The sequence below is a fragment of the Benincasa hispida genome, chromosome 5, assembly GCF_027475165.1.
Source record: "Benincasa hispida cultivar pf3 chromosome 5, pf3_genome.v1.1, whole genome shotgun sequence".
Lineage (NCBI taxonomy): Eukaryota > Viridiplantae > Streptophyta > Magnoliopsida > Cucurbitales > Cucurbitaceae > Benincasa > Benincasa hispida.
Genome location: NC_143482.1, coordinates 63589341 through 63661429, shown reverse-complemented (window position 1 = coordinate 63661429; position 72089 = coordinate 63589341). Strand labels below are relative to the sequence as shown.

The 72089-nt window shown below is 34.8% G+C and overlaps 3 protein-coding genes across 9 annotated transcripts; 2 read left to right on the top strand and 1 right to left on the bottom strand.

Annotated features, from left to right (window-relative positions):
• Positions 1 to 31883: 31883 nt before the first annotated feature.
• On the top strand, positions 31884 to 40487 carry LOC120077721 (protein STRUBBELIG-RECEPTOR FAMILY 3-like). 7 transcript variants are annotated; one of them, XM_090314192.1, is made up of 17 exons: positions 31884 to 32545; positions 32642 to 32821; positions 33799 to 33925; positions 34005 to 34076; positions 34485 to 34550; positions 34632 to 34703; positions 34809 to 34880; positions 34954 to 35025; positions 35100 to 35165; positions 35325 to 35390; positions 35782 to 36194; positions 36273 to 36685; positions 37554 to 37825; positions 39180 to 39318; positions 39443 to 39579; positions 39660 to 39816; positions 40017 to 40487. In XM_090314192.1, the coding sequence occupies exons 2-17, from the start codon at positions 32707 to 32709 to the stop codon at positions 40113 to 40115; spliced, it is 2358 nt and encodes a 785-aa protein (XP_090170318.1). In that variant the 5' UTR covers positions 31884 to 32545; positions 32642 to 32706; the 3' UTR covers positions 40116 to 40487. The 7 variants fall into 7 exon arrangements, with proteins under 7 accessions (XP_090170318.1, XP_090170322.1, XP_090170319.1 ...); XM_090314196.1 differs by having other exon boundaries at positions 31903 to 32038; positions 36276 to 36685; XM_090314193.1 differs by having other exon boundaries at positions 31903 to 32038.
• A 1103-nt stretch (positions 40488 to 41590) lies between these two features.
• Positions 41591 to 46517, top strand: LOC120078046 (secretory carrier-associated membrane protein 1-like). The gene is made up of 12 exons (XM_039032232.2): positions 41591 to 41904; positions 42649 to 42756; positions 42856 to 42918; positions 43200 to 43233; positions 43322 to 43444; positions 44294 to 44356; positions 44445 to 44538; positions 45113 to 45158; positions 45246 to 45313; positions 45424 to 45472; positions 46030 to 46095; positions 46189 to 46517. The coding sequence occupies exons 1-12, from the start codon at positions 41854 to 41856 to the stop codon at positions 46273 to 46275; spliced, it is 852 nt and encodes a 283-aa protein (XP_038888160.1). The 5' UTR covers positions 41591 to 41853; the 3' UTR covers positions 46276 to 46517.
• Positions 46518 to 47191: 674 nt separating this feature from the next.
• Positions 47192 to 49654, bottom strand: LOC120078045 (Pentatricopeptide repeat (PPR-like) superfamily protein). The gene has a single exon (XM_039032230.2). The coding sequence runs from the start codon at positions 49422 to 49424 to the stop codon at positions 47613 to 47615; it is 1812 nt and encodes a 603-aa protein (XP_038888158.1). The 5' UTR covers positions 49425 to 49654; the 3' UTR covers positions 47192 to 47612.
• Positions 49655 to 72089: the final 22435 nt, after the last annotated feature.

The following is a 72089-nucleotide window of genomic DNA, read 5'->3' as shown; positions in this document are numbered from 1 at the left end:
GACATGTTGGAAGAAGGGTCTAGTTTTTTTTTTTTTAAAAAAAAAAAAAAAAAAATTAAGAGTGAGGTCTTAAAAAAATTGAAAGAAAACAATTTTTAAGGTTTAGATTTTCTTTTGTGAATATATTGAAATTGGAATGGTTGACACGTATCAATAGGAACCTTAATCTTCGCCCATAGAAATTTTGGCTGCTGAAATGGACATTGATTCTATAATTATCCAAAAATGTCTTAATCTTATATTATATATCATCAAACCAAACCTTATCCAACGTTAGAAATTTGTTAAGAACATTTTGCTTTTCTCCACCAAACTTTCATATGTTCCTTCACTCAATCATCTTTCAATCTTTTTATTTTGTTAAATAGGAAATTTAGAGGGCTTATGTGTAATTTTGTTTAGATTCATGCCAACTATATTCCTTTTCTTCTAAAACAACAGATAACTTTATGTCACTGTCCATTTACTTGGTCTCAAATGTTTTAATATGACTTAAAACTTTTTCAAGAAATATTTGAATTATTAACTAAATTTTAAAATAAAAAAATAATTAAACAAATATTTTAAAAACCGTGACTTCATTTGATAACTATTTAATTTTTTAAAATTTATAAGCATTATTAATTAAAATTTATAAGCATTATTTCAACTACAATTTTCTATATTTTGTTACTAACTTTTTATTTAGGCCAGGTAACTATTTTGTTTTTTTTTTTTAAAAAAAAAAATTAAGTTTATTTTCTCCCTATTTTTTATAATGATTTGCATTTTTATCAAGTACAATGGTTAAATTTTTAGCAAAATTTCAAAAACAAAAACAACTTTTAAAAGCCACTTTTTTAGACCCCGATTGGTAACCTTGATTTTGGTTTTTGTTTTTGAAAAATTAAACCTATGGACACTACCTCTACTTCCAAATATTTTTTTTTTTTGTTATCTACATCTTACCCATAGTTTAAAAAACAAGTCAAAATTTGAGATCTAAAAAAAGTACTTTTTATTTTTGGAATTTGACTAAGAATTTAACCATTGTATTTAAGAAAAATACAAATTATTGTAAGAAATGTGAATTGAAATACATTTAATTTTCCAAAACTAAAACAAAAAACCAAATGGTTACCAAACGGGGCCTTAATTTTTCAAATTTTGGTTTGGTTTTTTAAACCATCGATAAAAAGATAATAATTAAGGCCCCATTTGGTAACCATTTTGTTTTTTGTTTTTGTTTTGAAAATTAAGCCTATAGACACTACTTCCAAATCCAAATTTCTTCTTTTATTATCTACTTTTCACCAATAGTTTAAAAAACCAAACCAAATTTTGAGAACTAAAAAAGTAGCTTTCAAAAAGTTGTTTTTGTTTTTGGAATTTGGTTAAGAATTCAACCATTGTACTTAAGGAAAAATGCAAATTATTGTAAAAAATGTGGTTGAAATAGATTTAATTTTCAAAAACAAAAACAAAAAACTAAATGGTTTATAAACAGTACCTAAGGAAGAAATTTAGAGATGAAAGTAATGTCAATAGACTTAGTTTTCAAAAAAAAAAAAAAAAAATCAAATGGCTACCCAATAAAGTTTTTGAAAAAACATAAACTAAATGTTTATTTTTTAAAAAAATATGATAATAATAAGAATTTTGGGAGGAAAGAAGCAAAAATTAATGACAAAAAATAAAAGACATTAAATGGTGCTACCTTTCTTAACCAAAGAAATGCATTAGTGGCTTAATTTTAAAATACAAAAAATCTCTAAAGCTAAATCCAACATTACCAATCATTAATATCGTTCACACATTCTAGTTTTCCACCAAATAGTTTCAACTTTTCTCTATGAGAGATTTAAATAATAATAATAAATAAATAAATATAAAAATAAATATAAATATAAAAAATAAAAAATAAACAAACCCCTAATCCTTAATCCAACGGTCAACAACATAATTTTCTTTCTATAATATTTCCACATCTAACTTCACTTCTAACTTCAAAATTGATAGTATACACTTTATGTCAATTAAACTATACTCATCTTAGAACATAATCAATTTTATCATAATACATTTACAACATTAGTTTAGTCATCATCCTCTTTATTAAAACTTAATTTTAAAAATTTTAATTTTTTTCCCTAGATCTTCATCAACCAAACTATCAAAATTATATGCCTTTTAGAATCTATCTTATTATTGCAGTTTGATTGGTTGATTTTATTACAAGCAAACTTTGAGCAACATATTTCATAATATGTCATGCAAGATGTTGTAACATTTTACATGATGGACAACAGATTCTATAGAAGATTTTTGGATATGTCAACATAATTTATAGATTTATATGACTACCTTCCTTGTTTTCCTGCATAGATTATTTATTCACTCCTTGAAGATCTTCTTAAACCTAGTCATATGTATTGTGTTCTTGTTTATTTTTAGAGTTAGCCTCCTTTTGAGAAAAGTATGTGTATTGAGAGTTTTGAGCTCATGTCATAACCTTCATGTATTATGATTAAAAAGATAAACTTATTTTTTTTCCATTGCGGGTTTGTTCCAGTCGACAAGTAAAACTTGGGATGAGTTTTAATGTTGTATTGAGAGTAGCTTAATCAAAGTTGGAGAAAAGCTTGCTAACAAAGGTAAGGGGATCTTACACCCAGAGAGAGTCTAAGTATGTTGTATTGAAAAAATCTCATACAAAGCTTGGAGAAGTGTTATTATGGAAGTGATGGAGAGCTCAAACTTAGGAGTAACTAGGTTAAAATTGAAGAGGAAGTTATATGTGAATCACTGAAGAGGTAATCTATCAGATAAATACTTTTTGTTGTAATTGCTGAACTCTTTATATAGTGAAATTTCTTTCCAACAAGTACGAACGTAGGTGATATTAAATCGAATTAAGTTATTAATCTTTGGGTCTTTATATTTTTATTTGTTTCTATATTGCTCGCTCGTCAAACATATAATCTATAACATCGTATTTGATATCTATATTCCAGGTTAAATCTACCTTATTTTTTCACATCTATAACAATATAAAGTAACAATTTTGCTATTCTCCATTCTCCCTTCTAGATCCTTCCATTATGTAGTTTCTCTGTCCTCCCTTACACAAACAAGGTAAGAAAATGTAATAAGATAAGGTTACTTAGCTAATAAGACTTTGTTAAAAATTAATTAAAAAGTTCTTAAAACCCACTAGCAAAATTTTAAAAAAAGTTCTTAAAACCCACTAGCAAATTTTTTTTAAAAAAAAAGTAAAACAAAACCATTTTTAATACATTTCCCTATCATCCTTGTTGTTGCTTGTCGTGTTATTTCGTGTCTAGATTTAGACAATGATATAGATATTTGAGGATGACTTGGACAACATCATCCTTAATTTAAGTTTCCTTTCCTTATTTAGAAAAATACCCAAACCTTATACTTTGATCTAACTTTTTTCACATTCTACACTAGGATACCCTAATAATATTATATTTTAAATAAGAAACCAGGACTTTTTTTTAAAAAAAAAAAAATCACTCAAGAACATAAATTTAGTGCATATTTGATGTTATATTTGTGTAAATACAAACATTTATTTATACTAAATGCCGATTCTATTTGTTCGAGTGCATATTGATATTATTATCAAATATCAAATATAAAAATAGATGACTTTTTTTGGGTAGGGGTGCACATTAATTTAGTTTTCTCGATTTTAAATTATATCAAGAACCCAACTCACTACAAGAGATTTAGAAATTTGGTTTTTTCGATGCTAGTTTAATGATGTTGGGAGAAAGAAGTATTCCCAACATCCTTTGTTAGATTGTCGACATTAAAAAGGTGAAAAAAAAATGTTAGACCTCTCCCGACACTATCGTTTAGACGTCGGAAGAGAAGTCCTTATCCAACGATAAAGGATAGGCATCGGGATTTTAAAAAAGTTTAGTGAATTTTTTTAATGCTCACCCTATGATAGTTTAAACTATCGTCGGGAGAATACAACAGACGTCGAGATATGATGATTTAAAACCCTAATTTATCTCATTCTTTTTTCACTTATGCTGCCAAAGAAAATATTTTCCCTCCGACAGACGAAGAACGCGCCCCTGCTGCCGAGAATCCATGCCCCTGCTGCTGCCGAGAACCCACGCCGCTGCCGCCGTGGAAACGTATTTTACTTCCATTCCCTCTTTCTCTCGTTGACAAAACATTCTTGAAACGTAATTTTCTTTCCATTGTTGGAATTTCTATGTTTGATTATTCTTGAATGTTCCATGAAGTAATCAGTTGTTCTTGTTAAAAAAAATTTGGCACCAATTTGATTTGTGAATGCTAATGACAATTTTATGTAAGTGTTAGCTTTAATCCCACTTGCTTCTTCGATTCTAAGATAGAAATTAAAAAGAAGACTCACTAAAGTTGGATATATTGTTTGTTTCTCTTTCAAGAACATCAAACTCTCCTTCTAAATTTCCAGCCTTTTCCTCTATTTAATAGCAGCCTTCTCTTCTTCTTTTCCTCTTCCTTTCCTTCTCTTCTTCCACAAATCGTCTTCCTCTCAATCTCCTCAATGTACCCACTCACATTTGCACCAATTTGTATCAAAGACTTTATGCTCTTCACTTCAACTTCTTTTGAGTATTTATAAAAATTAAAGTGATAGGATAATGGCTTACTTCCCCCATCGGGAATGCTAAAGTTTCTTAGCCTTCCCACACAACACAACCTCCATTACAACTATCTAATTTTCCTTCCCTCTTGAGTTCTGGCTTCTAAAAAAATTAAAAAAAAAAACAAAAAAACAAAAACAGCAACTTTGAACAGAAGATAACGGTGTTTTTTAATTTTTTTTTTTTTTAGGAATTTCTTAGATTTTGAAGAACAGTGAGTTTGGGAATTCATCTTGGTAGGTTGATATTTGATTCTACACTTTAAGGTGAAAAGAAATAAGCCAGAGTTATTAGCACAAATATTTTATATCTATATTGAATAGATAAATCCTAAGATCATTTATGACAAATTTTCAAAAATAAATAATATACCGGATTCCATTGTGATTGATAATAGCTTCAAGATGACGATGGCTTTAAGATGACCATGGTCTTTCTCAACCAAAATTTTGAATGTCTTTAATGGGATCTCTCTCTAGATGGGATTGAATAGTGCTTATTGTTCTAGATGAAGTTCCAAGAAAGATTGAGTGTTTATTGTTTTGGTATATTGGGGACCTAGCCAAGGTCTCTATATACTCGTTCAATTAGTGTTACCATTAAATCCTAATTAATTAGGAATGAGCTTATATTCATTAAGTTCATACTCAATTAGGAATCTAGGACCTTAATTAATTAGATCACATAATATGACCCAATCTAATAAAATAACCAAATGTGATAAATTATTAATCCACATACATAACTCATACTTTAATTAAACATATTATTATTTAAATATATCTAACAATCTCTCACTTGGGTTATGTTTATGTACCTGATATAATTAAATCGCATAAACTTTAAACGCGCATAAACAGGTTATTTCAATAATAGAATTCCCCTTTAGTTCAATCTAGTTCATCTCCTGTATTAGCACAGAATAAGGTGGCTTTCGTCACTACCCTTGTAACTAAACCTTTCTTGATCACCAATTTCAATACATTCAATGACATAGATCAAGTATGGATGGATAGCATGGAAACTACATGCAAAGTGATCTAGATCATGCTTGTTTCCAATTGGTCCAAATTCCTTAATGAGATCATTCTTAAACACTTTGTGCTAAACCACATTTGCTAAACCTCATGCATGATAAACAAGTTCAGATAATAAAACATAAACCATCAACTTTTTTCTATATAGAAAATAAATAAAATAAAGTCAAAGAACATCCTTAATAACAAACTCTCACTAAACCATGGAATCAGAAAAGTGACTAACACCCATGGGAGCAACATGCTCATGAAAAACTTTATGTGCTAAACCTTTAGTTAATGGATCTACTACCATAGAGTTTGTTCCTATGTGTTCTATCGAAATTTGACAATTTTGAACTCTTTCTTTAACAACCAGAAACTTCACGTCTACATGCTTTGACTTCGTATTGCTTCTGTTGTTGTTGGAATACATCATTGCCGACTTATTGTCACAAAATAATTTTAGTGGTCTTTCTATGCCAACCACTATTCGCAGTCCACTGACAAAATTTCGTAATCATATTCCATGATTGGATGCCTCATAACATGTTATAAACTCTGCAACCATGGTAGAAGAAGCCATAAGTGTTTGTTTAACACTTTTTTAGGATACAACTCCTTCAACCAACATGAAGATATAGCTTGAAATGGATCACAAAATGTCTTGGCATCCAACATAATCGTAATCAGAATACCCAATGACCTCCAAAACTTCTGATATCCGACAAGTGAGCATATAATCTTTTATTTTCTGTAAATACCTCATAACCTGTTTGACTGCTTTCCAATGATCTATTTCCCGGTTGCTTAAATATCTGCCTAACACTCCAACTATGAATGCTATATCGAGACGCGTACATACTTGAGCGTACATTAGACTTCCAACAGCCGATGCATAAGGATCCTTCTGCATCTCCTTAGTCTTGAGTGTGGTCTTGGGGTATTGACCTAAATGAAATTTATCATATTTACCAACCAGGGTGTTTCCTAGTACACAATCTTTCATGCAAAATCTACTCAAAATCTTTTCAATGTAGTTCTTTTGTGACAATCTCAAAATACCTTGAGAACGATCTCATAGCATTTCAATTCCTAATACAAAAGAAGCATCACCAAGATCCTTCATCTCAAAATTTCTTTTGAGAAATCTCTTAATGTCATGCAATAAACCTACATCATTACTTGCTATGAGTATGTCATCAACATATAACACCAAAAAGATTGATTTACTCTAACTGAACTTGTGATATACACAATCTTCCACTATATTCACCTCAAAACCAAAGAAGGTTATCACTTCATGGAATTTTTTATATCCATTTACAACCTATAAGTTTCACTTCTGATGGAAATTCGACAAGTTCCTAAACGTCATTGTCTTTCATGGATTTTATTTCCACTTCCATAGCATTTATCCACTTTTCAAAGTTAGAACTTTGTAGAGCTTGTTGGAAGTTGATTGAATCATCTTCCATTACACCCACATCATCATGATGTTCTTGAAGAAACACAAAAGTCATCTGGAATTGCACTTCTATTCTTGAAGAAACACAATGTAATCATCTGGAATTGCACTTATGTTCTTGAAGTAACATAATATAATCATCTGGAATTGCACTTCTTCTCTCTCTAGTATATCTCCTTAGTGGCACTCCTTAAGGTTGTTGAGTTTGAATTTCAGGTTCAACAATGGGGATTTCAATATTGTCTTGATCTATAATTGGTTCAATAATGAAGTCAGGAATTAAAGCCTGAACATCATCTATAACCACATTAAGAAAAGAAACTAATTCCTCTTCAAAGACAAAACTAATTCCTCTTCAAAGACAACTTTCCTTATGTTATCTCTCTCTTCCCCCCCCCCCCCCCCCCCTCCCAACTCAACATCTTCAAGGAATCTAGCATTTCTCGTCACAAATAATGATCTAGAAATGGGATCATAAAACTTGAAAATCCGAGAGCGCTCAGAATACCCTACAAAATAGTAGTTAATAGTTTTTTAGTCCAATTTTATTTCATTAGGCTTGTAAGGCCTAGCCTTAGCTGGATAACCCCAGTTGTGAAGATGCCCAATACTAGGCTTCTTTCTTGTCCACAACTCATAAGAGGTTTTAGCTATTGCTTTATTAGGTACCCTATTAATGATATATGTTGCAGTCTTTAGTGCTTCACCCCAAAGGGATTCTAGTAGAGAAGAATGACTAATCATACTTCTTACCATATCCTCAAGTGTTCTATTTCGCCTTTCCACTACACCATTCATGCTGGATTTACCCGACATAGTGTATTGTGGTCCAGATTCCTCTAGGTATTTGGTAAAGGGCCCTGAACGTGTTCACCTGACCCATCATATCTATCGTAGTATTCACTATTACGATCTGATCGGACAACTTTAATTTTCTTTCAAAGTTGAAGTTCAACTTCAACGTTGAAAAACTTCAAAACGTCCAAAGATTGAGACTTCTCATGAATTAAATATAGGTACATATATCTTGAATAGTCATCTATGAATGTAATAAAATATTGTTGTCCATTCAAAGAAGCCGTAGGGAATGGACCACAAATATCTGTATGTATTAGTTCTAAGATATTTGATCATCTGTTGGCACCTAATTTTCTTATATTTATCTGTTTTCCCTTAATACATTTTGATGACATGTAGAAATGCATGTCATCTTAGGCCTTTTACTTAGAATTATGAAGATTGTTAGGCAGAAATTGCGTTGATTATGCTAGGAATTCACGAGAAAAAGAGTTTGCGTCAACCAACATGTCGAATCTCAGCTAACTCATTATTTTGCGTTAATTATGCGTCAATGTTTTATTTTTGTAGCTAATGCAGGAAATGAACGCAAACGCAGAAACCAGACCATCGCATAGACGACCGCATGCGGAGAAACACTCCATCGCAAAGGCAAATGCATCGATCAATGCATGGATGTTGCGGTAATCAGCTGTATGCGTCCATCGCATGGGAGTTGCGCTCGTCAAGCGATTGCGGTCATCATGTAGAGTTGCGGTGTTAAGCGAATGCGGCCATTGAATGATAGCGGCTACGTGACAACGCATTCCAATGGGATCAATGCAAGGTTGGTGGAATGAACGCATCAACGCATCTACCTCGAGAAAATCCAAAGCTGATGCTGACATTTCACCTATCATGCCGTTGGTGGCAGAGGTTCAGAAAGGACTGACGCGCCGAACGTCAGATTCAGAGCAGTCCAATTAATGTTGTTGGCAGTCCAAACTCTATGGATAGAAGCCGATGAGCAAAATTCGAAGTCATCCGGGGGAGGATCCTTGTGAACCGGGGACTTTCGCCGTGAACTAGACAAAATGCGTGAGAAGACACTTGAGAGTTTTTCACCACCTTCATCCATTTCGAGTGACAACCGGAGCTAGATCTCGAGAGAGTCAGCTCCTCCACCCATCTATGGCACCACTGATAGCCTTGACGCATATCCGCTGGAAGCAAAGTTTTGCTTCCAGCCGGTCATTTCTTTTTCCTTTCTTTTCCTAAAGGATATTGTAAGACATTTTGAATTAAGAAATTAATACAATGTGTTTTCAATGCATTTCTCTATTCCTTCGACTTTATCTCCATCTTCTTGTTTAGTATCTTTACTTTTATTGCAACACTTAGTGGGAGTGCTTGGGTATTGCATACTTAGTCATGTGGATTAGGAATATGAAGCATAAAGCAATCCACCGAGAGGTGTGCGTTACGCGATTATGTAAGTAATCTTATTTGCTTAGTGTGAAGCTGCTGCAATGCCTGTCTATAGGCTAACGCATTACTTGTCTATGAGTGAAGTCAGTAACAATCAACTGCCCGAGAGGGTAAGTGGTTGGACACATTAAGCAAGGTGTGCATTGTTCACTAGGGATAGTAACAATCTTAGGTCAGCGAAGTTTATGCGATTGTCTTGTATTATGTATGCTTCATTCGTCCATTAGGGATACTCGGGAGGGTAGTTTAAGGACAGGATCTAGACTTGGGAAGGTCAGATCAGAATCTAGGCTCGGGAGAACCAGATTAGAACTCATAATACAAGATATAGACGCTTAGGAATGAGCACTATTTTTTATTAACGCATCGCATGCATCCTAGAGATAGGATACGATTATATGTGGTCACTTTGCTTTCATGCATTTTGCATCATCGCATAGGACAAGAGTAGAGACTTAGGAATAAGCTCTATGGACACTTTGCATTCAACACATGCGTCCTAGAATTAGGAGCACCGCATTTCCATTGGAAAATGAATTGCAGTGTATGGTTGTAACATGATCGCATAGTCTGACACTGACTAAGGTTGCCCTTGCGGTCACTCTTAAGAGTTGCAATGAAAACATCTCTGCATTTTATCTATTTTTCCACACATTTATTTCATGTCAAGGTTTGTCGCATCTCTACTTTTCATGCATGTTCTCATTGCATTGTCTATTAGATAGGAGTAGAAGTAGAATTAACTTAGCAACATCCCCTTCATTCTTTTATTTAAACCGCCGCATGCACATCACCGCAAACATATAGTTACAAGTCCCTATGTTCGACCTCGGATTACCCGAGAAACTTGTGTTCATGTTATACTTGGCGTGAGCGCAAGAAAACTTGTGGCAGGACGCATGGTCATCGCATACATTTGTTGGCGCATTTACATTCCAACGCATGACCATCGACGCATGACTATCAACGCATATTTTAGGAACATGCACCGCATACCGCGTCCACAGAATTTTGGTTGTCGAGTAAAATTGACTTCCAATCTACCGCGCACCAAGTTTTTGGCATCGTTGCTGGGGACTTGGCAATTAAATGTTTATTAAGTTTTGTGTCTCTGCGAGCAAACTTTTTATCTTGAGTATATTGCAGCTTATGCGACCAAGTTGTACACAATATTGAAGTGTAGGCGATGCACTCAAAGCCAATGTTGACCCTAAGGTAGGAGGACAATCGGTCGCAAAAGAGCCGAAGGAAGTCTAAGCACATGACGGCCGCATGCACCCAACAATTGCTGGAAGTTCCAATGGTCAGGGCAACTTAACCCAAGCAATTGAGAGCAATCTTCTGCACGGAAGATTCCTTGTGGTGACAACACTTCTACTTTTCCAGGGACGTATTCTACTCTATCTTTAAATTGCTTTCTTAGTATAGGTTATTTATTTTATTTTGTTATTTTGGATATATGGTTGCTTCCTTGGTTGTGGTACGTTTGCTCTTGTAGGTGCAACAATAAGTCTCTTCGGTTCATAGTTCAACGGAAGAATTCCTTTCACACTTCAACGCATGGATTCAATCGTGTGGATTCCAACGCATGAGCGCATGCATTATTCCGCCTAAAGTCTTTTTCTTGTTATCTTGTATGCCTTATCCTTTTGAAATTCTCTTTTTCCCGATTGCGTTGTTTTGCGATGTTTCTATGATGGTACGTATAGTTCACCGCATTTTCTAAGTAATCAATGTAAGACATTCTTTACTTTTATTAGTTTCTTCAAATTTTGAAAGTTTTAAGTTTTATTTTGCGCAAATTTGTGTTTAAACATTTATTATCGCATTCTTGTAATTTTGTTTTTTTAGCTTTGCGGTGAGAACGCTGCTAACCTCTAAGTTTGGGGGTGGCAGCAGTCTCGAAGAATTGCGTTCATTATATTGCGATCATTCGAAAAAAAAAAGTTGAAGTGAGATTTTGGGAATAATAACTCCATTGTCAACGCAATGGGAAAACCCATGTTGATAAGAGTTAAGCTGTGAAAGGCACTTGCTCAAAGTTGGATGTCTGCATGACACATGTGGGGGCAAGCCAAAATGAAGGCAAGTCGCTAGGATCAGCGCATTAGCGCAACTCCTCTGTTCGGCACAAGCCAAAACAAATGAGACTAGAGTTGAGTTGAATATGGAACGCAACCGAAGTTGGATGCCCGCATGACATATGTAGGGGTAAGCCAGAACAAAGGACGTAACCAGGTTCAACGCCGCATTTGAATAAGCCATCGCAAATTTTTGAAGTATTTTGAATGAACGCAATCTCAAAGGCTAAACACAAAGTTGCGGTGAATGAATAAAAATTTTTTAGCAAAGGCTTGCCAGATTTAACTTAGATAAGATCTTTTTGAAGAAGCAGCCAAAGTGGAGGCGAGCATTGCAGTGATGGTCAGAGGTATGTGTAAATTATATTCGGAGAAGCTGGTCATCGAAAAGGAAAGCATGAAGGTGAGTTAGAATTTCTTAAGTATAATGCATGCTTGAGGACAAGCATGATTTTAAGTTTGAGAGTGTGATGACATGCAGAAATGCATGTCATCTTAGGCCTTTTACTTAGAATTATGAAGGTTGTTAGGCAAGAATTGCGTCGATCATGCTAGGAATTCACGAGAAAAAGAGTTTGCGTCGATCAGCATGTCGAATCTCAGCTAACCCATTATTTTACATTAATTATGCGTCAATATTCTATTTTTTTAGCTAATGCAAGAAATGAACGCAAACACGGAAACCGGACCACCGCATAGATGACCACATGCGAAGAAACACTCCATTGCAAAGGCAAATTCATCGATCAATGCATGGATGTTGCGGTAATCAGCTGTATGCGTCCATCGCATGGGAGTTGCGCTCGTCAAGCGATTGCGGTCATCATGTAGAGTTGCAGTGTTAAGCGAATGTGGCCATTGAATGATTGCGGCTACGCGACAATGCATTCTAATGGGATCATCGCAAGGTTGGTGGAATGAACGCATCAACGCATCTACCTTGAGAAAATCCAAAGCTGATGCTGACATTTCACCTACCGTGCCGTTGGTGGCAGAGGTTCAAAAAGGACTGACGCGCCGAACGTCAGACTCAGAGCAGTCTAATTAATGTTGTCGATGGTCCAAACTCTATAAATAAAAGCCGATGAGCAAAATTCCAAGTCATCCGGGGGAGGATCCTTGTGAACTGGAGACACGATCCAGACAAAATGTGTGAGAAGACGTTTGAGAGTTCTTCACCGCCTTCATCCATTCCAAGTGACAATCGGAGCCTTCGACCACAGCTAGATCTCAAGAGAGTAAGCTCCTCCACCCATCCATGGCACCACCGACAGCCTTGACGCACATCCGCTGGAAACAAAGTTTTACTTCCAGTCGGTCATTTCTTTTTCCTTTCTTTTCCTAAAGTGTATTGTGTGACATTTTGAATTAAAAAATTAACACAATGTGTTTTCAATGCATTTCTCTATTCCTTCGACTCCATCTCCATCTTCTTACTTAGCATCCTTACTTTCATTGCAATACTTAGTGGGAGTGCTTGGGTATTGCATACTTAGTCATGTGATTAGGAATATGAAGCATGAAGCAACCCACCGAGAGGTGTGCGTTGCACGAGTATGTGAGTAATCTTATTTGCTTAGTGTGAAGCTGCTGCAACGCCTATCTATAGGCTAACGCATTGCTTGTCTATGAGTGAAGTCAATAACAATCAACTGCCCGAGAGGGTAAGTGGTTGGATACATTAAGCAAGGTATGCATTGTTCACTAGGGATAGTAACAATCTTAGGTCAGCTAAGTTTATGCGATTGTCATGTATTATGTATGTTTCATTCGTCCATTAGGGATACTCGAAAGGGTAGTCTAAGGACAAGATCTAGGCTTGGGAAGGTTAGGTTAGAATCTAGGCTCGGGAGAGCCAGATTAGAACTCATAATACAAGAGATAGGTGTTTAGGAATGAGCACTATTTGTTATTAATGCATCGGATGCATCCTAGATATAGGATTCGATTGTATGCGGTCACCTTGCTTTCATGCATTTTGCATCATCGCATAGGACAAGAGTAGAGACTTAGGAATAAGCTCTATGGACACTTTGCATTCAACACATGTGTCCTAGAATTAGGAGCACCGCATTTCCATTGGAAAATGAATTGCAGTGTATGGTTGTAACATGATCGCATAGTCTGACACTGACTAAGGTTGCCCTTGCGGTCACTCTTAAGAGTTGCAATGAAAACATCTCTGCATTTTATCTATTTTTCCACACATTTATTTCATGTCAAGGTTTGTCGCATCTCTACTTTTCATGCATGTTCTCATTGCATTGTCTATTAGATAGGAGTAGAAGTAGAATTAACTTAGCAACATCCCCTTCATTCTTTTATTTAAACCGCCGCATGCACATCGCCGCAAACATATAGTTACAAGTCCCTGTGTTCGACCTCGAATTACCCGAGAAACTTGCGTTCATGTTATACTTGGTGTGAGCGCAAGAAAAATTGTGGCAAGATGCATGGTCATCACATACATTTGTTGGCGCATTTTCATTCCAACGCATGACCATCGACGAATGACTATCAATGCATATTTTAGGAACATGCATCGCATACCACGTCCACGGGTTTTTGGTTGTCGAGGAAAATTAACTTCCAATCTACCACGCCCCACATTCCACACAAACATTGAAGTTACTTAAATCAAAGGAATCCAGAATTCCATGTGATACAAGTCTCTAAATTCTCTGTTTAGCGATGTGACTAAATGCTTGTGCCATAACATAACAAAATTCTCATTTATTTTTCACTTTATCCCACATGAATTAAATAATAGGATCTTATTAAATGAAGCAAAAAAATCAAACATATATAGATTATCAATTAAAGAACTGGTACTAATAAGCTTGGAATCTTGAAAAAGACTAATTTTATCATTTCCAAAAGAACAAGAAAAAACCAAATTTGTCTTAACTGGAAATAGAATCTAAATTCCATCTAATTGACAGTACAACAAAAGTCTCATTCAAATCCAAATAACAACTATTTTTTTTCCTTAAAAAATGGTAATCTAAAGTTCCCAATAACTTCAACTGGAACTGCTTTACCATTGTCTACATAGATGAATCTTTCAGATCACTTGGTGGTCGGTTCTACAGGCAACCCTGCATTGATATACTTATATAAATAATGACACCAGAATCTACCTACCAAGTATCTATAGATACAGAAGCTAAATTAACTTCAAAACAAACTAAAGTAAGAAGTTTACCCTGAAGAAAATCAGACATGAGGATTTTCATGAGCAGCGGAAGGATCGTTCCAAATTTCAATCATATATGAATAACACAATTACAATTACAAACGGAAACAACAGGCCATGCGCAAAACAGAAATTACAGCATGCTTTACTACACGATCAAGGGAAGAATTCACATACCTTTGAAGACTCATCTTCAAGACCCCTTTAATCACTAATGCTCGATCAACCCACAAGACTATAATACTCGAACGCTCATACACCATGACCGCTACACTGCATGATCAGAATGAACTCAAACAAAGCGATCACCAAGGTCACAAACATAACGAACGCAACGAACGGCCTCCACATAACCTCGACTGTGTCGAGTTGAGTATGACACCACCAAAAAGGTTACCTTGGTATTCTTGGTGTGAGAATCCAGAAATGTAGGCTTTGTATGGACTTGGATAGAGGAGAGACCGAAGGAGAAGAATTGTGTAAACGATTGAGTAAGTGGGAGATGACAGATGTCTATCGTATAGACGATGCTCAATCGTTTACAAAAGTTATGCGATCATCTAGCTAACCGATCGAGCTAAAGCTATGCGATCATTTAGCTCATCGGCCAACTGAGTGTCTATCGTATAGAAACACTCCACGATCGTCTAGTCTCTCCAAGTCGTTGTTTAGTAAATCTTATTTACTTGACAACCTTTCCGTGAGAACTTTCCGAGAATTGAATTCTCAATTCAACATTTTGTAAATCTTACTAAATTTAGGAAAACATTTTTTCTTTTATCTCGTGGTTACCACGAAACCATCAATAATCTCCCACTCAATTGGTTATTAGAGAAAAATAGATAATTATCCAATAATTAATATTATTATAAATATATATGATAACCAACTTACCATAGTATACTTATAATCTATAGTTTTAATATTTCATCTCATGAAACATATAAACTATAACTCTTTTTCTATTCCATGATCCTTAATGTAAATCTTATTTACATTAACCCTCCACTAGATGTATCTCATACATCATACCGATCATATCATATATAATCGAATTACCTCTTGTCAATTTGAACATTTCAAATCAACACCAAGAAATGATCCTCAGTTTGAATTTATTGAACTACCAAGGGGACCTTTTGGACCTGTAGCTCGAAGCTCCAACGATACGTGAATAACTGACTAAATTCTTTAGTCACGAGATCCACCATCAGTTAACTATCAGGCACTCCACTAAAGACCGACAACTGAACTTTTCTTACTACAGATATATTATGTGTCCATTTTAACCAATCAATAGTGTGATAACCCTCAGATCACTCGTAAATACAACTCGGCCAATAACCATTATGCCCCTGTAGTTACATCTAACTCCTTAAGTACCACTGATCCCTCTGATGAACATAAGTTATAGTCCTTGAGTCCTTTCTTCCAAAGAGAAGTTGTAACCACTATGTTCAAACCTTAGAATCAGCCCTTAAGGGAGCAATCTATCTACTTACCCCTGCTTTAGGGAAGAAGTAAATTCCATCTTGTGTAACTAAGTTCCCGGCTCCCAAATCAGACAATTCCCCAAAAAGATAGGCATGTTGAGTTAGCAATCTGGTCACTCTCACCCATACTAATCAAAGAACTGCCCTCAAAGGCAGGAGTTCCCAAAACACTCAGGATTGAGGTCATGTCACCTATGGTTGTTTAGGTGAGATGTAAGTCTCCAGTATCAATGGCGTTATATATAGAGACAAATCATCTCGTGGTCCGGTCTATACAAACTCTTTGTATAGGACACCCATGCTCGCATATCTCCACATGAATGGTCAGAATCTACCGTCTATCGTAGTTCACAACACTTGCAAACCTCTACAAAGCAGCCCGTATCCGTAGTGTCACCAGGATCAGGTATCCCACTTTAATCTTTATACTACAGACCTATTTAGGTTATTACTTAAGGCATGATCCACTTGTATATCTCATATACATGCTTAAGTTTACATATGATAACCATGAAGTTTTGTTTATTAGATATGAGTAAATGTCAGAATGAAATAACTCTTATTTTATTAATAACAATGTGTATATTAGAAACTACGAGACTTTGGAGAATTAGGACACCAATCCCAACATACCCTTCTTTACACGCCACTTGGCGTACTTGGGACAATCTTTCTTGAAGTGACTTTTTTTTTGGAGAAAAAATAAGGATTTTTTGTAGCTTGTTTCTTGTTTTTATTTTGCTGAGATTTCCCTTCTGCAACATCCACAAATTTCCTTTTCTTCTTATCACAAGAGCTTGTTGTCAAATGAACACTTTTTGTTCTTTCTCTCTTAATCCTATCTTCTTCTTGCACAAATTGTGAGATAAGCTCATTAGTACTCAATTTATCCTCCTGAAGCTTATCTTAAACTGAGTGAATTGTGTAAGAAGAGAGATAAGTACTAGATGCACTAGTAAATTTTCATTTATCTTGATTTCAAGTGCTTTTAATTTACTTGCGAGATTGGACATTTCTATAATGTGTTCCCTTATGTTTCCATTTCCTTTATACCTCATAGAAGTTAAAGAAGACAAAAGACTACTTGTTTCTCCTTTTTCATTTTTAGCAAAATATTTTTCAATTTGAGCAAGGAACTTATTGACATTTTCACTTTTTGAGATAGAGCCCCGAAAAGACTCCAGAATGGAGTACTTAATGATCATTAGACACATGCGATTTAACCGTTCCCACCTCTCATCTCTAGACTTTCCTTCCAAATCTTGAAGTCCGATCCATTCAACTTAGGGATTGAAGTCAAATTTCTAAATTTTTGAGTAAGACCAACTGAAACATATACTCACAATTAAAATATAACAAAATAATTTCACATATATGGTGGGCCCCTTTAACAAGATACCTAGCATAACATTGACATTCAACCTTTGGGCAAAAACATTAACTATAAATGATACTCTCAACGTAGTAATCAAAGTATTGATAATAAACTCTGTTAAAAAATAGTCTTTTTTTAGAGCGACTATTTTTCACATGAGCAATCCTTATAATTGTCACATACTCACTACCACATGCATACCCACAATTTAGCCAAATAATTATCTTCCTTTGGGCTGATAATTATCCGCAAAAATTCAAGAATATGCACATCTTATATTTTATAATTAAATTAATCTAGATGACAGAGGTTACTTTGGTAACATATTATTTGAACAATTCAATCCAAAATATAAGATACAATAATATAATAATAGTAAATATATTATTGTTCATAATGGGAGAAAATCACCTAAATTAGCAACCAAATTTAAATTTAAATCCACAACATGATCAATTAAATTTGAATTCATAACATGATCAATCAAATTTAAACTTGAGTCATCAATCAAACTTTAGATTCAAATTTACAAACTTATTCATTTAAAAGCTAGATTTAAATTCACTCAATTATCAACAATCAAGATCAAGAACCACCGACAAAATCAGATAAAAAACACAAGCAAAATCAAACTAATTGATTTATTCCCAGTAGAGGTTAAATTGGCAAAATTGGATCGGTTACTTATTAACAAAATTGATTAATTATGAACGATGAATTTTAACTTTAAATTCACCAAATTTATCCCATTAAAAAACACTTAAATACACTGAAAATATCAATTAAAGAAAAAACAGGTTTTACATTTATAAAGTTATTAATCTAAAATCAGTAAAGGCTAACAAGATTTTAGACGAATTAGCCAAAATATATGGTCGGCATGACCTTCAATCGGTAAACCAAAGAATATGGTCATTGATGTCCTTTCGCCGGCGAGGCCTAAAGTCGTCACTCGACTGCACATGGTTCTTCTTCTTCTTTTTCTTTTTTTTTTTTAAAAAAAGAAAATTTTTAAACTCTCTTTAATTCTTTGACCAAAACCAAAATTTAATCAAAATTCCAATGGAAAACGAACATAAAACAACGATTCAATATAAAATTCATGCTATGATACCACTTATTAGCATAAATACTCTATATCTATATTGAATAGATAAGTCCTAGGATCATTCATGACAAATTATCGAGAATAAATAACATACCGGACATACCGGATTCCATTGTGATTAATAATAGCTTCAAGATGACGATAGCTTTAAGACTATAGTCTTCCTCAACCAATACTCTGAATGTCCTTAGTGGAATCACTATTGATGGGATTCAAGAAAAAATGAGTGTTTATTGTTCTAGATGAGATTCAAGAAAAACTGAGTGCTTATTGTTCTAGAGGACCTTTAATATTAATATTGTTGTTTTCAAAACTTATTAGAGAAATATTGTTGTTTTGAAACTTATTAGAGAATATTGTTGTTTTGGGATTTCGAGGCTAGAAGTTGAGGGTTGAGGATTCGACTAATGTAGAGGTCGAACGTTAAGAACTCGACAAACAGAGAAAAACATGGAAACAATACGTAAATTAGGGTTATCGAGGGTTGAAGTTTCGACATACATAAGTCGAAACTTCAACCATCGACAAGGAAAGATCGCTAATTTTGTGATGGGGATCTTGCTCTAGAAGGGAATCTCGCTAATTTTATATATTAGGTTGTCGAAGATTGAAGTTCTGGCATACATAAGTCGAAACTTCAACCCTTGACAAGGAAGATAAGTGGGTGAAGCAGATTGTAGGAGAGAGCAAGATTGAAAGCGAGATTGTAGGAGAGAGCGAGAATGTAGGAGAGAGCGAGATTGAAAGCGAGATTGTGAGCGAGAACGAGATTGAGTCTGCCACATTGATTAAACGGCCAACCAGTCAGCTGACGTGGTCTGCCACATGGAAATCGTCTTCACTTTATTTACTTTCCATAAGTCTGAAAAAGTGCACATATATCACCAAGCTGCCCCTGCTCCGATTCCCCTGCACGATTCCCTACATACATTGACGTTATCCGATTCCCCTGCTTCGATTCCATGCATTCATACTCCTCTGCCATAGCCTTAATGCCTTTTCAACCACCCTAAACCCATGGGTCGAGTGTTGAACACTCATCCTTTTAAACCACCATCCTCTTCATTTTTCCTCAATCACTCCCTCAATAATTTTTGAAGACTCACTGCCCTTGATTTTACTCACTCCTCTCCCCTTGATTTGCTCACTGCCCCTCCATAGCTCACTGCCCCCTCACTGCCTTCGAAAATAAGCCTTCGAAATCATCTTCCTCTCCTCCCATTTCCATTTCCATTTCTCTTCTTATATTTCGTTTAATACAAATTGTTCTCACACAACTATACTGGTTCGTTACTCTACTAAATTTTTATTTTTTTAAGAATAATTATAAAATTTATTTTTGTTTTTATATTATTTTTTTTTATAGATTCTAGTTTTTTTTTTAATTTTTTGTAATTGTTGTCAGATAACAAATAACAGGAAAAAAGGACGAACGTTGTCACTTTGAAGGAAAAAAAGAGAACTACCGTCGAATCTGTGAGTTGAACTTATGATATTTGAAAAGTTTAGTTTATTCTTATGATATTTGATTTATTTAGTATTAACTTTGATGTTTATAGTGTTAAAATGTTTAGTTTATTGTTATGTTTAAGAAGTTGATATTTATAGTTTAATACAAAATTATTATGATAGTTAACAAGTTTAGTATAGTTTCAAAAGACATAGAAGTGTTGTTGGGGTTACCTGTTGACGGTGAGTCGGTCACCGGAGTGATGTACGATGACTGGTTAGAAGTTTGTCAACTGTACCTCGATGCGATCTCACCTGCCGACAAGATTAAAGGATCGAGGTTAAGTTTAATATGGTTAGGAACACAATTTCGTGAGCTCACAGATGATGCAGACGAGGAAACCGTCATAAGATATGCGTGAGCATATATACTACAAATGATGGGTGGAAGTCTGTTTTCAGATAAATCAAGTCATTTTGTTCACTTGATGTTCCTGCCACTGTTAGCTAACCTCCATGATGCGGGGCGGTATTCATGGGGTGGAGCATGCTTAGCATGGTTGTATAGACAACTATGCAAAGCAACAAGACCTGAGGTTCAAGAGATAGCTGGGCCTCTCATACTTTTGCAACTATGGGCTTGGGAGCGATTTTCAACAATGGCTCCACAGCTACATCATGTTAATGACACTCAGTTAGTTGAACGAGCCTACGGTTCTCAATTTAATTTTTATATCACTTAAATTCTAAATTATCAATTTAAAAATTTAAGTGGAGAGATAAATTTTGTGTGACTAATACAGCCACACATGTAGTCAACCAGTATAGATATATGTTTGATCTGCTTCAACCTGAACAGGTACATTACACTAAACCTAATTGATTATTTTATTCATATTTTTATTGTATATGTCTTTAATATTCTCTAATATAATATTTTGTGTTTCAGGTTATTTGGGAGCCGTACAAAATTATTGTGCATACTTTGCCTAATTTTTGTACGAATGGTCAAAACATATGGCGGACGATGAGTCCTCTCATATGTTTTCACATTGGTGAGTGGCATCTTCCTGACAGGGTGATGAGACAATTCGTTTTTAGCAGGATATCCAATCGCCTTGTAATACTGAACCCATACTGCATGATATTGACCTAAGGACTAGAGATTGGTCCGAAAAAGTTGCACATTTGGTAGTGCGATGGCACTATCATGCAAGGTTTATTGCAGTGAGGGTTTCTCTTAAACAATTTGATACAGATGTCACTCCAGAATATATTCATTGGTATAATAATATCACAAGGTGCTACGTCACTCGTCCGAGGGCAACTGTGGGTCATCTGGTAAATGAATGAATATTATCTAATTTTTTTAATTTAAATTTAGTCTAATTGTTTTATAATTCACAGAGATCGAACAACAGTAGACTCCGTGAGGTTGCAAATGATCCGAACTAGGTTCTTGCTATATGTAGTGACAACCAAAGCTATATGGAGGAAATTCATTATATGTACGATATACCTATTGTTCCTCCACCAGCTCCTAGACGTAGAGGACCTGTTCGGAAAGAGGATGAGTTTGATGAGGTTGCACATAATGTGGAAGAGTTGCCCCCTATGACGCAGACATAGAGTCAAACTGATTATGTTAGTCCGATGATGATGATGCCAACATTTGATTTAGGACATTATGACTCAGAGGCTGGTCCTTCGTCTTCATACGTGCATGGACATGGTCGGGGTTGTGGAGAGCATAATGAATATTTATATTATGAAGCGCCTGCAGAGGTACCAGAGCAACATCAAGAAGAACCCGAGCAACCTCAAGTTCGAAGTCGACGACGTCCGCCTTGTGGGACACATTGATTTTTGTAATTATTTTTATATAAATGAATAAAATTTACATTTTTTTTTTATTTTTATGAGTTATTATTATTTTTAATTTATTCTTTTTAGAGTTTAAATAAAATAATAAATATTTTTAGAATTTTTTTTTTATAAAATGGAAAATTAAAAAAAAAAGGATTAGAAAGAAGAAGGTGGAATGTGTAATAATTAAAAAGGAAAAAAAAAAAGAAATTTGTACGGTATTCTCGTTCTCGCTCTCTTAAACTCTCGTTGTCTCTCATAATCTCGCTCTCGAATTTGATTAGTTCGTTAGCTCGTTAGCGGCAAAAAGAAGGAGATTCATTAGCTCGTTATTTAGTCAGATTTGCTGAAATGACCGAATCCGTTTGAAAACAACAATATTTTCCTTAAAAAAAAAAAAAAAGGAAGGTCGAATTTTGAACCCTCTACTTATTTAAAACAACAATATTTTTACAAATAGTTTGAAAACAACAATATTTTCCTAAATAGTTTCTAAAAGTACAATATCCTTTTAATTTTTCCTATTCTAGATGAGATTCAAGAAATACTGAGTGCTTATTGTTTTGGTATATTGGGGACCTAGCCAAAGTCTAATTAACTAGGGTGTCAATTAGAAATTTAGGGCCTTAATTAATTAGATCACTCAATCTAATAAAATAACCAATGTGATAAATTATTAATTTACATACATAGCTCATACTTTAATTAAACATATTATTATTTAAATATATCTAACCAAAGTTACCTGAAATTGGTTTAAACTGCTGGAAAATGTTGGAAATTTTAAAAATTCTATATTCTGTCAAATTTATATTGCTCTTTTTCACATTAGAGCTGCTGATTTTTCAGCTTTTTGCTTGGTAAATTCCACAAATACCCTTCATATTCAATGTCTTAGGATAGTTCCTCGTTTGGATTGGACTTCAGGTGTCCTAAAGTATGGGTTAAGAAAAGAGTTAGAATAATTAGAATAAGCTAAGTTGTTGATTCTTAAGCAGGATTTAGAAACTCCAAGTTTGAGGAATAATATTTCTCGTTTTGAATTGCGTATGTTGGGTTTAAAGTTGGTATAGGGGTAAATGTATAATTATATTTATGTTTAAGTTGAGTTTTAAGTTCTATATTGAGTTTGAGATTAAAATGTGTAAATATGAGTTGGTTTATTTCAATTTGTTAATATTCTTAAGTTGAGTTTTAAGTTTTATATTCATTTTGAGATTGGTATATGGTATATTGAGCATTAAAATTATTAAATTTTATACTTTGTAGGTATCTCGAGATTTATGTTGAAGATGTATCTCCCGACGAGCTAAGTTAGGTTGTAGAATTGTATTTTATAGGTACTTTGTGGTTTATATTTTGTGGATATTATGTAATGTTATTTTGGGGGTTAAGAATTTATGAGTATTATGTAATGTTTAAGACGAATCTTATTAGTAGTTGTTTACTTGACAAATTTATAAGATTCAAATATTTTTTTTGGATATTATTTAATGTTGTAGACATTTAGTTAATTTTATAAGTTTTTATTTTAGTTTATTTGAGATTTATAAGATTCAAACATGTATGATATTTATATAAAAAAAAAAGGTTTAATATTTAGTAAATAAAGAAAAAAATATATTCCCAATGCCTAAATATATAATCTTAACAGTACAAGCGTCGGAAAAAAGTGTAATTTCATGAATTTTTTACCTTTTTTTCGAAGCTAAAATAGGTTACCGTTGGCAAAAGGTACCTTCTCCCGACGCTAAAATAAGTCACCGTCAGGAAAGATAATCTTTTTTGACGGTCAAATTGTTGATTGAGTGTCGGGATAAGTAACCATCTGCCGACGCTAAAAGGAATCATCGACATAAGCTATTTCTCGCGATAGTTCCTTTTAGCGTTGGTAGAAATCCTCCATCTTTGTTTCATTGCGAAATCTATTTTTTCTGACGACAAGGTTTTTTTGGGTCGGGAAAGGTTTTCTTGATGAGGTTTTCCCGACGATAATGTCAATGGTCAAAATTTCGTCGAAAAAGGTTTTCCCAATAGTTTTATTGACTTTTCCAGACGATTTCGTCTGTCGGGAAAAGTAGAATTTTTTGTAGTGGTTGATATCCTTATTTTCTCAAATGTATAAGCAAACCAATGTCTAGTTTAGTGAAAATTAATTGATTTGATATCTTTTAGATTGATTTCTTCAATTCAATCTTTTGATTGGTGTCTTATTAGGGGAAAGAAGTATAATTGAGAAGGGGAATGGAATGAACAATGTACTGACGTATAGTGAGAGAGAAATCTATGGATTATTCGCCTATCCTCACAAGATTTATATGTGAGGAGGAGAGATCGACAAATAGACTCCGACAATATATTTGAAAACAATGATATTTATTTGAAACCATTGTTATGAAGGTAAAAACAGATGAAACTAAGACCAAATATATACATTAAAGATTTGAGCCCAACGAATTCATGTTACTTCCTTAAGACAAATTTACTCACCCTAGTGCCCGAGTTTAGAGAATAATTGCCTCACAGGATAGAACAGATCACCTTTCTTATGGATGTAGCACCGTGTCTACAAGATCAACAAACTAAACTTTGTGGATATACCGACTTGCACAAATTTATAAAAAGGGAGGAAGAAAGTTTTATGAAAGAAAAAATGCTTATGGAAAAAGTTCAGAAAACAAATTGAAGAAAGAATACAACTTATGGATTGAAAATATGTAACCCTACATGAAGAGTTACATACCATTTATTCCAACAATCCCCCCATAAATGGTAAGTTGACAAACTAAGATAGAAGGTATAGAAAAATATTCGATATTTCCCTACGAAGAACCTACATCAAGATAAGTAGTAAACACTTTGAACTTTCCCTAGTGAACATCAATCAAGTTTTGATTTCTCTTTGGTTTCCTATTTTATTTAACCTTATTTCTACAAGAAATGTGGTTGTTTAATTGTTGTTCATTACTAAAAAAAGAAGAAAAGAAAGAAAAACTTTAAAAAAAGAAAAAATCAATTCATATATTATTTAAATAAAGATGGGTAGAATTATTGAATAAAAAAATTCAAAACAAAAATAGTAATTATAAAAACATTATGACAAGTTAAAAAAAACCGTATCAGATATCTCTGATATATGAACTCAACTATACATATCAAACACAGACATATAAACTCAAGCAAAACAACTTTGTACCCTAAACATAGAGATATAAACTTCACAGACATATGAACTTCAAACATCATATTTCAACTTAACACTTCAAACAACCGTTTAGCGTAGATATGTGTATATCATTCTAATCTAGCTTTAATGATTTTTTCATCAAAAATGAATCAAACCTAAAAATTTTCAATTTTCTCCGATATAAAAATCAATATCTCTAAACCATAGGATATGTTGGATTTACCAATCAATTTATTATGTGCACCCTAATTACATGTGCTATTATTTAAATAGGCACCTACCACGTCAAAATAATTGGATTTTATCTCTATGTTAATAAAAGCATGAGTAGAAGAAGTTAGGGTTAATAAATATCAATAATAATAATAACAAAAAAGTAGGGAATTTTATGTAATTTCACTTTAGACAGATTCGGTAACAAAGGAGGTGAAAGGATAGGGCACAAAGATAAAAAAAGTAAAGAAAAAAGAGTATGCCAACCCTATTTCTCCAATTCCTTTTTTCAAAAATTCCTTTCTATCGATTAATTTAATTAATATTTCTGAAAACTCCTTTTAGTATTAACAAAGTCACTTTTTGCCCCATCTGGATAACCAAAATGACAAAAACTCCCCGGTCTTCGCTCATTACCACAAAGTCCTTGCTATTTTCTATCTTTATTCTCTCAAAAAATAAATTAATAAAATAATCGAATAAAAGAAAGTCACGTGACAAGGTTGAAATTGGAATATTATTACTTGCTTTTACTTCGGTGTACCAGAAATTCAGTCACTTTTTGACCAAAAGAAGTGAAATTTTTTCATAAATCATCTTACTGGAAGGCAATTGTTGGAATTAAATAATTGGGTTTATTACTATTATTTAAAAAATATATATATATATTGTAGCCTTTGAGAAAGTTGATGCAAATTAATGCTTTAAATTTGGTAATTATATAGTTAGACTTTTATGGTTTTTTTGTTCCCTTTCTTCATTGAAATGTTTGTTTTCTCCCCGACATCTTAGGAAATATGATCCCATCAGAAGAAAAATTCCATAATTTGATACCTAAATGTTGTTCATTGTATTATTAATTTGTCACTCGTCAAGAACTTAACACTATAAAAGGAAGAAAGAAAGAACAACGCACGTCTATTTACAACATTGTTATAATGTTTAAATTTTGTTTTCAGCTTTGGATTTAATTTAATTTTTTGATTTAAGCTTCGAAAGAAGGGTTATCTATCGCAGAGTGTAAATATAATGTTAAAATAATTTTAAAGACGTACGGTAAAACACAAATAAAAAACATTAAACGAGAGAACACAAGGTTTGGTAATAATACCACCTTATTCAATGCAATGCTACCTATGTCGGGAGATACTATGTTCAAGAAAGATGATTTCATTAATATAAAGTCCAACGATTACAACATTGTACTTATTTGCACGAAAAGTATAGTGATACATGAATAGTCTAATTTAGTGAACGACTACTTAAACTCTCTATAAATATGTGATTCTTTCCAATAAAACTTAGTCTCCCCCCTAAATATAAGACTCTCTCTCAACAAAAACGGTTATCCTTCCACCTTTCGATGAAGTCTATTTCATGTGGAAAACTTAAGCTTTCCTAAATATGAGAATCCCTTCTCAAGATGCAATAGAACAATTCAAAAGCGGCAACCCTAAAAAAAGTACCACACCCGCTTAAATATGCACGGTAGAAAAAAGGAGACCAAACCCTAATAACAATTTGTAAAGCCCTGGAAATAAAATAAATTCACGAGAATAAACACCCAATAGTCGAAGAGACATCCTGAAGAACAATCCAAAGGACAAGTTGACACATATTTTAAGGGACAACTACCACAAAATTCTTAAAAAATATTGCTAATGTTGAATCTCTAGGAAGTTTTATCGTTTTAACTTAGTTTCAAAATTGCTTCCATTATTTTAAAATTTTCACCCATCTTATAGCTTTTTTAAATATCATAAATGGATTACAAATGGTCTTTTTCCATTTTTTAAAAAAGAATTATCATTCTAAAAGTTAGGCAAATGAAAAAGATCTTTCTATGACATCAGAAAAAATGACGTCGTTGTTTCAAGGACTACTTATTAAACCATGTGAATAAATTGAAGCTTCTGAAACCATACAAATTAAATTAAAAGGTTACGAAAGTAAATAAAAAAAAGGTTAAAATATTTTTTCATCTTTGTATTTTAAAGTTTGCTCGATTTTTGTTTTTGTACTTTTAAATATCTAATTTTAGTCGATGTACTTTCAATGAATCTTATATTTAGTCTCTATATTTGTTTATTGTTGATTTATTAAAAAACCTTTTTGTTATCTTTTTATATTTTTTAGTATAGATATTGAAAACATATTCATATATTATATTTTCTTGCATGAAAATTTCTATTATTATTTAACCAATGTAGACAAAAGAAAAATTTGAAACATTGAATTTAAGATTTATTTAAAGTGCACATACTAAAATTAAATATTTAAAACTATATGATTAAAATTAAATAAATATAAAAATCTAAACATCAAATATTACTTTTAGTCTATCAAACAAAGTAAACGAACAATTATCCAAATTAATTATAATATTATTTATGAATCGAGTATTGAAATTTCACTATTTCATTATACTAAATAAATATTTTTGGCGTAAATTGTGATTGGATAGTAAATTGAAAAATATTATTTAATTAGGGAAAAATGACGTAAAAAATTGGATTATTATGTGAGGTGGTGGTGGGCCGTAGGGATTGTGTCAGAGAGCCCATAAAGTCACAGTCGACCGACCACGTGATGGCCCATAGTAAACTCTACCTTCCGGCTTACCCTCTTTGCGACGGTTAAAGCTTCCCCACTATTCACATTTAACACTTCCTACACGCCTATCTTACGCGCGTGACTTTCACTCTCCTACCTTATTTTTATTTCTTTCTATAACATTGTTTGATGACGAATACATTTAAAACATAGTGTAATCAAAAATCCATATTTAGATTGAGTATTTTACGCTCGATTTATAATAATAAATACATTTATAATGTAGTGTAATAAAAAAATTCATACTTTGATTGAGTATTTTAAGTCCGATTTATAATACTAAACTCATTTTATTTTGTACTTTTCAACCACCATCTTTTCCATTGTTTTCACATCTTACGATCTTATTTTTGTTACGTCTTCGATTCCTCACTCATTCCAACATTTCTTTGATTTTCAGTAACAGATTGCATTTCAGCCTCCCAACACAGTTTTTAGAATTGTCAAATATAGTTAAACGATAATTAATATGTATTATTTTCCTTGAGATTTGATGCTTAAATTTTCATAACATCCAATATTATATTAACAAAATTTCCAACATTAAATATTTTTAACGAAAACATATGTTTGGACCAATAGAACTGTATTCATGTAAATGTTAATATTATATTTTATGGATTGTGATATATTCATATATTGATAATATATACTTTATAACATAAATAATATATCAATTATATGCTTGGTCTAATAGATATAAGTGAATCAGTGATGTTTTTGTTTTTATCAATAATACAAAAATGGTATGTCACAATAAACAAATTGCTATATTTGTAGGTTGTTTTTTTTTTACTTTAACAAATTTATAAATTTGACAAGTCAGTTAGCCATTTAATACAAAAGAGTGCAATATATATTGCACTCTTAACGATTTCTCAGATTGTGCGGTATGATGTGTTCCTCTATTGTTTAAAGTGGTCTAAGACTTTTATTGAGGGACTTCATGCATGTTATTTCTTTTGGGGTCTATTTCTTTAAGGTATGTTTTGAGAGTTTTTTTTTTTTTAATGAGTTCATATGTTTTATGTATTTTATATTATGATTTTTTTGTTATATTTTTAGTTTGTGTCTTAACTTCAGGCCATGAAATTTTCTTCTACTATTACAATTTATTACATTCGGGGGAAAAAATATAAACATGAACAAACACAAAAACATAAATAGAAACAAAAGACAAAAAAATGTGACAATGTTTTAATAACTTTGTTGAGTATTAGTATTTATGAATATTTGTGAATGAGAAAAAAGATAAACAAAGAGAGGAAACCAACATTTTCTAAAGCATAGGATTAAAATATAGATGGCGTAAAAGAATTAGAGTAAATTGATGGTAAAAGTATTTGGACTTCTCAAAAAACAAGAGAATTGAGTAAATAGAATTTTTACTTTTAAATAATATAAAGTTTATGATACAATCAAAGGCCTAAACATAGTGTTGAGAGGTGATTGGTGTTCTAACTATATGGTTGATTTTTTTTTATTTTTTATTTTTTATTTTTTTAAGTATGGATTAAAGTGTTTCAAATGAATACTTCCTTTTTTTTTCCCTCCAAATGTTTTGATGGTCAACAAATAATATGACTAAATAATTTTAAGAATTCACCACAATGATTTGATAAAATATATTATAATTTTTATTTGGTATCTTGAACATATCAATGAGTTATTGTCAATTATTTATTATGAAAAATTGTATAGTTGTTAATTAGTTCCGTCTAATAATTATTTTATTTTTGAAAATTAAGTCTATAAACATTAGTTTCATGTTCAAATTTATTCATTTGTTATCTACTTTTCACCAATAATTTAAAAAATCAAGTCATTTTTTTTATAAAAAAAGTATATTTAAAAAATTTGTTTTTGTTTTTGGAATTTAACTAAAAATTCAACGATTGTCTTTAAGAAAGTTGTAAATCCTTGTAAGAAACGTGTATAAAATAGGCTTAATTTTTTTTAAAAAAAAAAATCAAAGAATTACCAAACGATACCTTAAATTTTGTTGGTAAATATATATCATCTACCAAGAGATTAAAAGTTCGACTCTCTCCCCTTATATCTAGTTGAATTGAAAAACTAGACCAAAAGTTGACTTTCATTTTGGATGACTTTCCATTTAGTTTACAAGATTTGAAAATATTGAGACTAACATTTTTTTTTCTTTCCTACAAAAAGAGACAGAATTTCACTTAAATAATTACACATTTAAATACAAGATTCCATGGGCTTTAAACAAGAAAGTATTAGTCTTCCAAGTACAAGTCATTTCAAACTGTCCATTTATAAAATGGTTATTAGAAAAAGAAAGAAAAAAAAAATCATCGAGGCTGGTTTCAATTTTCAAATTTTCAGAAATTTTATTTTAACTTTTGTAGTTTATTTCAAGACAATAGGGACAATTTTGTCCTTAATTCGCAGATGGAAAAGTTTATGTCTGTCAGTGTTGTTTATGTGAACAAATCTAAACACAAATGAGAACTAAAATTGAAGATGTGAAGTAAAAATAAAAAAGAAAACAACATGTATGATTCACATATCCATTTTATTATTATTATTATTATTTAATGTATGTGTTTTAAACTTGTCGAACAATTCTTTCCCCTAAAAATTTAATGATAAAAGCATAAACACTTAAAAATCTCTTTTTATCCCCATAATTGGTTACGTATATAAATTTCTATATTAAAGTTTCAATTTCATCTAATGATTTCCCCTTTGAACTATAAAAATGTTAGTTGATATACATATATATATATATATATTCATATAGTGATTATCAATATATGTTCGCACATGTTTAATATACTATAAAATAAGAGTAATAGTTTACTGAACCTCAACGAAAAAAAATTATAAATTTCTTCTAGTTTTCAATCATCATCTTAGCATGATCAATTTTAATTTCACATGAAATTTAATTGTATCGAGGGTAATAAGTTTCTGATTTTTTTTTTACTCTTTACTAAAATTAGTAGGTAAATTAGTAGAAATTGAACTAAGACCATGTTTATCAAACCGCAATAAAAACTAGTGTAATCGTAATGAAGTTTCATCGATAGATTAATTGTAATGAGTTTCGCAAATGTAATTAGACTGATTTTGATCACATTTACTTAAAATTATGAATTTTGTCAAATTTACTGTTCCCGTTATCTTCACCTCTACCTCTGAGGGTCAAGCGGTAACAGTAACGATGATAGTAACGATAACAGTATATGTATCAAAATTGATAATATTTTAACTGTAACAGTAACAATAATGGTAGTCGTAATAGTAACTATAGTGGTAACAATAACGATAGGACGTAATTCTCAAGTGCAATCGGATTGAGCACTCTTTATTCATTAATCAGATTGCATTATTTCATTGTAGATTTGGATGTGGACTCATGTGTTAATACAAATGTAGAACATAAGTAAACAACACAAAAAATAATCAAATGTGATCCTATTTTTAAAAATTTTCATTGATCTATTACGTTTTTAGTAGAGTAAACGTGACCTCAAAATAAAAATTCTAACGATCTTTCTCAATCTCCAAATTAAAATATAGCGATACACCGACTAGAATTATAGTAAAAATAGATCCTTTTCTTTTCGAGAAAAAAGAAAATGCCATTCATGAAATGAACAAAACAACATAAAACGTTGTTGTATGATTATCTCATTATGGAAAAATGACCAAAAGAAGACAAGAAATAAAATTAAAAAGAAAAAGAAAAAAGAAAAAGTCCACATTATACTATTTAGAAAATTGAGATAAAATAAAAAGCAAAGTGGAAGAGAACATCATCCCTTCTTAAGCAAGTATGAAAATATCTCACGCGCTCCTAGAGCGCGTGATCACGCCGCTACATGCTTCATCTGAAAAACGATATGCATGACAAATCATCATTCGTAAATTCATACTCACTCACACATTAAATCCGAATTTTTTTAATATAAATTTTATTTTTATTTTTAAAGTTTTAGAGAGAGAAATAGAACACGGACCAAAACCAAGAAAAGGAGAGAGAAAAAGCAGCGAAGTTTAAAAGAAATTCTGGCCTTTACCGTACTATTTTTTCTACGTTTCCAACTTTGCCTTTTACTTAATTTTTCAGCTTCATATTCAGGGTGTTCACAGATTTGAGCTTAAATTGAATGGATTTGAGTTGAGTTGAATTGAATTGAGAGGTTTTCATTTGTTTTAATTTGTTGAATCGAAGTTTGCCGTGTTCTAATTCTCTTTCTTGATTCAATGAATCCCAGTTCCTTTCTATCTTCATTTCATTTGGGTTTTTAATGTTTAATATAATTAAGAACTCAAGCTTTTAGAAAGTTACTTCCAGCTTTTTTTCTTCTCTCTCGGTAGTTCGCTTTCCAACGTTAATTTTGTTCTGCATTTTGCTAAGTTTCATGCTCCTCCAACTTCACTGCAACTTTGTTTTTCTTTTTCTGGAAACCCATTTTCTTAATTGATTCAGATTTGAATGGTTTTTAGTAGTTCTTGAACTTTGAACCTACGCCTTTGGTCGGTGAGACTCTGCTGTGTGTTCGATTTCTGACTTGGGTTTTCTGGGTATCGTGTTTAATCTTTGTTTTATGGAATATTGAGCTTGAATAGCGTCGTTTTGCAGTGGATTTTATTTTGCTCTTTTTTGGTTGGTGATTTCAGGTTGGAGGATGTTTGAGGGAGTTGGGTTTTTTCAGTAATAAGAAATAGAGGTGGGTTTGGCATCAATGGGTTGGAAGAGATCTTCGAGAAATGGCAATTTGAGGATCTGGGTGCAGGTTTTAGTCGGATTCGTGATCTGCGCAGCCCAAGTTCTTTTCGGAATTACGAATCCAGGGGATTGTAAGGCTTCATTTTAATTTTAACGTTTTGGTTTTGTGAATTTGTCATATGCTTCAGCCACTTGGATGCAAGAAAATGCGAGAAAACAATGCGAATTAGAGATGTTATTGATGTATTATGTATTGTCTTTTGGCCGCATTATTAAAGCTCATTGAGTTTGTCCATTGCCATTGATTGTCATGCTGAGTGAATGTATTTCCGGATTTCTGTCAATGTCGTATCGTGCTGCCATCCTTTAGGAGAGGAGCCTTTTGTCATTATTTATCCAAATTGGTTTTCAACTCAATGACGATCTTCCAAAAGTTATAAATTTTTGTGAAGTTAGTCTTGGCTTGGCTCCTCTTGATGGGCTGTGTTTTTTGTACCTACCTTGTTTTCTTCAATGAAGGCTTTGTTTCCCAAAAAATTAAAAGAAAGAAGAGAGATTGATCCCTTTTGTTATATTTGTTCTAGAGTTGGTGGTTTTCTAAGAAGCACTAACACCTTAGTTTGTTTAGTGTGTCCGCATACTGTTGGACACCTATTGAACACTTGTTAGTATAATAATGTGTTAGACACTAGTTGTTCAAAGTCAAAGTAGGTCAAACATTTGTTAGACATGGATTGAACACTTGTTAAGTATACTAAATAGACGCATTTATGGCAAAAATTATAAATTTTAAGAGCGAAATACACATATGACTGATTTTGTAAGCATATAATACATAAACTCATTAACTTTGAATTTTCTTCTTGTATAAAAGTGATATATATTTTAATAAATGTGTCTATTTCCGTGTACTTGTCCTAGGTTTAAAAAAATGACGCATTTCCGTGTCCGCATCGTTGTATTTGTATTTGTATCTCATATCTGTATATGTGCTTCTTACCTGGTTTCTAGCAGTATATTCTTGCTTGCCTTGTGGATTTAATTACCGATGTCTTTATATGGAGTTGATCTCTATGGCTGATAATACACATTATTTTTTTCTTGATAGTTTCTGCTATTAGTAGCTTACATACTGCACTTGGACTCCCCAGTCTTCCTGGATGGGGCATCGGGCAAGACCCATGCGGAGATGCATGGCAGGGTGTTGTGTGTAATGATTCGAGCATCATTAAAATGTATAGTAGTTTCCTTTCTGGAATATTTTTTTTTTGTGTATTTCTCAAAACACAGTTAACTGACAACTTTATGATATAGAATCATTAATGCTGCTAATTTGGGAGGTGAACTTGGTGACAGCTTGGGATTGTTTTCTTCAATCCAAACAATGTAAGTAATTGTGCATGTCTCTGCATATGAACGTATTAATCAATTAAGGGGTTCTTATCTCTAATTCTTGGCTGCATTATTGATTGAAATATTCCCTTTCCAAATGACTTATTCTTGCATGTTATAAATCCTGACCTGCCAAAGCTTGCATTACTTGTATATTTATTTCATAGCTACATTGCTAGTTATTGCAGTTTGATTAAATTTCGCTGCCTCTCTCTCTCTCTGTCTTGAATATTCTACATAATTACGTTGTCTGGCAATAGTAGATGCATTATTCTCGACTTTTATACAAAGAAGAAAGAAACTCTTTACCTACATTCAAGATGGCATGTAAAATCATTTGCTACTTTTCCTTCTCTTGCTATGTTAGTTTCTGACATTTATACAACCTACGCTTGCTGGCAGTGATTTAAGCAACAATCATATAGGGGGAAGTATACCATCCAGTTTACCCGTTACCATGCAGAACTTGTACGCTTCTATTCTCTAGTGCTGAGTGCTTTGCTATTGTGCATGAATTGCAAAATACTTAATCATCTTTACCTTTCCCAGTTTTCTTTCAGCTAATGAGTTCACGGGAAGCATCCCGAGTTCATTATCATCTCTGATTCAACTGACAGCAATGTAAGCCAGTGTTCCTTGTTTGTGTTTTTAGTTTGTTGAAGTATTGTAATTATTTTGTTTCTTGGCTTATGAGTATCACCTGTGTTTTTTTTTTCTACCTTATAGGTCGTTGAATGATAACAAATTAAGTGGACAAATACCAGATTCCTTTCAAGCCATTTCTCAGTTGGTCAATTTGTATGTCCCATCTCTTAGTTTTTATGTTTATGCTTTAGTTCTTGGTTTGATGAGTGAATCCGTACTTTTGTAGAGACTTATCCAATAACAACTTGAGTGGGCCACTGCCTCCATCAGTAAGCAATTTATTGGCATTGACCACCCTGTGAGTGTTTTGTAGCTCTGGTCCAATGCGAACTCGATCTTTCCATTCATATATTAATTATTTTTAGTTTGCAGGCATTTGCAGAACAATCAGCTGTCGGGGACCCTTGATGTTCTACAAGACCTTCCACTGAAAGACTTGTACTTGCCTCAACTTCTTCTTTTTTTATTTATTTATTTTCTCCTTCTAGTTTTTAGATAGCTATTGGATTCATCTTAATAGATAGTTTTGGGAAATCTCAAAGCTGCCTGGTGTATGCTATCTTTTGCTTGCTTCCTAAATATTTTGTGTTTGAGCAGGAATATAGAGAACAACCTTTTTTCTGGACCCATACCTGAGAAGGTGCTGAGTATCCCTAATTTTAGGTAGGAGGGAGGAGATACTATTTCTCTTTTATTGCATGTTTTAAACTGGACCATTTTAAACACGAGGCCTGAGTGGATATGTATTGCTTTGATTAATAGAAATGATTTCCATGGGGAGAATAAAATCTTATTGATTGACAAGCTTGCTCTGAGAAAATTATGCTCAGCATTAATAAATATGACCACTTCTTCATAAGGATAGAACATGATAAAGGATTATTCTATCCAATTATTCGTAGTGTTTAGAAAAAAAAATTATCATTTCAAAGATATACTTTCATTCACTGCCCAATAATAAAAACAGTGTGGACTTTTTCCTGTATTTCGCCAAGCTGTTACTGGAAGTCTCCTGTAAACTGATCTCATTTTGACATTACTATCTCTGACACAGAAAGGATGGAAACCTGTTTAATTCTTCTGTTTCTCCGACCTCTCCTCCTGTATCTCCTTCTCCACCATCAAAGCCAGCACCAGCACCACCAGTTTCAGGAGCACCTCCAGTTTCTGGAGCACCACCATCTTCTCAACAAAAACCTAAGAAACAGGCTGATGGACCATCGGCACCTGAGGAATCCAGTTCTGGAAAAAATAAGAAAAGCACTAAAAGGGTTGTTTTAATAACAATTGCAGTGGTTTTGTCATTCATAATTTTGGTTTTGGCATGTGTGCTCTTTATGCCAAGATGCAGAAGAAGAAGAGGTGATAGTGTTTCCAAGCGACATCAGATAGGTGCTTATAGGGGTGAGAGAGAGAATGCTGGAAATCAGGGAGCTATGCACCCTACAAATGATCAGATACCTAAAGGTTAATACATCCTATTTTGCACATCTTTTTTCTAAGAACTTGTTCTTTATTATGAACTGAATTGTGAAAAATTATCAGTAGTTCCAAAAGAGCCAGTTGTAAGGCCGAAGCAGGAAACTCAAACAGAGGTTCAGAAGGTTCCAAAAGATCATACAGAGAGAGAGAAAAACATGCCAAGAATGAGCGCTATTCCAAAGAAGGATCATCACGAAGTAGATATGAGCGCACTCGATGTCTATCTAATGCTTCCCCCTCCCCCCCCACCACCTCCTCCCCCTCCCCCTCCTGTTGAAGAGGTCACTGCTGTGCCCACTGTTCCAGCCGAAGTTCCTCCCTTGAAGCCTCTTACTAAACATAGAATTACCTCAACATTTGCAAAATCTTTTACCATTGCGTCCCTTCAGCAATATACAAACAGCTTTTCACAAGAGAATCTTCTAGGAGAAGGAATGCTGGGGAATGTTTATAGGGCACACCTTCCCAATGGGAAGGTAAGTTTACTGCTATCATTAATGTCATTTCGTTTCTAACTCTTTGCTAATCCTTTTTGTTGAACGATAATGTTACTGTAGTTTCTTTCTTGCAACATTTGATGTTCTATTCTTCCCGTCTGTCATTAATTTTACTGATTTTTATTTCTGCTGATTTCGATTCTATCATGTGGTCAGCAAATGAAGTATGTATTTAGAGTGAGAATTAAAGATATTTTAATATCAACCATGCTCAGGTTGAGGGATAAGACTTAGTTTTCATTGGCTAGGATGTGAACAAGTGTATAATGTATTGATTAGTTTTATTTGGCCACCAAACAGCCGCTTAATCTAGCTTGTTAGTAGCTGTTGATTATAAACCTAGTGCAGCAAACTGTGCAAAATATTTCAATAGGCATATCATGTTGCTAAAAGAAGGCCCCTACTTTCTTGAATTCACATTCTATAATTTAAAGTTATGCGATGCACTTTCAAGGATAATCAACACACATCTATTTCCAAATGCCAGAAAAGAAAAAAAATGTCAAGCACAGAGGGGTTTTTAATAATATTATTATTTTTTAAATTAGTTGTAACCAGTTGGTGTGTGGGGATACCTCATCTCCCCCTCTTTTTGTATTTCCCTTCTTGATTATGGAAGTTACGGAGAGTGAGCTTTGACAGGCAAACGAGGACAAAGCAAGTCTGGTGGCACTGTCTCTATATATGATTGACTGTCTAGGGTTATTGTGAACAGCTATTTTGCTGATCCCAATTTAGCAAACAATTTGATAATCCCAACCTCGTTTTCTCCTTATTGATTTACATTGCTATGTTGTCTAAGTTTTAATGACCTTAAAACTAACATTTAACCATTCTAATGTTCAAGTTACTGGCCGTCAAGAAACTGGATAAGAGAGCATTCAGTCAGCAAAAGGATGATGAATTTCTTGAGTTAGTCAATAATATCGATAGAATCCGGCATGCTAATGTGGTTGAGCTCAGTGGTTACTGTGCGGAACATGGTGAAAGGCTTCTGATCTATGAGTATTGCAGTGGTGGAACATTGCAAGATGCACTGCACTCAGACGAAGAGTTCAGAAAGAAACTTACGTGGAATGCCCGCATTAAAATGGCTCTTGGGGCTGCAAGAGCCTTGGAGTAAGTAAACTATTCATATGACCTCTTTCATGCAAGTTTGAACTTTGTCACTGACTTTCTTCTCTCCCTATGAAGCAATTTAAGCCATCAGTTGTGGCCTCCCCTTCCTGAATTTCTTAACCTTTTAAGCTGCTCGGCTTAATCTTTTTCAATTTGCATGATCAATATTTGGTATTGAGGTTCTCAATGTTTATGTTACTTGAAACAAAATATTTAGGTAGTTCTTTTACGTTATTAGTTGTGCAGTTCAGCTATTAAGCAATAAAGTCTTGTGATCTAGCCTTATTCTGAGTTTATCCATGCCTTTTTAGTGCAAGTGCTTAAAATATCAATCTACCGCCATAAGATTTTTGTTGGAAATTAGACTTATTACCGCCTAGTCTTCTTTGCTTGCCTTGTTTCCAGAGGAGGAAAAAAGTTTTGGTTTCCATTATCACAAAAATATGGTTTTCTTGTTCTCTTTTAGGTTACAAAGTTTTTATTCACTAACAGAACGTATATTGAGAGAGTGAAAGCTGTAGGTGGGCATTTTGGGTCATTTCAGGCTTCTATTTTTTCTTAAAGCACTAGAGCTTTCTATTAGAACTCTGGCTCTTCATGTATACGAGGAGGGGCGTTGATGTTTCTTTACATGGTAGAAGTTTCTTAAGGGACTCTGATTTATTCTTTGCACGAGGATCAACAAAACCTATAATGTCTAGAGCCAGCCAAACCAGGCTGACCTATACCTTTTTTCCTCACTGTTAGTGCGATCTCATGATTCTTTTTTCCTCACTGTTAGTACGATCTCTTCCCTTTAGTAGATTGTGACTGGGTCTGTCATCCCATTAATCCTTCTAAACTATATCATGTTTTCAGAACTCTTTTCATTTGAGTAGACCTCTGCCATAATTAGTACTGTAGGCCCCTGTCACGGCACCATAAAATTGGACTAAAACCCAAATGTAATTTAGGTATAAGTAAATTGCATGATCTTTTCAATTTAGTCAACCCTTGTACCTTTCCGGCATAAAATATATATCTGATAAAGGTGTTGTTTCTTTGGGCTGGGAATAACTTTAAAAGGGCTAGTCCATAAGTTGAGAGTTAAAGTTGGAGCTTGGAAGTGACTGAAAGAGCCTTTTTGAGTAACATGGGGCCAATGTAAGGGAGGTTTTGGGTAATCATGGAGTAAGTGTAACTGGGAAAACTAGTTATCCTTCTTGAATTGGCTAATAAGTTTTGAATGGGGGGTAACTATGGATATTTTCATCTTCTTTTTAATTATTCTCAACTGATCAACAAGCCAATCTGAACTGTAAAGGGAAAATGTGTATACTTTTGTATTCATTTGGTTTTCATCTTTTGTTTGGAGGTATCTGCATGAGGTCTGTCAGCCACCTGTTATTCATAGGAATTTCAAGTCTGCGAATGTCCTACTTGATGATGATCTTTCAGTGCGTGTTTCAGATTGTGGGTTGGCTCCATTAATATCAAAAGGAGCTGTTAGTCAGGCAAGCCATAACCTTTAACCTTCTCATAATCGAGTTCCTCTATTTGTGAATGTAACTATGCTATAGAACCTGAAATTTATGTTTGCAAGCTTAAATTATTTTGACACTTAAATTATGTTTCCAGCTATCTGGTCAGCTTCTAACAGCATATGGTTACGGAGCACCAGAATTTGAATCAGGAGTTTATACACTTGAGAGTGACGTTTACAGCTTCGGTGTGGTTATGCTGGAACTGCTAACTGGCCGGATGTCTTATGACAGGTAAGTGGTTGAAAGAACATTCTGGACCATCTCTGGGACATTTCTAGTATATTCATCGTCTTTTTCCACTGTTTGGATAGAACAAGGACCCGAGGTGAACAGTTTCTAGTTAGATGGGCGATTCCGCAGCTTCACGACATAGAGGCATTGACAAGCATGGTTGATCCTTCACTCAATGGTCGATACCCTGCCAAATCCTTATCTTACTTTGCCGATATCATATCAAAATGTGTTCAGGTGAGCAACTTCATGACATTGGTGTTGGAAAATATTGTTCTTCATTTACTACTATTAATTTGCCAAATAGTATCTTAACCATTATAATCGCTTCATGCTCCAACCTTGAGGAGTTAGATTGTACCCTTCTAACATAGATGTTGATTTTTCCATCCACCACAAATCGATAATCTTTACCAAACCTTAATATATTTTTGCAGTCGGAGCCTGAATTCCGGCCACCAATGTCGTCGGTTGTTCAGGACTTGCTCAACATGATAAGGAGAGAACCACGTGGCAGTGGTTCAAGTGAAGATTGATATGCATTTTTTTATTAGAGTTAGCCAATCCATTGAGCTAAGAAGAAAATAACTCCTGAAAAATCTGCCATATTTCTCATAGAAGACGATGGGAAGATCTTCGAGCGTCCAATGTTAACATGCTCAAGTTTTGCAAACCAAACTCGCAAGTCATTCGTCTTCTTCCTTTTGCTTTGTCTAAAGACAACACTTTTGTAGCAACAGAGCTCCAATTCTTGTGGTGAATCATTTGTAATCTGTAATCATTCCATTGTTTATTAAACTAGATAGTGATGTGTATTCTGAAGAAATATATGCTAACCCATTGTTGGTGTCTTTTCCATTGTTTAGTTACCTTATGATTCTTAATAATGAAAAATATATTTCTTATCAGATATGTTTTGGTGAATTACAACGTGCGGGCAGGTTCTCAGATGTTCTTAAAGTTGTTCGCACAAACTTAGCAATGTGTTTGATGACAGATTTCTCTTGATTGTTTTCTATTCAATCCCTTCAAATTTTTATAACTATGGGAGTATTTGAAAGTTTTTAATGGATTTTCAAGTGTTAAAAAATGTTTTAAGCACTTGAAAACTTGTTCCAAATAATTTCTAAATGTCTATTTTTTATGGTAAGAATTATTTTCAAGTGTTAAAAGAAAAGTTTTTACACACTTGAAAATTTATTCCAAATAGTTCTTAAATGTCATTTTTTATAGCAAGAATTAGTAACTATCTAATAACTTTGACATCTTAAAATATTATTTAAAAATTATTATAAAAATGATAGATAATTCATATTATATCAGAGCTTACATAGTAAAATCTTCGCTAATTGTTTTGCGGTTACCTGGTAAAAATTGGTTTTAGCGGTGTTTGGTCAATACGTCGTTAAAATTTATCACTATGCGACTACTACGGTGCTTATAGACATAGTGCGTGCTTCAAGATACCATTGTAGTCTCAGCTACATTTTTTGCTTTTCAAGATGGTTTTTTGTGTTATTAAAAGTGTTTTTTTTTTGTTTAGTGTTTCTTGAGATTAAAGATTTGATCATTTATCCCTACAACTATCGTGCTTTTTATGTTTTATGAGTATTCATAAAAGATAAGATATATATCTATGAATATTTAATATAGATGTTGAACCCTTTGATTTACGGATATATCAACGTATTGATGGGTATAGAGTTAAACTAAATCTTAAGGAAAAAATTGAAATTAAGTCTAATTATAGAGTTTTAATCGAAGTTTTAAAATTATAAGATGAAATTGAAATCAAGTTGAAATTCCAAACACCAAATTATTTGAGAAGAAAATTATAATTACATTACAATTTACAACCCATAATGTAATTTGTCTGAAGAAAAGTAGTTTAATTACCAGGAAGCCCTTTTTGGGGGTGGGTCCCAGTAAATCACTAATCAGAGATTAACATACTGAGGTGTGTTAATAACTTTTAATTACATTAAAACTCTTTCACGCGCCAACATTTTTCGCTTCAGTTTTTGTTGGGATAACAAACAGAAACAGAACAACACACCGAAAGCCAAAAAGCCAAAACCAAAAACCAAAACCAATCAAAAAAGCAAACCCAAAAACAAAAAAAGAAAAAAAAAGAGAGTAATTTCGAGATTCATTCTCTGTTCTTTCCTTCTTCTTCTTCCTGAATCTACATTTTCTGTGAGAAAGCTCTGATTTTAATCCCATTCCTTCATTACTTTCTATTTTCTCTTCACACAACACATCTAAATCTTCCTAATGAGTCGGTACGATTCCAATCCTTTCGACGAAGACGTCAATCCCTTTTCTGTATGTTCTCTCCCTCTTCCTCCGCTTTTGTTCTTGTTACATTCAGATTACATATTGCAGTTTCTGGTTTCTGGTTTTTGTATTTTGTCGATCTATCTATTATCTAATGAACATTTTTCATTTCTCGAATGTTTTTTTTGTTTCATTCCGTCGTCTTAATGAGTTGTTTATGGTTTTCTCTTTGGTACAATGGACTCTCAGATCTGTTAGTGGTCTTTCACTTCGTTGTTATATTGATGTTTGTTAAATAAGTTCGTCTATGGAGGATATAGATGAAATGAATTAAAATTAAATTAAATTTAAACTCCCTTTGGGCTTTGTTTGTTCATTTTTCTAATATTTTCCGTGCATGTGCGCTATTTTCTGATGGTTATACGTAGTAAATGTGATTATTGTGAAATTTTGTGGTGTTTGAACAGCTGTGATTTGTTTTCTCGGAATGGGATTTAGGAGAGCTTAATATGACCGATTAATTTTGTAATCATTCTTAGTTTATTGAATAATCATGGCCTATTAATGATTTGTAATGATAAGTGAAATGCTTGCCTCTTTCCCTATTTTTAAGAGAGTTTGTCAGTTTGAGTTCTATGATCTTCATCTAAGCATTTTGATATGTTTGTATAATGCGGTAATGCAATGTTGTGTTGCTGAGTTTGTTCATTCCAGGAGTTTTAACTTAATTTTTTCATGATTGTACAACCAATATCGTTCTTCCTTCCAATTTACTGTTTTCTTTATATCTAGAATCCTGGAGTTGGAAGTGTTCCACCTGCAAACTCAAGGCTTTCACCTCTTCCCCCTGAAACTTATGATCGTGGTGCAACAATTGACATTCCTCTGGATAATTCTAAGGTGCATTGCATACTTGTTTCCTTATGGATTTTTTTGACCATTTCAAACGTTATCAGTGGAAATGGAATCTCTTTCTTTACTTTTCCTCTGAACTTTTAGGATTTAAAAGCTAAGGAGAAGGAGCTTCAAGCTAAAGAAGCTGAATTAAAGAAGAGGGAACAGGTAATTTCTTTACTTCGTGGCGTATGCATCACAAAATCCTACATCCAGAGAACATATTTTATGTCAGTAGTCTTTCAAATTGTGGCTTGTCCTAATTGACTACTTGTCAAACGATAATTATCAGTTCACTAAAATTTGACTTACGAAATGACCATTGGCCATTCTTTCTCATCCAATCAAATTTAAGTATGATTTGTAAGGGTAAGATGAGCTAACTGATCCGTTGTGTTTTAAAGAATGATTTCTTTGATAAATGACTTTGCCACTTAATTGATGCTCAGGAATTAAAACGGAGGGAAGATGCCATTGCAAGAGGTATATATAATTTTTTGGTTGCAATAGGAAACAAGCAAATCGTAATTCTTCCCTATCTATTATAAAACTTGTCTATTAATTTTGGCAGCTGGAATTATCATAGAGGAGAAAAATTGGCCACCATTTTTTCCCCTTATACATCATGATATTGCAAATGAAATACCGATCCATCTACAAAACATTCAGTATGTTGCCTTCACAACATTGTTGGGTGAGTGGACGTGATGCTCAATCATGAAAGTTCAGATGTTATTTGCTTGCTGGCGTCTGATGATAGTTTGGCTAACTTTATATTACAGTAATGTTAAAAGCTGAAATTTAAATGGCAAGTAAAACCTTAATTATGGTGATCTCATGTTATCTATCAAACCATTTCCCAATATTATGGTTTTTTATATTTATTCTATCTGAATGTCATTTTTTTCCCCTCACGTGGATGCATTTGCAGTTGAGGTTTCTGTTTGGCATGTGAACTAGAACTGAGGCATCAAGGTCCTCCAGCTTAATTAGAGCATCTCCTGGCCCACGATATTTTATTGTAACAAATTTATCTTCAAACCTTGAACAACTTGTGATAGACCCTTACAACCAACATTAGACTTGATTTTCTCAAAATAGTCAATTCTGAGTTCTTTTAAATAATCAGTATTTCTAATAATTATGTAATGGAAGAAAAATATTAGTGCTGTTTGGCAGTATTGATTAGTGATTAGTTAAATTGGTCGGTGAAGGAAGCATCTTTTTGATGATCCAGTAGAGAAAAGAATAGTCTTCTATGTCTCTAGTGGACCTGTAGATGAAAGGCATGCTTACATTTATCGTTCTGTCCTCATTCCACACTACACTATCCTGGAGCACCCTTCCCTTTCCCTCCTCAGCCCTCAGTCCTCACCATACACTAAAGGGTGAATTCCAAATACGTAGCACTTTCCATCTTTAGGAATGGTTTACTTTTTATAACGTGGTTCATGTTGCTAATTCTTATGCAGTTTCCTTCTGTTCTATGTGAATCAGTTATGACGGTTTGCTGTACATTGTATTGAATTTATTTATTGTTTAGGTTTGGTTGTGTGCCTTTTCTGGAACATTGTAGCAGTTACGACTGCTTGGATCGAAGGTGAAGGTAAGTTGATCCCATTCTTTATATGCTCGTCGTCCTTGAAAATCTCTTGTTTTCATTGGTTTGTTAGTAATAGTTATTCCTCATGTAGGTCCAACAATATGGTTTCTTGCGATTATCTACTTCATATCAGGTGTACCTGGAGCATATGTTGGGTGGTATCGTCCTCTCTATCGTGCTACCAGGTATAACTTAATGGAACTGTCTTTTCTCTCTCTGCCATGAAAGAAGAATCCCCCCAAATCACAGCTCTAAATTTTTATTGTACTTGTGATTTGTTCGTTGGAGATATTAATATGACCCTTATATGAGTCGAGGAAGCTGCAAGAACCTATATTATGTGATTACTGATAGGAAGATACCTTGAGATATGTACTAAATTAGGCCAGAGAGCGTGTTGTTTCTATGGAGAGAAGGAACATTTGTTTGTTCAAAGTTAAAGAAGTTGGTCTATTGGTGTGGAGCCAATGAATAGGTAATATTCAATTAACTTATTGGAGGAAAGTACTCGTTCAGTTGATTTTGAGATATAGTTCTATTTGGTGTCACATTTAAAACACCATGATTTGGCCCTTATAGTTTTAAAAATATTATTTCAGTATGAGTCTGGAAAACACACGCACATTGATCTCATACTTGGTCATCTTCGCATATAAGATATGTACACAAGTTCTCGTGTTTCAGTCATCTTCATATTGATTTGATTGGTTTATCCATGATGGTGACACTTATAACAAGTTAGATTATCAACATATACAGGACCGATAGTGCTCTGAAGTTTGGGTGGTTTTTCCTAGTTTACCTGGTAACCTCACAACTTCATATTTCAGTTACTTTTCCAACTTTGAAGATGTTTTGCTTTGTACTCAAGTTAACAAATTTCTTCTTCCAGATTCATATTGGCTTCTGCGTCTTTTCTGCAGTTGCTCCTCCCATTATTTTTAAGGGAAAATCTCTTACGTAAGTTTTGATCTCCTTGTATGAAAATAAAGGGTTAGACTTGCTGAGCAAATAATGTTCTTTCGTAATTTTCTTGAGAGAAGTTGATGTTTGTTTGATATTTTTTCCAGAGGGATCTTACCTGCTATAGACCTGTTGAGTAGTAATGCTTTGGTTGGGGTAAGTTCTACTCGAGTTTGCATTTTGTGTCTATGTTATGAAATGCTATCTATTATATACCAAGATCAACTAAAATAGGTATTCTAAATTATAACCAATCTCTTGAGCTGCAACATAAGAAAAATGATTTGTAAGTTTTAAATCCTATATTAAAAGTTCGAATGCTAGTACATGGCTTGATTTTACTTCTGAACCCCTGGATCAAATCTGATTAAAAGCTTTAATTGTAGTAAAGAACTTGGCCATCTTTTTTAACCTCTTGACTCTAGGTTTAAGAAAGATTGGTTTTTGCTTTTAAGCATAAGAATGTTTCTACTGTGGCTAAAATGCGTGTAGCTCAAGTGGCATAGTGTTTGTACTATCAAGTTATCCACCTCGATGTTGTAGGTTTGATTCTCCTGTTCCTCATATTGTCCAAAAAAAAAAAAATGTCTACTATCAAATATCCATTCAATAAAAGTAACCAAGTCAGTTATTATTTGATATTTTACTGTCAGTTTGTATATATTTATTTCGGTTTGAAAACTGCTGCTTATGAGTAATGAAACTTCTCACAGATATTCTACTTCATTGGTTTTGCATTCTTCTGCATTGAATCACTAATCAGCATATGGGTTATCCAGGTGTGTATCTCATATAGAAATATAACATCTTCTTCATATGCCCTTCAATTTGTTTTGATTCTCACTGAAAAACTTAATGCATCCAATTTGCAGCAAGTTTACATGTATTTTCGAGGTAGCGGTAAGGCTGCAGAAATGAAACGTGAAGCCGCCATGGGAACTCTGAGGGCAACTTTTTGATATGAACATTCAAACATGGTTTATAAATGCTGTGGAGGTTCAAAGATCAACTCCATCTCCCACCCCATACCTGAACACAGAGAGAGAGTGTGTGTGTAAGGAAAACCCATTATTTTGATCACTTTCATTACATCAGTTTTCATATAGTGAGGTTGCTTATCGTGTTATTTTCGTATTAATTCATTAAACTGTCTTAGCCAAAAACCAGAGGAAATTTAGCAGGCACAACAAATTTTTTTCCACTTGATCCTTTCTTTACTTTTCTTGAAGTGTTCCATTTTCACAATTACTCTGCAGTACTTATAACTATCGTTTGAGTATAATTTTTTTTAATGAGTTAGTTTTCAAATATAGTAACATGGATTAACTTATTTATATATATAGCAAAATGTCATTATTTATCAATGATAGACGTTGATAGACATCTATCTGTTTTTATCGATGTTTATTAGTGTCTATCAATGATACACAGTGGTATTTTATTATGTTTAAAAATATTTTCAATAGTTTTACCATTTAAAATAATTATCCATTTTTAAATCATTACTACAAAATTAAAAAAAAAATGCCTATTTTTTTCCACACTGGTAGATTTCTTAAACCACAATAAGTGGATGTTATTAACATTGTTAGCAGAGTATGGTTTGAGATCAAAGATTATTCTAAACCATTGCGTTCAAGTGAGAAAGAGTTAGAAATAATTCCCAAATGTTTTCATCTATCATATGTAGTACTTTTTTAGAGAATTCACCGAAATGGTCTTTCTCTATCTAACTATTGAGATTGGAATAAAAAATTTAACTCTTTTATTCTATAGCCAAACTATCAACTTTTTTTTGGACTTTTTCGATGAAATTTTGCCCAAATAGTTTGAGGATTTGAACGTGACTTTGAAAAAAAGTACACTACTTTCCAATTACCACAAACAAAGCTATGTGAAGGCAATTTATTTCTATTGGAATAGAGATGTAAACATCGGTAAGAAACACATGTAGCAAATAAATAAGTTAGCTTTTCCAGAGGGGAAAAAAGAAAAAAAAAATCAAAATAAAATACTCAATTTCATGATGTTCATGCCCGGCAAGTTAATCACTTCATCTCCAGTCTAACTAACGGAATATCTCCATGGAAAATTCACGAACACTCTCTAAATGACCTTTTTAACCAGGTTGGTAGATCATTGACATGTTCAGTGCCTTCTCATGGCTGTAGTTCTTCATCTTGGAAGATCAAAAAGACAATAGACTGACCTGATATTTTGATAATCAATGCCAAGCCATCATCAATCTTGAATTTGGGTTACGATATGAAGCTCATAACCTTGATGTTTTGCCTCTCTACATCCAGCTCTGACCCGGCATCTTCTTCACCTGTCGGTTTTTCATTAAATTTCGAATCTTTAAAGCGTCATCCCATCGCCCTACTGCTCTGTACACATTAGCCAACAGAACATAACTTAAATGGTGTTGAGGCTCAAGCTCCATCATCTTCTTGGCTATACGTTCTGCAGTAGCAGAGTTTGTACATGTAGTGCAAGCTCCTAGAAGAACCTGCCAAAGAGACGAATTATTTCTACAGTCTGCATTTTCTATCAAGTTTTCAGCTTCTTCTAGCAGCCCGGCACGGCCTAGAAGATCAACCATGCAATTATAATGCTCAACTCCTGGTTTAATTCCATATTCCCCAGTCATTAGAGCAAAGTAATGTCGCCCTTGATCGACCAAACCTGTATGACTACAAGCAAAAAGGACACCAATAAAACTGATATAATCAGGCTTGATCCCTTCCTTAATCATCTCTTCAAAGATTTGAATAGCAATTCCACCTCTTCCATTCTGAGCAAGACCTCCAATCATTGAATTCCATGTGATCAAGTTTCTTGTTGGCATCTGCTCAAAGATTCTATACGCAAAATCAATACAACCACATTTTGCATATAAGTCGACCAAAGCTGATTCTACAATGACATCTCTCCATCCACCCTTTCTTACATACTGACAGTGAACCTCCTTCCCTTGCGTTACAGCTGCCAATCCGGCACACGCACGAATAACCGTCCCAAAACTGTAGAGGTCAACCTCCTTCATCTCCCTGAATAGATTTACAACCTTTTCAAAGTCACCATTTTGGCAATAAACTCCAAGCAAAGCAGACCATGAAACCGAATTCCTCTTCGACATCCTATCGAATACGCGTCGAGACTTCTCAACTGCTCCACATTTTCCATACATATCCACCAAACTACTCTCAACCACCACATTCCCACCAAGCCCATATGCAATCACCTTAGCATGGACCTCTTCACCTTGCCTCAACCTCCCCAAGTTTCCACATGCAGTCAATACAGTTCCAAATGTATAACCATCAGGAGACAACCTGTAAGCTCTTTGCATAAAGTAAAAGAACCCCAATGCTTCCTCATACAAATCATTCCTTGTAAATGCTGAAATCACCGATGTCCAACATATTGCATCTGGTTCAAGCAATTCATCAAACAGTTGGCGTGCATCACTTGACACATAGTTTCTCCCGTACATGTCAATCAAAGAACTCACAATGACATGATTTGAATCAAATCCATGCCTTATTACAACCCCATGAAAGCATTTCCCAAGTACCAAATTCCCAATCTCCGAGCAGGCCTTGATCACAGCAGATAAAGTAAAACTATTCGGCTGAATTCCCCAATCCAACATATCCCAAAACAATTCAATTGCATTTCCAGATTTACCTTCTCGAACGTAGCCCGTAATCATGGATGTCCAAGACACTACATCCTTGACAAAAAGACCATCAAATACTCTTCGAGTCAGCAGAAGATCTGAACCCAATTTAAAGTAAAGAGAAAGTAAGCTATTCCCAACAAAGCGGTCAGTCTCGAGGCCAGATTTAACAACCTGGGCGTGAATTTGACAGCCATGGCTGAAGGAAGCAACCTTGGTGCAGGTTTGTAAGAGAGAAGCGTAGACAATTGGTTTGTTGGTGATAGAATTGAACAAATCAATGGAGTTTAGGATGTGTAGCGCGTCGTGGAGTAAGCCGGACCTACAAAATTGGAGGATTTGAGACTGTTTGTTTAATGGGTGACTAGAATTTTTGAGATTTTGAGAGGTAAAACTACTCCAATGGCGTTTGAAGAAGAGCCTCATTAGAGAAGAGGAATGGCTTTTAGCAGTTTTTTCCGGTTGCTGGGTTTAATATGCCATTCCATTTTTTTTTTCTTTCTGAAAACTGCACTCATACATACTTGATGTCCACTACTTATGTTCATTTTGATCCGATATTTCGATTTAATTAATAGAAAATATGATGGTAAGAAAATAAATTGAGATATATGAGTTTTGATTCAATTACTAAAGAAGAAAGTTAGGTCCTATCGAATGCCTCTATATTTTTGTGAGTCAGTTTTCTTATGTAAAATTGTCACGTGATAATTTTCTTGAAAAAATATTAAATTATTATTATTTACTATGTTTAAAAAAAGAGAGAGAAAAATCGACACTAATCATCGCCTATAATTAGAACTTTGTGAAAGGAAAAAAGAATTTAGGATGAAGACTAAAAAAAAAAAAAGGAATAAGAAAGAAAGAGTATAAAACCCTTTAGAGTCATTCTAAAAAGGTTATTTTTTGAAATATAGTGTTTGCAGTTGCAACAATAGAAAAAAAAAATCATAAAACTTATAAATTTAGTAAATGATTTTCAGAAATTTAAAAATATAACAACCAAAAAAAGTATTAGAGCTAATTTTTGCTTTTTATTATTCCAATTTTACTTTTTTTTAATCAGTATGTATATCAAGAATATATATGATATATACTTTATGTTTATAATATTAGATATGCTTTATATTTGATATACTAGTCAATTCATATAATTTATACTTAATATTTAATATATCGGTTAATTATACCATTGATATATCAAATATCATTTGTGCTTAAAAAAGATATATCAACTATCATTAATTATATCAAATTTAGTAGTCAATGAATGATCATGCACTTATTATTATTCGTGAACTTAATTTGAATTTTTATTCATTTGTTTTAGAAATATTAATTTTTCAATATATCATCATCAACTTACAATGGTTCAATTCGTCATGAAGGTAATCATTCTAAATGTATGTTGACAAACTATTTGGGAAGCACAAATACTTCTAATGTATAGAGAATTGGTATCAGATATAGATACATCTAGATACATGGCAAATAATGTCTGATATGTGATTTAAAGTATATATTTATTTATTTATTTTTATTTTCAGATACGCGTATCTGCTTCTAGATGCATGAAGGGGGATATATTGGGTCTTTTTTTTTTGGGTTTCTACATAGAAGACTAAACCCTATATTTCATAAATGTCTTAAAATTTGATTTTTTTTTTCAAAGATGATTATTAGGGTTAATTTTGGACAATCATACATTTTTCATTCATTTATATCCAAATTTTATATATTTTTTTTCTTATTTTTGAAGCTACTTGGTGATAGGGAGAGGAAATACGTTTATTATATAGAAAGATAATGCATTTGATATATATTTTTTTCTCATTTATTAATTGGAGAGAGAATGCATTTATTGTAATTTTTTTTATTTTTCAATTTGGAAAAAATGCATTTAATGAAATCTTGTTTTCTATTTATGTTGGTTTTCACGTATCAGCTTATTTTTTTTTTTTTTTTTTTTTTTTTTTTTTTTTATAATTTTTACGGATTAATGGTTATTTTAAATATACCTTAGAATATTTTGATGGATTCATGGTTATTTTAAATATACCTTAGAACATTTTGTTAGGTATTTGAAAATATTCTAACCAATATATGAAATATACTACAGATTATAAATTAGAGATTAACTCAATGTTTGATATAAATCACAGTATAAACCAATAAATGAAATATGCCACAGTATATAAATCTTCAATAATTTTATTTACACCACAATATATATATATATATATTATAATACATGAAGTCTAAAAAAAAACACTCTCGTTTATATCAAATAAACGAATACATATACCACAGTATATATCAAATTTTCTACAAAAGCTAGCAAAAAAAAAAAAAAAAACATATATATTGCAGTATATATAAAAAAATAGGAAAAGAAATAAAACTAATAGTTGAATTGGGTTTGCCGTTCGTCTGCTCCGAGTCTGTCGTCACCGTTCATTTTCTCCAAGTCTGCCATTGCCATTCATTTGCTCTGAATTTTTCATTGTCGTTCATCCGCTCCTAGTCCGTCATCGTCGTTCTTGTCGTCTCGTGCTTGTCCCATCGTCGGATCACTCCACTATTGGGGTTGATGTCCTAAATCTCGTAGGGTTTTGTAGTTTGTAATTGTATTGTACAAACATTTTATTTATTTAATAAAATATGAGATATTTTATTTGACATTTAGTAGTATTAAATTCACAAACCAATAAACCAACATCTAAGGTTATCATCTGTAACTCAAACATGTATGTAGAGATATACAGGTAGATCATGTTTAAGTGATAACCTAAATGGTCTATAGTAGATGGATAAGGCTGGATACCTTATCCTAATGACACTACGAATACGACCCGCTTTGTAGATGTTACAATTGTTGTAAAGTGCTACAAATGATCTGATCCTAATCATTCATGTGGAGATATGTGAGCATGAGTATTCTATACAAAAGAGTTTGTTTAAGATCAGACCACGAAATGACTAATCTCATTATATAACGCCGTTCATAATTGATACTTACATTCACCAGGATGACCATAGGTGATATGACCTGAATCCTGAGTGAGTTGTGAACTCCTGCCTATGAAGGCCATCCTTTGGTTTGTATAGGTGATAGTGGCCAGATCGTTGACTTAATAAGCCTACTATTTTGGAGATTTTTCTGATTGGGGAGTTGAGAACACAACTACACAAAACGAAGTTCACTCCTTCCTTGACGTTGGGGTAAGTAGATAAATTGATCTCTTAAGGACTGATTCTGGGGCTTGAACAATGTGGCATCACACTCTCTCTTGGCCCGAGAGGGGTTTGGTCATAGTTGGACTATGACTTATTGTTCATTAGAGCGATCAATGGTATTTAAGGAGTTAGATGTAACTAAAAGGGCAAAACGGTAATTTTGGCCTAGCTGTACTTACGAGCAATTTGTGAAAAATCATCGCATTGTTGATTGGTTATATCCAATGGATACAGAAATATATCTGTTGTAACGACCCGACCTTTTGAGTACTCTGATGACGGTCGTTACTCATAAATACACATTTAAAACACAAATATTTTGACCATAAAAATTCATTAAAATAATAAACATAGTTTTTCAAAATAAATAACAAATAAGTAAAACCTTTGTTCAGGGCCCCTAAAATAATGAAGAAAAAAAAAACTTAAACAAATAAAATTTTGACCAACATTGAGTTTCAAATCATAACTTTTAAATAGCTTGAAAACGTAAACTGAGCGGAAGCGATTTACATGTCCCATATGGTACGATCACAGGTCCCTCTCGTCACCCGCCGGTCCGTTCCTATCATTACCTGAAAAACATAAATTAAGAAAGGTTGAGTATAAAATACTCAGTCAGTGATCCCATTACCGGGATCAGACTATGCATCCACGAGCAAAGAAAGATAGCTCGTGGCTCATACAGCTACATCAGTTTTTGATGATGAAAGGTAAACCAAAAGACATACTATCTTGCCTTGAAACGCATGTTTAGTAGCTCGTAGGCACACCGTCAAACATGATAATAACATGAACGTGAACCCGCCGACCCACGCATGTCTAACGGCCCGTAGGCACACCGTGAAACATAATAATAACATGAATGGGAACCAATCGACTCATGCATGTCTAGCGGCCCATAGACACACCGTCAAACATGATAATAACATAAACATTAACCTGTCAGTTCACACATGTCTAGCGGCCCATAGGCACACCGTCAAAACATGAAACATGAAAATAAAAGTAACATGAATGTAAACCTGTCAGCTCACGCACTCTAGTGGCCCATAGGCACATCGTCAAACATGATAATAACATGAACAAACCTGTCGGTTCAGCATGTCTAGTGGCTTGTAGGCACACCGTCAAACATAATAATAACATGCGTCAAGGCTAGACAATAAACTGCTCTACTGATCTATTCATGCATCACATACATAATATCTGATTAGAAATTTTAACATGCTCATAATACTTGTAACTGCCATGCAACTAGCAAAACATAATGATAAATAAAATCATGCTCCAGAGTCCACCAAGTAACTTTATAGGTTTAATGTAGGTCGCTTGGCACGAAGGCACCGGTAATAGTATCACTTACCTCAACTTGGTAAAAATGCAAAACAAAATCTCCTTAGAACTTCTTTAGCACACTTGAATCAACCTAAAGTTGTGGCTTGGTCCAAGAAAAATTTCAAAACTTGATTCAATTAGCCAATCTGATCAAGAATTAAATCTAAAATTCAAGAACTTAATTTTCCACTATTACTCTCAATCCAAAAGAATAACCATCCAACAACTTACAAAACTTACGATCTTCACCAATTTCCTGCAAAACAAAATGGTCTCTAGCTTGATGGTCAATACCTCAAAACTTCCAAATCTTGAATCTAAGTTTCACACCAAAGAGAGGTTACTAATTTAACCCAAAATCAAATAGGTGAATTTCACCTCCCAAATTATAAGGAAAATAAGTCTTACCCAAGGTTTTTCTCAAGATTCCGACAAAGATCGGACAGTGGCGTTAGGTGGCACGTCGGCTCGTAGCTAGGCAGCGGGTGTTGTTTTCGGATGGCATAAATTGTTTAGGCTAGCAGCTGGTAGCGAGAGTCTTGCATGAGGAGGGTTTGCGAGAGTGGGAGAGAAGGAGAATTTCTAGTTTTATAGATTTTATTCAGCAGCAATTACAAACAAATCATTGCTTCAAACAACAATCCAACCGTTCAAAATGAAACTCCATATGTCTCGAATAGACTGACCAAATTTGAGCACGATCCAATGGTTCAAACTTCGGCAATCGATAATTTTGTGGAAGCTATCGCTGAAAAACCGAATTTCTTTCTCCCCAATTTTTGACCTCTTTTCACTCTCATTTGATTTTGAAAAAAATCTCAATTCTTTTTTTTTTTTTTTTTTCCAATTTTGAAAGGATAAATAAAATATTTTATCACAATATCTCCAAAATTTCCAAAGATTCTATTAAATTTAGAAATCAATTAACTTTTCAAATTATCTTAATTTAGGCTTCAAAAAATCAAAATTAAAAGGCATAAGATCTATCAATTTGATACAAATTAAATCATTCCAAACATTTAAATCAATTAAACTACATGAAATTAATTATCTCTTTATTTTTTTTTAAGTTGACCCTAAAATCCAAAATCAAAGGGAAACAAAGTTCAATATTTTCAAGATAATCAGTTCGAATATCTAATCAATTAATTCAATTTAACCAATAAAAGTTTTTCAATTATTTCAATTTAACCCCAATTTTCCAAATGAAAAGAAAATTTAAACTCAATAATTTTAGATAATTAACTTAAATTTTTCTGAAATTCGGGATGTTACATTCTTCCCTCCTTAAGAAACTTTCGCCCTCGAAAGTTCAAGTCCTTAAAGACTCGTGATACTTAGTTCTTATCCCATCCTCATGTTTCCAAATTTCTTCTTTAGACCGATAATACTGCCAAAGAATTTTTAATTAGCGCTAACTCCACGTTTCAGAAAGTCTTCACATCCTATCATGAATTGTATAACTTATCTGAGACAATATCATGTTACTCTTTAATCTTAAAACAAACACATATCACCATTTAGACCCTTCCATATACGAGTCTGAAAATCTCACTTAAATGAAGCTCTTGAAGTCCCCATATACTGCAGAGCATTTGTCATTCAAAAAAAAAAAAAAAAAAAAAATCACCATAACCTCATAATAGTTGTAACCATTACCTGATGCCAGTTTCAAAGATGAAGACCTTCATGATTGCATACATCTATATGGAGAATGTTCACATTCCATAGAGTGGGTCACCTCACTGTTCATGTAACAGAAAACATATCTTGTATGACATCTCAAGTCCAGGATTCAGAATTTGGATTCGGCACCTAGTTGCCCAGACAATCCCCTGCAACCGAGATACGCTATCATATTCAATCCGTAATAGTTGATACAAAGTTGCGTGAATCATCTTTCTTTCCTAATAAACAAAGCTGGTGTACTCCAAGGCAAAACATTAAGGCACATATGAAGCACTTTACTAAATGGTTCTTGTATCATTGACTTAGGCTATTCCAACTATACTAGAGTCCTTCTATGAGGAGCCTTAAGGATAGGAGTTGCCCTCAATTCAAGTTTATCTCTAGTGCTAGGGGTCATTCTGGAAGATCAAATTTACTCATCTTTAATACTCATATAGCTTGTTTTTTACTTGGAGCTAGATTACTTGCACCTTCAAATCAAATCGATGGCTTCATTAATTCCTTGTTCTAGATATTCGTGTCCACAATCAAAATCTATAAACCTTGCTAATACCTTTCAATGTCTTTTCCCTCTTTAACGAGACCTTACTCTTTCCATTTCCATAGTTTCTAGCAAATATTGCTACTAAACATCCTTTCATAAAACGTTATTTCCTCCGCCTCCATTATAATTTGAAGAAGATTGCTAAGCACTCTTCCAATGCACGATAGTCTAGCTTAATCAAATTCTCATGCTAAAATTGTATTCCATGACCAATAGCTTAGGCAGGATATCCATTCAACCAACAAATACTAAGATCAATAGTTCCAAATAGTAATGAGATTGTTCATACCAACTCTAAAAGTTCGTAAACACATATTTTCTATCTTGGAAACCAAACCAAACCTTTGTTCTTAATCTCAAGACATCAATTCCCCTTACCTTCTCAAAACAACAAAATATTTCTCAAATCCTTTCATCTTCCCTTATCTTTTTCAAGACCAATAAATCCAAGATGCTTTATTTCACTTTCCTAGTGAAATATATCTATACCAAAACATGTGACTATTCGAATCCCTTTTCACAGTCTATAATCCAACAACCTAAGCAAGCTATATATATATATATATATATATATATTTCGAACACTACATACTGCAGTGCAAAGTTCCAAATGGTAATGAGAGATTCCTATTTTACACCAAACCATGTCTTGTATCCACCCATATCATGTCTTAAAATCCAAACCTTTCTTAACTATTTTAGAATCTTGAACACACTAATTTCCATTTATCTCCCTAAATGAATAAAACCTTTCCTTAATTACTATTATTTTCTTCACATTTATCCTTGTTTAAACCAACAACTTGAAAGTGCACTTTTCACTTCAAGAGGGAAACATAATCCCTAAACCAAGACATATGACCCTTTATAATCTTTTCCATAAATCTAAAATTCCATTCCAAACTTGGAACTATAGTAGGGTATCCCCAAAAGATAACATTGTTTTTAAACTTCAAAACGTTTATCCTTCCTCTTAGTATGGTAAATTAAACTTGAACCTTTTCATTGCGACAAACACATAGTTTAAACCCAAGCACCTTAAGAATTTTCAATCCAATAACTCGATTTCTCCCATCCAAAGGCAAATATAATTTCAACCATCTTGGCATTCCTTGACCAATTCATCTTACCTAGGTCTTGTAAAGAGTTCCTCATTCTATCGCTTTATGCTCCATCTAGTAATTCTTCTTCCTTTTAGGCACGTTACATGAAGAACCAAAACACCATACATTACTCGCTCCACCAAATTTAATACCATGAAAGTGATCATGACCTATTAATCCTTTCAAAATTTTTCTTGGAACATTTTGACTTACATCTAGTAATCCTTAATAGAATTTATAGTCTCTTCTTCACCTCTTTCTTATCTTATAAAGAAACTTTAATCTCGCAACTAAGAACGTGTGCCTTATGATAAAGTTCCTTGTAGCACCACTAGTTTTATTCTCGTAATGCAAAATTTAATATTATTCCTCAGTGAATTTCCAATTCACCTACCTTATTCTATAGCTTGACCAAATACATCCATTTCTTTCTTTCATGCCATAAGTGCATTATACTTCATAGTTCTATCAGGTTTCAATATTCCTGAACAGAAATATATGTTCGTTTCTAACAGTCCTTCCATGAATTAAACTAACGCCAAATGGCCTTATAATGATCCTTCTTTCTTTCCATAACACCAAAACAAAATAGCCATCTCATAATAACTTCTTTCAGGTCGTTAAACTAGCAATAACAATCAGTTAATACATAAAGCTTAGACATGAAGGCTTTTAAATACATCTTCCATAAAACATTTAATGAAAGAACATACCTAGCGAGGACGAAGGATCCGTGAATAGCCATAAGGGAAAAAAAAACCAAGACTTATATCGTAAGTCAGTCTACAGAACCTAAAACTTAGGCTCTGATACCAATTGTAACGACCCGACCTTTTGAGTGCTCTGATAACGGTCATTACTCATAAATACACATTTAAAACACAAATATTTTGACCATAAAAATTCATTAAAATAATAAACATAGTTTTCCAAAATAAATAACAAATAAGTAAAACCTCTGTTCGGGGCCCCAAAAATAATGAAGAAAAAAAAACTTAAACAAATAAAATTTTAACCAACATTGAGTTTCAAATCAAAACTTTTAAATAGCTTGAAAACGTAAACTGAGCGGAAACGATTTACATGTCCCATATGGCACGATCACAGGTCCCTCTCATCACCCACCGGTCCATTCCTATCATTACCTGAAAAATATAAATTAAGAAAGGTTGAGTATAAAATACTCAGTAAGTGATCCCATTACCGGGATCAAACTATGCATCCACGAGCAAAGAAAGATAGCCCGTGGCTCATACAGCTACAAGCCTTGAAACACATGTCTAGTGGCCTGCAGACACACCATCAAACATGATAATATTATGAACGTGAACCCATCGACCCACACATGTCTAGCGGCCCGTAGACACACTGTCAAACATAATAATAACATGAACGTGAACCAATCGACTCACGCATGTCTAGCGGTTTGTAGGAACACCGTCAAACATGATAATAACATGAACTTTAACCTATCGGTTCACGCATGTCTAGCGGCCGGTAGGCACACCATTAAAACATGAAACATGAAAATAAAAGTAACATGAACGTAAACCTGTCGGTTCACGCATGTCTAGCGGCCCGTAGGCACACCGTCAAACATAATAATAACATGCGTCAAGGTGAGACAATAAACCGCTCTACTGGTCTATTCATGCATTACATACATAATATCAGTACTGATTAGAAATTTTAACATGCTCATAATACTTGTAACTACCATGCAACTAACAAAACATAATGATAAACAAAATCATGCTCCAGAGTCCACCAAATAACTTTATAGGTTTAATGTAGGTCGCCTGGCACGAAGGCACCGGTAATAGTATCACTTACCTCAACTTGGTAAAAATGCAAAACAAAATCTCCTTAGAACTTCTTTAGCACACTTGAATCAACCTAAAGTTGTGGCTTGGTCCAAGAAAAATTTCAAAACTTGATTCAATTAGCCAATCTGATCAAGAATTAAATCTAAAAATCAAGAACTTAATTTTCCACTATTACTTTCAATCCAAAAGAATAACCATCCAACAACTTACAAAACTTACGATCTTCACCAATTTCCTGCAAAACAAAATGGTCTCTAGCTTGATGGTCAATACCTCAAAACTTCCAAATCTTGAATCTAAGTTTCACACCAAAGAGAGGTTACTAATTTAACCCAAAATCAAATAGGTGAATTTCACCTCCCAAATTATAAGGAAAATAAGTCTTACCCAAGGTTTTTCTCAAGATTCCGACAAAGATCGGACAGTGGCGTTAGGTGGCACGTCGGCTCGTAGCTAGGCAGCGGGTGTTGTTTTCGGATGGCATAAATTGTTTAGGCTAGCAGCTGGTAGCGAGAGTCTTGCATGAGGAGGGTTTGCGAGAGTGGGAGAGAAGGAGAATTTTTAGTTTTATAGATTTTATTCAGCAGCAATTACAAACAAATCATTGCTTCAAACAACGATCCAACCGTTCAAACTGAAACTCCATATGTCTCGAACAGACTGACCAAATTTGAGCATGATCCAATGGTTCAAACTTCGGCAATCGATAATTTTGTGGAAGCTATCGCTGAAAAACCGAATTTCTTTCTCCCCAATTTTTGACCTCTTTTCACTCTCATTTGATTTGGAAAAAAATCTCAATTCTTTTTTTTTTTTTCCAATTTTGAAAGGATAAATAAAATATTTTATCACAATATCTCCAAAATCTCCAAAGATTCTATTAAATTTAGAAATCAATTAACTTTTCAAATTATCTTAATTTAGGCTTCAAAAAATCAAAATTAAAAGGCATAAGATCTATTAATTTGATACAAATTAAATCATTCCAAACATTTAAATCAATTAAACCACATGAAATTAATTATCTCTTTATTTTTTTTAAGTTGGCCCTAAAATCCAAAATCAAAGGGAAACAAAGTTCAATATTTTCAAGATAATCAGTTCGAATATCTAATCAATTAAATTCAATTTAACCAATAAAAGTTTTTGCAATTATTTCAATTTAACCCCAATTTTTCAAATGAAAGAAAAATTTAAACTCAATAATTTTAGATAATTAACTTAAATTTTTCTGAAATTCGGGATGTTACATCTGTAGTGCAAAGAGTGCAGCTGTCGGTCTTTAGTGGAGTGCTGAATGTTAATGGATGTTGAATAATTTAATCAAAGGAGTTTAATTAATTATTCAAGTATCATTGAAGCGTCAAGCTATAAGTCTATGAGGTCACTTCTGTAGCTCAATAGAGATTTAATGAAAATCAATTTTGAATTAATTTGAATTGTTCAAATAATTTGAGGGAATTAATTATATGTGATATAATTAATTTTAATTACTATAATGTATATGATACATTATAATAGAAAGTTTATTTGAGAGGAAATAAATATCTGAATATGATTCAAATATTAATTATCTAAATATGATTCAAATATTAATTATCTGAATTTGATTCATATAATTAAATTTAATATAAATGGGATTTATATTAAATACCATTACTAAGAGAATTAAAACTATAGGTTATATTATATATAAAACAATATTAAACCATAATTTATATGTTATATACGGTATAACATATTTAAACAATACTGTATATATATATATACACACACACATAAAATTAAAATTAATTTTAATTTCAACTTTAAAGGGAAGGAAATAACTTCTCTCTCCTTAATTCTGTCTTGATCTCACAATCAAAGTGGCGGAGTAGGGTGATGTGCTTTTTTTAAGACTAAACTACTATCTAATCACAGTGGAGTTGCGATCACTTATTCTTTGCATTGATCATGATTCTTGCCTTTGTTTTGGCTTGCCCCTACGGGTGTCATGCGGACATCCAACTAAGAGTAAGTTTCGATCTCAACGACTCCGTCTCTCTCTTTCTCTTTTAATAAAGTACTTAAGGAGATTAAACATTTTTTAGAAGTGTTCAAGTTTTTAAACCTTTTCCACCCCCAAATTTAGAAGGTATCAAGGTTCTTAGAAAGAAATAAGCGATGGTATTAAAAAGTTATTGCAAAAGACGTTTGTTGAAAAGCTTGCGTGCTTGTTGAATACTAGAAGTAACATTAAAGAAAAAATAATCTTAATACTTAATACTAATCTAGTCTAGGTATTAGTGTTAAGGCATAATTTCATCATTGGGGTCATCAGTGGCAAAACGAGGCAATAGAAAAAAAGTAAGCGATCAAAAGTATGCATAAGATATAAACAAAAAGGAAAGGCACACAAGATAGACAAAATTTTCAATAAATTTCCATATTACAGCGAAGAGATACAAAAAGAAAGAAACAGTGTCAAAAACAAGAAAAAGGAGATAAGAACACCACCCTGGATTTACATTTCTCTTGCATCACTGTTGTGATCCCACGGTGGATTCTTGGGAAAATGTAGTGGATCTTGAAGATGCGGGGGAATCAATGGTACCACAACTAGGCGAGCAACGACGTTTTGAAATAATTCAACCATATAGTGAACTGATCGTGCTGCCTTTGCATCATTCTCCGTATGAAGTCGCGCGTTGTGTTCTGTTGGGTCTAAACAAATTCTCTCAATTCACTTTGCTAGCGCATCAACTCATTCATCTACGTTTGGAGCGATTGTTAACGCCACGTCAAGTCATTGAGACCTCCTAATATAGGCTCACGGAGGTCTTCATGGAGGAATTTGAACCATTCAGCCTCAAGGTCAATCCCTTTGGAGTCGTTTATTTGCTCTTGTTGCGCGTCTTTAGGCTGATGCTCACTTTTCTTGCTAATGCCAAATCCAACTCCTATTCCAATCCTAGGCACTAGAAGGCTTGGGTCATCAGAAGTGAAGCATGGAGGGCTTTTGGAGGGAAATGGTGGGCTTTGTGGTTTGGATGCAAGGGGGAGGATAGGAAGTGGTTCATTTTCAGGAGCTGGTGCGCTGGTTTTCCAAACGTTGGAAGGCAAAGGTTGAGGTCAACTCAAACCTTGACAGCTTCAGGGTTTTGATGTGGTGGAGAATTTATTAATTGGGGAGACGGGATTATTTTCTCTTCAATTTTTGGGGTGATAGATACTTTTCGCTTCTTGCGCTGGGATGCCTTTGGGGTAGACTGAGTTTGAGGCTGCCGCTTTGCCTGTTGCTTAGGTTGAATTTCTTGTACATGCGACCTCATTAGGTGGCGAAGAGAGTTATTCATCAATGTGCTCTTCACCGCCACATCTTCCTTTGCTTCAAACCATCCTTGAGCCACACATAACTTAGTAGTGAGTGAAGGGAAGAAGAGCTTCCCTCTTGGTCTAGAGAATGAAGCCCAAATTTGGTCTGCGATCAGGCGGCCAACGTTAATGGAGATTAGCCGCATGATGTAGAAGATAGCCATGACCTATTCTCGGGAGACTGAGTGATCATGCGTTATGGGGAGAAACTTCCTCTTGATGAAGTACAACCACACGTTAGCTTCTAGCATCAAGTTGTGTGGCAACAACGTCTTTGCCCCTCTAGATGAGACGGTCCACTTCGTCCCAAGCAGCACCACTACCTTTAGCGCTCCTTTCTGTTCTTCGGATGTTGGGTTATCAATTATTCTATTGCTCTCGGTGTCAGGGATGTCTTCCAAGTTGTAGAGATGATTAATTTTCCTGATGCCAAATCCAATTGTTGCTTCCCCAACGTCGACTTTGTATCACTCGAAATGCAGTTTCCCCTCATAGAAAAGGGTCACTATAGATGGCTTGACCGTTTTGGTCCCAATGCAAAAATCCTTCCACCCCAACACGTTGGTTGTTTCCGTGATGAATGATGGCAGAGGTGAGCTTTCTAGAAAGAATCCCATCTTGATCAAAATTGGTGGCCGCTTCTTCGAGGCTCTTTCCTCCTCTACCATGGGCGCTTTACCTTTTTCCTCCCTTCTTGCCACCACTTGCTTTTGTTCTTTTTCTTTACTCGGGGCGCCACCTACTGCCCATTTCTTCTTTTCTTCCTTATTTTGCTTTTTTCGAATCCTTCCTTTTCACATCTAATTTCCTTGCCTTTGCTTTATTCGACTCACACTTAGCGTGCTGAACTTTCTCCTTTCTTGTTCCCTTCTCATCTTCGCTTTCTTCTTGAAGTTCCTTTTCAAATTCCATCGCAGTGCGTTTTGAGCTGTCCATTGATTTTTTAGTCTGCGATAGAATATTCATGCGATCAAGTTCTTCATCGCAAATCTGGCGACGGAGTTCTGTCGCTGCGATTAGACCATCAACTTCCTTCCTTATTTCACCAAGGCCTTCCCTTACTTTTTTTAGCCTTTCTTTGGAATTCCTTCGCCAACGTCTCCGCAACAAAGGCAAAAGCGCCTACTCCATTGCTTCTTTTCTTCTTTCTTTTCCACTTCTCTCAAGGGGCTCTTCCCTTTCAACCACCTCGATATGGCCTTGTGCCTCCTTAGTCACCGTTCTGACTGATTCGAGTGGCAATGGCTCGACCTCAACTTGTTGTCCGCTTGGTTGATTGACCATGCCTTCGTCCAAGGATTCGAGAGGGTTTAGATTTTTGAGGATTTCTCCATAAACCACTCGTTCATCCTTACGCCTTGCCTTGCTTGTGGTGGAGGCAGATGGTTGATGGTGATTATGGGGAGATGAGGACTGGGATACTGTCGTGGCGGATGGGATGAGTGTGGGGTTGAATGGTAAAAGTGATACCACCGTGGGTGGTGGCACATAAGTTGATACGGCAGCGACCGAGAACGAGACTGGGTTGAAGGAAAACGATGGGGACACTACTTCGTAGGAGAAAGTGGAGGATGGTTGATCGTGCTGAAGAAGGGGTATTTTGGCCTTTCATTTGATCGTGGGAGGAGTAGGAATGATCGTAGAGAGGGTCGAAGGGATTTTTAAGTTCACAAGGAAGCTTCGAAATGCAGAGAGCTTAGGGTTTTAGGTTTGCGTAAAGAAGAAGAGTGTTCAAAGAGGGAGAAGGGTTTAAATAGGCGAGGGGTGAAGAGGAAATGAATGGATGCCTCGTGATTCTAGGCAATGATAGCGCCACACACATTAATGGTGGACTGGCAGCACGTCTTTTCACCTTCCTATGGTGGGATGACGTATCGCTCCCTTTCCTGCGATGAGTTCATGGAGATACGTTGGGATATAATTCTCCTACCTTTCCAAGATTCATCGCATCACTCATCGCATTAAGAAACCCCAATTCCCTAATTTTTCTAAAGGTTTTTTTTAGCAGCCAAAGATAACAAAAAACAGATAAAAAAACAACAATAATAAAGGATAAAAAAAACAAATGAAAGTAAAGGATACCAAAAAGGATATGAATGTCCCTTGAAGGATATTTCTTTATTGTGCAGGAACTTCCTTCTATTGCATCATTCGGGCTTTCCTAGATATATGAAGGTCTTTTCGCGATCGAGATCCCCTCCATAGTAAGGTTTGATGCATTGTCCATTAACTTTGAAAATGTTGGCTTTGTACTCACTGACCAATTCCACCGCTCCATGTGGATAAACTTCCTTGATGATGAATAGTCCTGACCAACATGATTTCAGCTTGCCTGGAAAAAGATGTCATCTAGAATTAAACAAGAGAACTTTTTGGCGAATTTCAAAATTTTTCTTACGAATGCGTTGATCATGCCAACACTTTGTTCGCTCCTTGTATATTTCGGCGTTCTCATATGCTTGTAGTCTCCACTCATCCAATTCCAATAATTGTAACTTCCTCGCTTCTCCAGCAGCCTTCAAGTCAAAATTGAGATTTTTTGTAGCCTAAAATGCCCCGTGTTCAAGCTCCAATGGTAAGTGACATGCCTTGCCAAAGGCGAGTGCGTATGGGGACATCCCTATGTGTAATACCTCATACATTTTTTTAGTAATAATGTAATTTCAGTAACTTTATTATTTGGAATTTCAGTAATTGTTATTAGTTGGAGGGCATTTTTGGGATTTTGGACTTCAAGTGTAAGTGCGGGAATTTAATTGTTGGCGTGAAATTATTCAATTTAGAAATTAATGGCAGGAATTAATGTTCTTTTGAAAAGGAAAGGAATTTAATAGTATAAAGTGGAATAAGGAAAAGAATAAAGTATAATTATACTTATTTCCTTTTTAGTTTTTTTTTAATTATTATTATTTTTTTTAATAAAAAAAATCAAATCCCCTTTCTTCCTTACGCATCTGGCGTCCCCACCCCTCCTCAATTCCTTTTTCCTTCACTGAAGCCTCTTCTGCCGCCGACCTTGACCAGCCTCCAGCCACCATCGACGCCACACCTTCACCGCGTCACTCTTTGTAACGCAGATTTTGATAGGTATGATTGATGATGTTTTATGCTCGAAACGATGCGATACTACCACTAGATATGCGTTAATGATTGGTGTTCACGTAGTATGCCATGCGTTGTCACAAGTGTCCTTACGATAGAACCAAGTATAATTCCACCGCAAGTTTCTCAGTATGATCCGAGGTTGAACACGGGGACTGATTTAGGTTATTGTGGTATGTTCATGATATATGTGACCATGTTTTCAATCTTTAAAAATGTGTGTGTATAGGTATATAAATTGCAATAAAATAAAGTAAAGCAGTAAAGATTCGATAATAAAATGAAATACAATAAACCTAAGCTAGATGATACAAGATACAAGCTTCATGTTACAAGATGCTGGGGTCAAGGCTGGTTGTGAAAGTTGTGCAAAGACGTGGAATGCGACGGCAAGTCTTATGAACAGAACAGAAAGACAAAGACAAAGAATATAACAACACAAGTTCTCAATTGCGTTGAAGCTACAAATGCTATTCCACTCTTCTCTTGGCGTACACCTTTTAGTGATCGGCCGCGCTTCCACATGTCTGTGGTGAAACAGAGACTAACGTAATGAACGCAAGGTTGCTTCCATGTCTGGAAGTACTACTCGCTTTCGTTAACACATTCTTTTGACATTCTCTTGATAGGTCGGAATGACATCTTCAATTCTGCTCTCACAGGTGAAGATGCCATCTATCATGCCTTAGCTAAACGCATTTTATATCTTTAACACATATTAAGTACTTGGTTAATTCATATTGCTTATCAGGGAATTAAGAAGACATAATGAAGAAAGTGATTGACGGGTGAACGAAAATAGACAGAAAATGGTAAATGAAAGCTATCGAAACATTTAATATCTCTATTAAGTGTTTGATACATGGTGTGAATGCAGAGGTAAAGAAAGTGTTTGATACATGGTGTGAATGCAGAGGTAAAGAAACAATAAAATACAATGATGAAAGAGATAGAACAGATACAAACAAGTGCCAATGTCTTGGCACTGATTCGATGGAGATTTGCTTACCGGATAGGATGGATTTGATGGTAGGAAGAGCTTCCCTCTTAGGCTTGCTCCACCGATTCCATTAATAGTGCCATTTCCCCTATCCTTCTTTACGGAGGTTGATTCTCCATTAGGGTTCGCAGCCCTCTGTTTCGCTTCCTCTTCTTTTCTCAAGCGCCTCTCTTCACGTGGGTGCAATCTTCTCTCCTCTTTCTCCTTCTTTTTCCTCTTCTTCTTGGCCTCTTCATCTTCATCATCATCCCTTTGCTCTTTGTTCTTTCTTGCCTTACGATGATGTGAAGACTCCGCCTCTCCAGTCTTCTTTCCCTTGCTCTTCTTCTTCTTTTTTTTCTTCTCAGCCCCTTCTGGTTGCGCATCCCCTGCAACCTCCTCCAACGCAATGGCAGGGGTCTCCAATGTAACCTCGCCTTCCTTAACCTCCTCCATCGCAATCTCTTCTTCTTCTCTTTCCTTTCTCGCAATCACTTCTTCTTCTCTTCGTGGAGGTCCGTCATAGGCTTCTGCGATGATAGTTGCCTCTTGAGTTTCTGGGACCAGGACATCATTCCCCCTTTCTTCTTCTTTAACCACCACTACTCCATCCTTCACTGCTTCATCCACCACTATCACCGCCTCCTCCTCCGTAGGCAGTGGTTGGTTTACAACCTCTGCCTCGGGCAGTCCACCTCTTTGCTCCAAGGTACTTAGGATGTTGCCAAACACCTCCGTATTATCGCGTCTCTTCCTTTCGCTTTCAGTGGAGACGGCAGGTGTTAGCGTAGGCATGCTCTCGGTGCTTCCTCCTCTCTTGAACACAGAAGGCCTAACAGTCAAAGAATTTCTTCGGGATCTTCCGGTGAGTTTGGGGATGGTGTGGGCTTGGGCTGCAAGCCTGCGATTGCTAGCTAGGAATGCTGCCTCTTGCATGGCTACTTGATCAGGGGTGGAAGGTGAAGCGGATTGGTTTGGGGTTTGGTCAGCCATGGATACGAGCTTGGCAAGGTCTGGTAAAAACTCGAGCTGCTAGGGAGAAAGAAAGGTTTGGGATGCAAGACGCTTAGGGTTTCTGGTTTGCCAAGGGTTTCTAATGAAGGAGGAGGTCATATATATAGGTTGGGCCGTGGTGGGGCCCAACGCGATTTTTTTTTATGGCGACTGGCCTCGAGTAGCTCAACAGGCGCGTCGTTCCACCTCCTTCATTTATGGAATTTCAGAAACAATGTCCTTTCGTCTGCCAAGTCATAATTGCTTGGGGAGACGAATCGATTGAACTTCTTCCCAAATTGCCAAACAAATTTTTCTTTAATATTTTATTTGAATGGACGCATGAAAAAGAATAACACATTGTGCTCACCAATGCAACTGTATCTTTACAGAGGACGGGCAACAACATATATATCCCCACAACACACCCCTTAACCAACACATTTCTGGAGGATACCTCAACATAGTGCATTTGGCTAAGGACGGGCAAAGGATATATGCGAGCGCAACACACCCCTCAACTCAATACAGTTGAGTTAGGTGAACGCAAAGCATTCATTGGTTTGATATGCGTCCATTGCCGCCTTGTATATTTGTTGTTAGATGTTTTTGTTATTATTTTTATTATATCTTTTTCATCAACACAAGTGCCGTGGCTTGCGGTAATAGATTTTCCTTTATTACTCAATCATTTACCAATTAAAGCACAACGCACTGATTACAAAAAAAAGTCAAAGAATTAAAGACGGGACAGAATTAAATGCAAAGAAGTGAATGAGGAAATAAATTCATAAAGTCAAAATTGAATTAAATGAAGAATTGAAGACAGAATTCAGAATTTAAAGAGGTAGAAATTCAATAAAGCATTAAACATAGTATTGAGATATGGACCGAAAATTGCGTTGTCTTGGGTGATCGCAATCCACATCTCCGCAGGCAGTTAGGCTTGCCTGCTCAATGTCTTAAGGACTTTGCTCCTTCCCTGTAGATCTCGGGGCTTCTGAATTGCTGGGCAATGTTCTCGGTGTTCAACTTCTTAGCTAAGAGGCCAACTAGCCCACTTGGATCTCCAGATTCCTTATAGAGGACGCTTGTGCTTGCATCACTGCATCATTTTTATCCATATACTGCTTCAGCAATGTCTCTAATGAGCCTCCGAGGTGTTAGATGATGATGGTTGTTGGTTATGCGGTCTTGATTGCCCTTGATTGTGGTGAAAAAGGGGATTTCCTCTACTGCCCCTTTGATGGTTCACTGGCCCCCCAGGTTGGGATTGCCTCCCCAACTAAAGTTAGGATGGCTTCTCTAGCCCGGATTATAGGTGTTGCTGAAGGGGTTGTTCTGGATAGCACACACTTGCTGAAGGTTCAATGGACACACATCAGCTTTGTGTGCCCCTCCACAATTGACGCAACTGATTGCGGCCACGTGAGTCGGTGCAGAGGGTTGTGCTGATTATGGAGCAATGGCTCCTTGGTTGATTGCCATTGACTGAAGGATCGAGGTCACCGTGGCCATCTGCACGGCCAACGTGATCATTGTCTCCGCAGGGACAATGACTGTTTTAGTTTTCCTTCTATCGGCGCCTCGGCCTCTATAACCATCGTCAATCCAATCATCCATATTCCACGAGATGCGGTCGAGGATGACTTTGGCCTCCGTGTATGTCTTATCCATAAAACCTCCTGCCGCGGAGGCATCAGCAACAGCCTACGTAGGCCATTGTAAAATGTTTCCATCAAGATGTAATCGGGAATCCCGATATGCGGGCAGTTTTTCACCAATCTCCTGAATTGCACCCAGGCGGTGCTCAGGGTCTCATTCTCCTTCTGTTCAAAGTTCAACACATCCTTTCGTCGCCTTGCGTTGACAACAGGTGGGAAGAACTTCTTCATGAACTGCTCTACCAATTGCTCCCATGAAGTGATCTCATTTGGCTCCAGTGACTAAGCTCATCTTTTAGCCTCGTCCCTCAAGGTGTAAGGGAACAGATACAATCTTATATTTTTTGGGGTCACGCCAGGTAAGGAAAAATTGCCGCACATCTCGACAAAGCTGGTCAGATGGGCATGTGGGTCTTCACCTTGCAGACCCCTGAACTGCCCGACATTTTGAATCATCTGCAACATGATCGACTTAATCTCAAAACACGTGTTCTCCTCCATAGTCGGCCTCGAGATTCCAGGCGAAAAATCATACAAATTGGGTTTCGCATAATTACACATCGGGATGTTACAATCAGCTGCTAGGAAGATAGGATCCTTAGCCGGTCGAACAGCCCTTTGGTTCACAGCCGGTACTGCATTATCATTATTGTCCGCCACGCTGGCTGCCTTCTTTCGCCTAATTCGGTTCTGACGTACCCTTGCGCGGAAAGTTCGCTCGATCTCAGGGTCAGTTACGAATTCCGGTTCAGCACTAGGACTTATAAATCGTCAGGCTGCTCTCCACGTTGAACAACCAGTACAATGAGATCTGTCCTGCAGAATACCAAAAACACACTCAAACAACAAACCGTTAACCAAGTCCCCAGCAACGGCGCCATAAACTTGTAACGCAGATTTTGATAGGTATGATTGATGATGTTCTATACTCGAAATGATGCGATACTACCACTAGATATGCGTTAATGATGGGTGTTCACGTAGTATGCCATGCGTTGTCACATGTTTCCTTACGATAGAACCAAGTGTAATTCCACCGCAAGTTTCTTGGTGTGATCCGAGGTCGAACACGGGGACTGATTTAGGTTATTGTGGTATGTTCATGATATATGCGACCAGGTTTTCAATCTTTAAAAATGTGTTTGTACAGGGATATAAATTGCGATAAAATAAAGTAAAGCAGTAAAGATGCGATAATAAAATGAAATACAATAATCCTAAGCTAGATGATACAAGATACAGGCTTCATGTTACAAGATGCTGGGGTCAAGGCTGGCTGTGAAAGTTGTGCAAAGACGTGGAATGCGTTGGCAAGTCTTATGAACAGAATAGAAAGAGAAAGACAAAGAATATAAAACACAAGTTCTCAATTGCGTTGAAGCTACAAATGCTATTCCGCTATTCTCTTGGCGTACACCTTTTAGTGATCGGCCGCGCTCCCACATATCTGTGGTGAAACAGAGACTAACGTAATGAACGTAAGGTTGCTTCCATGTCTGGAAGTACTACTCGCTTTAGTTAACGCATTCTTCTGACCTTCTTTCGATAGGTCGGAATGGCATTTTCACTTCTGCTCTCATAGGTGAAGATGCCATCAAGCATGCCTTAGTTAAACGCATTTTATATCTTTAACACATATTAAGTACTTGGTTAATTCATATTGCTTATCAGGGAATTAAGAAGACATCATCAAGAAATTGATTAACGGATGAACGAAAATAGATAGAAAATGGTAAATGAAAGCTATCGAAACATTTAATATCTCTATTAAGCGTTTGATATATGGTGTGAATGCAGAGGTAAAGAAACAGTCAAATACAACGATGAAAGAGATAGAACAGATACAAACAAGTGCCAATGTCTTGGCACTGATTCGATGGAGATTTGCTTGCCGAATATGATGGATTTGATGGTAGGAAGAGCTTCCTTCTCAGGCTTGCTCTACCGGTAGTAGGGATCTTTGCACAGAGCTTTCAATCGGGTGTTTGGCAGATTAGATCTGAGATTCACCTCTCGACCTTATCTTGTCTTCTTCCCAGATTTCTTCACTTAAGCACTTAGCTCAGCCTTTTCTCTCAATAGTTTTGTAGCATTTACATGTATCCTGTAGCATTCGTTTTCTCTGAAATCTATGGGGTATTTATAGGTGTAGGTCTTTGACTCTGGCCTTGTGGTCTCCACTGATGGTTATGGTAATTCCGAAGATGGAGGGATATTATTCCTTCTGTTATGCAATCAGACCGTCAATTCTGCACAACCATTAGTTATACACGTCTCTTAATCCTCCAGTTTTGCATTGCTCAACTGCATCTTTTGATCATGGATTCACATACGGTGTTATTTTTATTACCGCATGCGGTTGCACACAACTCTGGATCGACTGTCGCATTGCGCCATCATGGCGGTAATTGTCTTTTCATTGTTGATTGACGGGCGCAATGTGATAGAGATGCATTGATCAGTTTCTCGTGAGCCTTGAGCGCAAGCGGTGACTTGGTCTCCTGCAAAACAGAGTAAAATTCAGCTTGTCTTCCATCTTTATGGTGTTAGTGGGTGTAATTGCAAACATTTATAATTATTGTAAAACTAGGCTTTTCATACAATAGATGCATATTTACTAAATTTTGGCCGCAATATCTAGATAAGGTGGCATAAATAACTTGTATTTCTACAAGTTATCACTCCTCGCCGCTGACCGTTCATGCCGCCCAGATCCGATTCCAACCGCCATCGTGAGTCTAGCCGAGCGCTCGTCCAGACTACCGCTGCCCGCGCCCTAGTTGGACTCCACAGCCGCTCGTCGCTGACCATCTGCGTCGCTTAAATTTGGTTCCGGTCTCCCATGCCGAGCCGCCCGTGCTCATGTGTCGTCAGATTTGCTCTCGCCACCCAACCTTCCGACCGTGAAGACACGCTTTACAGCCGCTTCTTCGTCCGGCCAATGTCGGTTCGATCTTTGTCGCGCGTCTCTCATTTTCTGCCGCCACCGTGGTTGTCGTCGGATCTGTCTTGGGTAAGTTTTCCATCATCGTTGGGGCTTCGCCGGATCTGGTAGTTTTGGGTAAGATCCTTTTGTGAAGTTTTGGGTAGAAGATTCGACCCCCATTAAGTTTAGAATGAAAGTTAACTTATTCGAATTATTTTTGGCTTTAGATTTGAGTCTGGGAAACTGTTGGAGTGGCTATCCAGCAAGTTCGAGATCATTTTCGACAAGTTTTAGTAAGCTTCGAGGTTTCAAAACCATCTTGTTTTGGTTGATGTT

Coding starts and splice junctions, on each gene's coding strand:
- LOC120078046 (XM_039032232.2), top strand. CDS start 41,854: ATGAGTCGGTACGATTCCAATCCTTTCGACGAAGACGTCAATCCCTTT. Junction 42,919..43,199: donor AATTAAAGAAGAGGGAACAG/GTAATTTCTTTA, acceptor ATTGATGCTCAG/GAATTAAAACGGAGGGAAGA. Junction 45,314..45,423: donor TTTAAGGGAAAATCTCTTAC/GTAAGTTTTGAT, acceptor TATTTTTTCCAG/AGGGATCTTACCTGCTATAG.
- LOC120078045 (XM_039032230.2), bottom strand. CDS start 49,424: ATGAGGCTCTTCTTCAAACGCCATTGGAGTAGTTTTACCTCTCAAAAT.
- LOC120077721 (XM_090314192.1), top strand. CDS start 32,707: ATGGGTTGGAAGAGATCTTCGAGAAATGGCAATTTGAGGATCTGGGTG. Junction 34,881..34,953: donor ATTTCTCAGTTGGTCAATTT/GTATGTCCCATC, acceptor GTACTTTTGTAG/AGACTTATCCAATAACAACT. Junction 35,391..35,781: donor CTGAGTATCCCTAATTTTAG/GTAGGAGGGAGG, acceptor TCTCTGACACAG/AAAGGATGGAAACCTGTTTA.